The sequence below is a fragment of the Blennius ocellaris genome (genome assembly GCF_963422515.1).
Source record: "Blennius ocellaris genome assembly, chromosome: 14".
Classification (NCBI taxonomy): domain Eukaryota; kingdom Metazoa; phylum Chordata; class Actinopteri; order Blenniiformes; family Blenniidae; genus Blennius; species Blennius ocellaris.
This window is the reverse complement of record NC_137663.1, coordinates 4478794-4550664: the sequence shown is the minus strand read 5'-3', so window position 1 is coordinate 4550664 and position 71871 is coordinate 4478794. Positions and strand designations below refer to the sequence as shown.

The window sequence follows — 71871 nt, the reverse complement described above, 5'->3', positions numbered from 1 at the left end:
AATAAAGTTTAATCAATCTTTTTTCAGTTATTCTGCCATTTCTGTGTAAAAAGATAAACTTTTCTGCATTTGCACTTTTTACATTTTTTTTTCATTTATTTATTTCAAACGTAATAATTAAAAACACTCCCTGTAACAAAACTTCCAATCTGAGGCAGTCAGAATGAAAAGCGGAAGGGAGAATCAGTCTTCTGACGTCTGCCCCTGTGTTTCTGTACAATCCCTTTACATCAGTCTGTTACATTTGTTAATGTACAACTTTCTAAATAGTTTTACATTTGTGTATTTCTGTTCAATATTTACACTATATAAGTACAAAATCCAAATTTTCACATTTGTTCAAATCAAGTATCTCATCTCTCACATTAGTTATGTCCAATACTGAGCTTCATGTTTTTTTTCCCCCAACATTGTAGTTTTATATGTTTCTTGAATCCCAGGAGAGCTTCTGACTCTTTTACTTCTTTCTGAAGTACGTTCCATAACCTGATTCCCGTCACTGTGACAGTTTGTTCCACTACTTTGGAATTTAACCAGTTTTTTTTTTAATAGATGTCAGTTCCTTTCAAATTATAGTGACTCTCTTTTTTTTAAAACCGTTCTTAGATGTTCATTGGCAATATTATTTTGTTGGCTTCATACAAAACCTAAAAAATATTATAATCAACTATATCCGTACATTTTTGTGATGTACATTTGATAGATAGTGGTTTGATGGATCTCTATATCTAATATTATATATTGTAAAATGAACAGTTTACTATAAGTTATACCGGCGCCAAATGTTCCTAACAGTCAGTATTTTCACTTGAAACGTTGTCATGTGAACGGCACCTGAAATGACAAAAATTAACCATAAAACCTTGACTGACTCTTCAGTCAAAGTCAAACTAATCCCTCAAATCTCTCTAATCTGCCTGGTGTCCACAGGACAGGCTGTACACATCGGTGCTTCCAAAAGTTCCCCTCCAGCCAAGCTTTCTGCAGGAACAAAGGCGGCGAGGTCCCGCCAGCAACAGGAACCTATTCCTGGAGTGGCGGCTGAGGTGTGGAGACCAGCTTTCTCCACCTCGCCCTTTTTAGACACTCAGCACGTCACAGCTATGACAAGGACGGGAAAGACAAGAGGCGGTAACGGGAGGCGGTGTGTACATCGTTCTCTCAGCACCAGGCCGACGTGATAGATCAGGTGACCCTCCTCGTCCTCCTCACGGCTGTTTTCCTGCCGGGGCTCCTCATCGCCACTGACAGCGTTGTCACCAGGAGGTGAAGATTCTCGTCGGACCGATGCATCATGGGTCTGAGGAGGAGGTGGGGGGGTAGGGAACAGGTCATGAGGGTGAACGACACAGAACCCGAGAACTGAAGTAAAACAAATGGTAAAGTAGTTAAAAGCTTAAAAATGTTCATTAGAACTGAATGAAAGATGGATGGATGGATGGATGGATGGATGGAGACGATGACACAAAAATGCTGCTTTCCTCTTGAAACCTATTTGTGTAAACGGGGCGGCCCTCGTGGTGTAAACAAGAGAAAGTGTGAAATGGCAACATTCTCCAGCAGAATGAATAAACCACAATAAGGTGCTGATTCAGCAAATGCTCTGCAGCTCGTCGCCACACAGAAATGGATTCACGCTGCAGATGAGTGAAAAGCAGAGCCTCGTACCGAGCTGCGGCCGTGCGAGTGCTCGTGGAAGCTTCTACTCTTCCCGTCAGCGCGCTGCTCGGGTTTTGTGTCTCCGCCGACGCCTGCCAGACCACAGAGTGGGTGAGAACATGTTCACAACAAGCGTCTGGAGGCGTGGAAATCCAACAAACACTAAGACTCACCTCTCCAGGTGTCGGTCTCGTCGTTCCGTCCCATCACGCTGGTGAGAAACCTTCCTCCGCTGGAGGTGCGACGCCGCCTGCGTCGTTACAGAAGTAAAGCAAGAGGTCAAACACAGAACTCCACAGCTTTTAGCTTCACCTCGTGCAGACCTGTCCAGGACTTTAAGCTTATTTTCTGAGCGATATATGTCTCTCGTATTTATTCCTTGTTTGGCCATGTTGGTTCTGTTCTTGTTAATCTGAATTGATTCAACCCCGTTTCTCTTCTATGATGCTGCCTTCAACCTCATTGACAGACAAAAGTCACGTTCACACAAAAACGCTCCAAATGGTGTCGTTTTTACGGCCAGTGGGTGCTGTTGCTTGTCTTTTGAAATCAAACTGCTCTAAACAGTAACATCGGGACAGACGACCAAGTTGGATTGTTATTACAGTGACTGCCAAAATAAAAGTCCCAGGAGACTATGGACAAGGAGTCATGACACTCTGGAGGACCTACTAGTATAACAACTACTACGGGAGGGCGTGTATTACTAGTAGCAGAATTTCTGCGGTCTACATGGAGACGAGCGCTGAAAGATTACAGAACGTCTTGTTCTTGCCCATCTATACGATGAGAGCCTGGCGTTTTATAAAAGTTCCAACTTGGGAGTCATTTTGAAAAAGCTTGCATTTTCAGTGGCTCCCAGTACCGTTGTCATATAAACCAACACCGAAAACTCTTAGAATGTTTTCAGACTGCTAGTTATTTGGCACTTGCCTTGTTTGTTGGCTTTTAAGGCATTTACTTGTTTTTAGTCATTCCTTTGACAATGTAATCTTAAAACTAGATTTTAAAATCTTATTTTAGGAAATGCTGATCAAAACCTTAATTTTTTACAGAAATATTTTCCAGTTCAAGCTTCTTTAATCTGGTTCTCTTGTTAATCTTGTCAAAGGAGACAAGAAATAAAATATAGGGAAAGCAAGACAACTTACAAGAGTGGAATGAAGAAGTTCACTCTCTCACTGGGAAAAGTAAAACCTCCAGAAATGTCCTGTATTCCTTAACCGCTCTGTTCCGTTTGTGGTATTTGTCTGAAGCAGAGAAGCGGTCGTCTCATCTGGCTTCAGAGAGGTGTGGAAACTTAACGCCTTGCCTGCGTCTGTGCCGGATCTTCAACCTCGCCTTCCTCCAAAAAACCCATGGTCAAACATTCCCCGTCGGCTCACCCTCTGGTGCCCTCCTCTCAGTTTTCAGAGTGGTGTCGTACACCGCTGCTGTTACCAGGGCTTTCCCTGGCCGTTTGGAAAAGGCCACGTTACGACCCCCCGCTGTGCACGAGCTGCCGGGAGGTGAGAGGATAACATGATACCATAATGGCTCCTCTGGGAAATTAGGTTTGTAGAGCAGCGTGTAGAAGAAAAACAAGACTGAAGCGTCATATCTTTATGATGAAATCGTGTTGAATCTGAATTTTAAAGTGCTCATTTCCTGGATTTCTGAGTTGGTAGACTTTTTTTTTTTTTTTTTTTTTTTTAATATGTCAGATAATTTAATTAAGCAACTCCTTAACCAAGTAAGAACACAACCTGCCTCTTAAAACTTCAAACATTTATCAGTGTGGAGCTATCTGTCAGGCCAGCCTCATGGAGAAAGTGAAGTTTCAACTTAACAATGGGAGCAGTTTTCAATATTTTGTGAAGAGGAAACCTCACGAAAAGGAGAGTCTGAGGAGGGAGGAGGCCGGGTCGATGGGTCATATTCAGCCCAATTTCCAGCAAAATTGTGCCATAATTACCTTTAAATTGAAACTTTTAAGTTTTTATTTGTTGCGGTTTACAGAGTATACGTGTTGAAAATGTCTATATTTTCACAAAATCAAACGCTTACTGTGGAGAATTGATACAATCTCAACATAAAGCCAATTTTAATCAATCTCTCCAGTGCCAACTACAGTAAAATGTGGAAAAAAAAGTCCTATTGCTGTTGAATTCTAGGTTGTTTTTTTTTTCTACTTGACAGCATAGCTCTGAAGCTAATGCTGGTTTGGTATCTTTAATGGCAACATCACCGATATCGCCGCTCCAGTCTCACTGTTGTCTGGTTGTGTAAAAAAAAAAAAAAAAGAATAATGCCTCAGCTCTTCTCAATGTGGCCCAACATACAAACAGACATTGTTTTTAGGTAGTGTAGTGAACAAGAGAATTCCACCATCTTGTAACATTCTATGTTTCCCTGGGTGATTGGCATTTTCAGAGCCTTCAGCTGGCGGTGGAAACTTTGATGGCATGTACAGTATGCCTTGACGGGACCAAGGCCACTCCACATGTCGCTGCTGCACTGGATCTTCCTGCAATGTAAACCTGCAATGTAAACCTCGCACCGTCCCTCCCCGTCCCTCGTCCACAAATAGCGTGCCGCTCACAGCGGGGGTTCTCATTTCCCTCCACGTGATTTCATCGCCTTTTCATCACTCGCACGGCTCAATGTGACATTTTCCTCTCTTTACATGCTCTTTATCTATTAAATTGTACAGTATTAGTCATTTCTTGATGTAAATGGTTCCATTTATTCACACCCTCCAAGCAACAGCATTCAGAAAGGAAGTGCTGCCTTTAAGATTTCAATGTAAAATCCAGATAATTGCGAGAGATACTTGAAAAAGATTTTGTTTTACATTTTTACACTGGAAATATTTGCATATGTTTGGCCTATGTGGCTGTGGGAGGCTGAGGGGCTTTGCTTTTTATAGCCCACATTGTGAAGGAGCGTTCGTCCTTCCCCAGCCGTCGCCTCCTCGTCCTCCTCTTCCTCATCGTCGTCTTTCTCCTCTTCCTCCTCCTCCTCCTCCTCCTCCTCCTCCTCCTCCTCCTCCTCCTCTCGGAGAAATGGATCTGCTCCTCCACGCCTCCTGGCTCAGCTGTCACTGATTGACTGTAAATCAGTGGCGAGGACGACTCACTCCAGCTGACAACATGCAGGACCGTTGTCACTCACTTAAAACTCTCCAACACTCGCCGGCCACTGGCAGCAGCCCCAGGAAGCGGTGCTGCTGCCAGCCTGACGGCCGGACGAGGTCCGAGCAGCCGGAGGAAGGAGGCCCAACCCAGCCAATCGGACCAAGAATCTGAGTGTCTATACTTCAAACTAGGTCTTCTCCTCAATTTAGTCCCTTCATCACAAGAATTCTGGAGAAAATGGTCTTTAAGGTGTCCCACAGGGACTGGTAATCGTCCTCTTTAATTTGTTAGAACCTTCTCTCTCCGTACGGTCGACACATCTGAACAGGAAAAGCCCAAAACAGAGTTGAACTTGAACCAGAGAATCTCTCACGATCAAATGAGAAGCTGAACTAATATTTATGTCCAATAAACACAAAACTCACGTCGCAGAGTTGAATTTATATCCTTCCATCCATCTTTTTTACCGCTTTTTAATTCAGGGTCAGCGGCTGCTGGAGCGTCTCGGCAGACTGATTTTACTGCTTGTTTTTAAAAGTTTGAAGGGTACCGAACCGTTTTACTGAACCGAGGTCTCAACACTTCATTCATTCCAAAGACCAATCAATTTCAACTATTGATCAAATTCTTCAACTGGTTCTGATTCCATTCGCCTCGCTGGTTTTCCAACTTTTGTTTTTCAAAATCATGCTATTATAAAGAAATACTTTGCATTGTTATGTTTTGCTGGGTTTTGGTGTTTAATTCATTCAGTCTATTGATTAGCATCACCAATGAAAGTTGGGGCGAAGGCCTTGTTTTTGTCTACATGTATTTATTTATTTAAGCGTGAGGAACATCACACACTCGCCTGCATCGTCCTGCCGGAGACGGGTGGCCGTACACGTGTGGGATGAAATAACTACTGGTTTGTATGTAATAAATGTATTTTCCCAACTTTTCATACAAACTATTCACCCGAATGTCGTGCACTGTCCAGGGATAATTTGTCTCGCGCCAAAGATGGTTCCATTGGATTTTGAGACAAACTGGGTCAAAGGTCAAGGTCTCGGTCCCAAAAAGGTCAAAAAAAGTATTTTTGTCAAAACGCGCTAAATGTTTATCCGTCAAACTATTGTGAGATATCCCACATGATACAGGGATGTAATTAATCTGGTTTTTCGTTGGGGGTTGTAATCCATTGGTTTCCATGGTGACAAATGTGGCAGTATGAGCCCTATTGAGTGCACGTTCCAATTTTTATTATATTGTACTTATAGTTAAAGTTATTTTTGAGCAAAGACAGGTTCCATCACAGGTTTGTCTCTTATTAAATGTTGAAAATACTAAAAATAGTCTTCTTGGTTACGTAACATAAAAATAATTTGGTATGTAATAATAATGTTTTCTTGACACAATGCAGTTTGTGAAAGTAAATAAATCTTTGAGTGTCTGTTGCAGTTTGTGTGCCGGCCGTTTGTGAACTGATTGAAGACGCAAATAGACCGTGTTGAATAGTGTCAAAATCACTCCATTAGCCTGTAAGAAAGCTGCCAACAGTTTCTTGGCTCTCTCCCAATCAGATGGGATTCAGTCGGAATACTTCAGATAATTGAGTGAGAGCTTCAAATCGAGGGAGATTATTCAAGCTGTGTTTTAACACTTCATCCCATATGGCTGGAAACACACGGAGGTGAGATCTGAAAGCCAAGCAGCTTCAACATTGATCCCGTCCACACAGAAAGCTCCGGTTCTCACAGCTTCAGAGACTTCGGGGAAAATGTGTGATGGCAGATATGGATTACGTCGGTTCAAGCAGGTGCATGTTAATCTGTTAATCCAGCGTCATGACTGATGACGCCGCTCCACTTAACTCCCGCATTAAGAAAGAATTATGAGTGAAGCGACTTCGACTGTGGCCCGTTAAAGTGTGTGTGTGTGTGTGTGTGTGTGTGTGTGTGTGTGTGTGTGTGTGTGTGTGTGTGTGTGTGTGTGTGTGTGTGTGTGTGTGTGTGTGTTTAAAGTGCTCAGTACTTTTTCAGCCTCTTCGTGTTCAAATAGTTACAACAACAACAGCAGCAGCAGCAACAACAACAACAACAACAACAACAACAACAACAAGAGGAAGAAGAAGAATGTGGCTTTTACATTATTTTTGTGTCTTCTGAGATAATATTAAGAATAATTAAGTAATTAATAAGTAGTCTTATTCATATGAAAACAGATAGTCGTCCCTCAAATACAGCAGAAACTAATTAAATTGACTTTGTAAGAAAAACATGTGACAACCACAGAAAGATTACAAATCAAGAATATTTCAGTTGTTATATAAACACCAGGATCTACGAAAATAAAATAGCTTTTTACTTATTTTAGTATTCAATCTAACCACAGAAATCTAATGAAAATAAATGGAATAGTAATATTTCAGAAAGTGAGTAAATAAACATAGAGAAGCTCTTTGATTGGACCTCAGACCTCCTCTACTAGATTTCTCTTCTTACCTTGATGTGTTATTGAAGCTGCTGCTGCTCCTGCCTCTCTGGAGTTCTTCCTCTCCCCTCTTCCTCACAGGTCTGTCTGAGCACCTCACCCTCCTCGCTCCTCTTCAGTCCCACCCGCGGTGCAATGCAAACACTTGTTGCCGCGGCGCATAGCTGCCAAACAAGGAGAGGCAGAAATGGCGCCCGCTGTGCAATAAAACATTCTGTCCTTCAGAAAACGAAGCCATGGACATTCCTGTGTACCCGGAGGCCGTAAAACCCGAGGAGCTGCTCCTGCCCCGACCCCTGGCCTGGCTCCGCTGGGCTCCGCTTTCGTCCCACACGAGGAAACATCGTGTACCGCCACCCGTCTCCGGCAGGACGATGCAGGAGAGTGTGTGATGTTCCTCATAGAAGACCATCAAACACACATCCAGCACGGATTAGTTATTATGTAAGTGAAGTCAGAGTCAACAGCAGCCACGTGCAATAGAATCTGTTATAGCTGTTGTAGAATATCTAAGATCTGTTTGATTTCGGGCCTACGTATTCACTAATAATTACCCCATCTGCCAGGTCACTGCCACCCAGGCCGGTTACGTTGTTGTTAGATTTGAGCCCCTTAATCAACGTTGTTTTACTGGTGGCGCCAGAAACTGGCCTCGGAGGATGAGATTACAGGGAAACGACTTTATATACAAGGGGGAAGAGTTTGTCGGGGTTGGTCAGATTGTGCATGTCTGTGTGTGTGTGAGGATGGTTTGGGGAATGTGTCTTTGTCTGTCAGGTGTGGGAGCGCTCCGGCTTTACGTCTGAATAAATTCCACTCTAAGCATCTCACCCTGTGTCTCACTTCATCTTTCCAAACCTCCGGCCGTCACTGAGGAGCAGAAATTATCCACTACAATAGCCAAGTTATTTTCTGTCTTCATTTCGAGCACAGTCAGTGTAACATCACGTTTACACAGCAATGGTTATAAAACAACGTCCATTCCCACGGAAATGCTGAAAATGATGCAGTTAAACATGTTGGGCTGTTGGTGCTGTTGGTTCTTTGTAATGAAACCAGCAGGGCTCTGAACATGAACAGCAGGAGAACACAGACATTCTAGTGGACAGACCACCAAGTTACATTGTTATTACCGTGACTGTCAAAATAAAAGTACCAAGTCCAGGAGAACATGGACTGAGAGTAGTGACATGATGGAGGAAACGTGGCCAGCCACTGACCCTGTGCACAACTACTAGTTACTACAGCCATGGTGGGCATGTGCAATAGCAGCATTTCACAAAAGTTGTGTTTCCTTTCCATTTCCATGCAGACAGACCATTTTAGAAAAGTTGCAATTTCACCCATTTCCATGGAACATTTTTGAAAAGTTACATTTTCCCTCCATTTCCACGGAGACAGAGCGTTTTTGAAAAGTTGTGAAAAGTTGTATTGTTGTTACAGTGACTGTCAAAATAAAAGTACAAAGTCCAGGAGAACATGAACTGGGAGTCATGACACCAGGGAGGAAACTTTGTTCTGATTGTCTCTACTGAGCATGTGCACAACTACTGGTTGGCTGTGGTGTGCGTAAGCAGTAGTTTTCAGTGGTCCCGAATACCAAGAAGCGACAAATGTTTTGCATTTTTTTGAAAATGTGGCCAAAGACTGGGGAATCATTTTGTGTGACGCTAAAACAAAATTCAAAAAGGCCCAACAGAAAAGGAGCTGTTTTTTCTTCTTTGAGACGTCTATGGAATCATGGCATAATGTTTTAAACACACGCACACGCACACGCACACGCACACACACACACACACACACACACACACACACACACACACACACACACACAAACACACATTCTCTTTAACCTGCGATGGGGCTAAATCCCCTAAAACTAAAATTAAGTTATTAAATTAATCCAAGCTCAATGCATTGCAGATTATTGGAGATAAACGGGACACTTGACACGTAAACACATTGTGTTGTTGGGTGCCAGGGGTCAAAGGTCACACAGTGACACGAAGGCGCTTCTCGCTGGCCCACGTGACTCGGCCAGATGTTTGTGGGGCAACTGATCGTTTAGTGTCACTTCAGTGTAAATTCACCACCACAAACACGAGGTAGTATTTCTCCTGGAAACATAAAAATTATAAATATCCTCCACCCTTAACTACCAGCAAAGGTCAAATTCTGAACCCTGAACATAAACCCAGTGTGAGCACATCTTGTCCTCTGAAATGGGATTACACACATTTCATAAAATCGTATTGGTGGCTCTAATTTTACCCACAATGCAGTGTGTTTTTTCAGATTTTTATGGGTTGTTTTTTTAAATAGTTTTTAACAAAACCAGCCAATGAGGTGTTTTTCCTACAAATTCAAATTATCCTGCGATTGCTGCTGCTGTGCGGTCCTGTTTTCACTTACAAAAATCCAGAAAAACAAATCGATTTCTTCCCGACCGGCGACCAGAGAGAGTGGTTAGCATTATTTCCATGCATGTGATTCATTACAGACGTGCAGGAAACATGAGGAGGAGAGGAGGTGACAAATTACATTTAGTGAAGAGACTGCACACACACACACACACACACACACACACACACACACACACACACACACACACACACACACACACACACACACACACACACACACACACACACACACACACACACACACACAGACACATGCACACACACAGCAGAGAACACACAGAGCACTTGGTAATGAAGAGCTTGCTGTCCGTTGCCAGCTGTATTGACAGATGTGAAAGCTCTCAGCTGTGATTAAAAGGCATTCGATCAGACACACCAACAGGAAACTATTTCTTTGTTTCAGAAAGACGTCTGATTATCTGTCGCACTCAGACAAGTAACGCTCCCATTTTTAACGTCTGGACCACTTCAGGTCCTCAACCACCGTACTTACTGACCGTTTCCTCTCCAAGAATTCAAGGAGAAACTGAAGGAAAATAAAATGCCAGATCGTTGGCAAAGATCTTCGCAGACCGTCTGGCATCATATCGGCCACCCGTCGCCATCTCCGTGAAAAATGTCACCAGCAAAGCAATTTTGCAAAGCAAAAAAACAGGTGATGCATGTCAATGCCCCAGCAGAACACCCAGTCATCATCAACGGAGGGGAACTGAGTGGATTAAAGATTTCACAGAGTCGTGACTGTGGTGCCCATAGAGCCATCAAGGCTGTGCAACATCTGGAAGTCCAAACAATACAGTTTCAAAATGAAGGTCAGGCTTTACTACTACAATGCACTGACAGCAACAACAGGAAATAGACAAAGATCAATGTCTTTCTCAAGAGCTGCCTCTGTAAATTCTGGAATATCTACTGGCCCAATAAGATCACAAATGAGGAACTGGAAAAGAGGACGAGCAGTAAATGAACATGACTCTTGAAATTAAACAGTGCAGGCAATGGTGGCTTGGTTGTGTATGAAGGACATCGTTTTGGGCAGCCAGTCATCCAAATTGGTCAATTTTAAAACATATGTACAGTAGAACAATGGCGGAGGGGAGTCGACAAGAGCAGACGTAGAGGTTTAATCTGTTAACACACCTTTATGAGCAGACAGCCTGCGCTGCTGTGGCTCCTCTCAGCTGAACCTTCTCTTTCATACACCAGGGAGTCTATCATCAGGCAGGGTAGAGGAGGCAGAGTAGAGGAGGCAGGGTAGAGGAGGCAGGGTAGAGGAGGCAGAGTAGAGGAGGCAGGGTAGAGGAGGCAGGGTAGAGGAGGCAGAGTAGAGGAGGCAGAGTAGAGGAGGCAGGGTAGAGGAGGCAGAGTAGAGGAGGCAGGGTAGAGGAGGCAGGGTAGAGGAGGCAGGGTAGAGGAGGCAGAGTAGAGGAGGCAGGGTAGAGGAGGCAGGGTAGAGGAGGCAGAGTAGAGGAGGCAGGGTAGAGGAGGCAGAGTAGAGGAGGCAGGGTAGAGGAGGCAGGGTAGAGGAGGCAGAGTAGAGGAGGCAGGGTAGAGGAGGCAGGGTAGAGGAGGCAGGGTAGAGGAGGCAGGGTAGAGGAGGCAGAGTAGAGGAGGCAGGGTAGAGGAGGCAGGGTAGAGGAGGCAGAGTAGAGGAGGCAGGGTAGAGGAGGCAGGGTAGAGGAGGCAGAGTAGAGGAGGCAGAGTAGAGGAGGCAGGGTAGAGGAGGCAGGGTAGAGGAGGCAGAGTAGAGGAGGCAGGGTAGAGGAGGCAGGGTAGAGGAGGCAGGGTAGAGGAGGCAGAGTAGAGGAGGCAGGGTAGAGGAGGCAGGGTAGAGGAGGCAGAGTAGAGGAGGCAGGGTAGAGGAGGCAGAGTAGAGGAGGCAGGGTAGAGGAGGCAGGGTAGAGGAGGCAGAGTAGAGGAGGCAGGGTAGAGGAGGCAGGGTAGAGGAGGCAGGGTAGAGGAGGCAGGGTAGAGGAGGCAGAGTAGAGGAGGCAGAGTAGAGGAGGCAGGGTAGAGGAGGCAGGGTAGAGGAGGCAGGGTAGAGGAGGCAGGGTAGAGGAGGCATTGCACAGCGTGACCACTGAGGCTGACATCAATGACAACTATGCATTGAGGTACATTGAGCTACGACCTTGATATAACCTGCATTCAACAGAAGTGGTTAAGTTTGACACACTAAACAGGAAAACCATGGCAGGATGACATGGCACACAAAACTTTCTTCACTCCTGGTTGCTAACTTCCAAATATTAAACTAAACTAAACTAGATCAACAAACTAACTAGACCAGGGGTCTGCAACCCGCGGCTCCGGAGCCGCATGCGGCTCTTTGGTCCCTCCACTGCGGCTCCTTGAGCCTCTGTCCCACTGCAGTTCATCCCGGAGAGACGTAAGGAGGCAAAGCCACCCAGAGCACAGTCCCGCTACAAAGAGTGGTAAAATGTAGGCGGGTTGTCAACGACGCATCGAAGAAACGTCATTACGCAACAATAATGGCATGAAGATCGTAGAATCGCAGCTGCAGGTCATGACAGCCGGAGCCGCAGCTCCACGGCTCAACTGGTATCTGAAGCTGGGAGCTTCCTGTACCTTTCACTTTAAAACTGCTGCGCTGCGGAGCGCCGACAATTCCGGGAGGTTCATTGCAGACTTGTTGAGAGTAACAGCAATTTATTGTGAATTACACAACAACTAAAGGAAATTGAAAGCAACACCACTCACACTCATGGTTCTAAAAATCCAGATCTCCCACATTTATCTTCCATTTTAATAATGTGTAGCAATAAAGGAGCTGATAGTTGCAATGCATTATGGGAGTTTCTGTTTGACATGTTTTAAATGTAATTATTGGGGGTTATACTAGGTTTGTAGTGTTGGTAATAATTGTGTTGTGTTGTGTTTTTGATGCTTAGTTCATGTTGTTTAGTATGTTAGTTTTAAGTTGTCAACCAGCAGTGAAGAAGGTTTTGTGTGTCGTGTCCTCCTGGCATGGTCTGCCAGTGGTAGTGTTGAAATAAAATGGCTGTATCTCTCTGGGTGTTGTGTTCAGTTGGAACAGGGACCAATGTCTCTTTCAGTGTTAAAGGTTGCCGACTTCTGAGGTCCGCTTCACGAAGCAGGTTTAAGAAGCCATGGGCTTAACACCGAGCTCTGAATTGAGTTACACTGAGACAGAAAACGCGGACTTTTCGGTTTCACGACGCCGGATTTTGATCAGTTTGATGAACTCGGAGTAGTTTCACCTGGAGTTAAGCGCGTGCACTACGACTCTAAAAAGACTGCATCAATGGAGCCCCGATTCAACCAGTCACCATGACAACTGAGACGTGGAGGGTGGAGTTTTTGACGCCAGTGGAGCAGGAAGTATTGATCCCATCATATGGCGAATATGAACATATTTAAAAAAAACAAAACAAAATGCAACGTTGCAGCGGCTGCTAAAGAGAGGGAGGCGGCGTGGAAGGAGATTGCTGCTCAAGTGAATGTGTAAGTTCAAACGTCTTTGTCATCGCAATATTATTGCAAGGGAATACTGCTTGATGGTAGCTTATTAATTTATTTCTTTTAGGTGCAATTCCGCGGGGGAGAAGCCTCTTGGCAGCAGCTGAAAGTGAAATATAAAAACATTGTCCAATCGGGTAAGACCGCTGCCAATTTAATTGTTGATCAATACATTTCTTAACGTAATGTCGATCATGTGTGACATTGTACAGTAAATATCAAGTGGCCATTTGACTGTGAGGTGTTTTATTCCCAACATAATGCTGTTTTCAAACACATACATGTCTTCTCACCCATATCATGTGCTGTCAAATAACTCAGGCTAAACTAACGCAGACTTTACTCAGCCAACAGAAAGAAGGCAGATGTAAAACGGGTGGTGGCCCAGCACCTCCACCTTTAACAGAGGCAGAATGTTGGGAGGCCAGTGGCTGAGGGAATCCCTGGAGGAGCTCCTCTTCAGAGCTCACCCCTCAACATACCACTTCCTTCATAATATATAATATGCCGAGGCCTATATATCTCTTTAAGCCTATTTCTGTTCATCTTTATTTCCCCATCATGTCTTTGTTTTTGTCACCCAACAGATTGTGATGGTGCTCTCGGCCTGCTGGACCCCCTCATGCCACAACAGACCTTGTAAGTAGGCAACACTCCAAAGATCTTGCTAAATGGTAGTTTAAATATACTGAAACATATTCATGTAGGATGAAGAGTACAGGAAACCCTGTCTGCTGCCTTTACAGAGGAGGATCCACAAAGGCCTATAGAGGTATGATAGTTCTCATCCCGTTTACATTTCTGAAACATTGTGGTGGAATAAAGAGTGATATTTTGTCTACACTGAAGTATTGACACATTATTTTTAACAGGGCCTGGCTGGGCAGCAGCAGGAGGGTCCCTCAACATCCACTGCAAGGACTGACAGTCAGACAGATGTTCAGTAAACACCAGAGGTTCATTCTGGGGAATTCATGTCCAACTGTAATAATTGAATGTCCTCCTTATGTCCTCCCAGTTATCTGTAAAACAGATCTATAGACTCCACCTGCTCCAGAAGATGGAAGAAACTGGAGCACAAGTTAAGGGTGGGTGTACAGTCCCAGGTGAATTATGCTAACTACTAACTACATTAACTAAACTAGCTCTTGTATTTGTAGGAAATAAAAAAGACCAAATGAATTGTGCATCATGTCTTTATTTGGAGGTGGTGGTGGTGATCAGACCCCGAAGTGATGATGGCATATGGTGTCTCTGACAGCTCTGCCATTTACGAGGAAACGCAGCACAACTTACAATATCTGCTATGACGTCAGGGCAAGGCTCAGCTGGTGATGTTGCTAATGTACAGAGCGATTAAACTGTGGATGTACATAATGGTCTCGGCAGTAAAACGGTGCCGCTCAAAAAGGAAGGTGTCTGCAAATGCCAGTACATCTATGGTCTGATGATGCGAATATTATCTGCGAATATGAAATTCTCGGCGAAGTAACGCTGCGCCTTCATCAACCGGATCATTATCAAAAGCACATTCCATATTGAGGGAATAAAGTTGACGTCTAATTTGCCTCGGGAATAAGGCAGTGCAGAACTGTTTCACCAAAACTCCCCCGCTGAATGAGGAAATGAAATCCCGTGTCCGTCTGAAAGGGGGCGGAGCCAGAGCAAAACTCCAGGTTCACTGACAAAAACCTGCTCCCGACCAGGTTAGTTCTAGAGCGTCTGTTGCCATGGTAACTGACCGGGAGTTGACGTTACACCGCTTCGTGAAACAGGCTTGAGTTACCCCGCTTCCTCCGGTTTGAGTTACCTCCCGTCGTGAAACGGAAAATCCCGCATTTCCCTCAACTCGGTGTTCATTAACCTGGGGTAATCCTTAAACCTGCTTTGTGAAACGGACCTCTGAACTAGATGAACTAAACAACAAAAATGCAACACAATCATTACCAACACTAACTAGCCTAACATGTAAGATAAATAATGAATAACATAACTATCTAAACTGAATGCAAAATTGACATACAATATACAAGGCCAGAAAAACAAACACAACTGAAATGTGCAAATTTTAAGGATGATAAAAATGCAACCAAGCAAAAGAAAAAACAACAACAAAAAAACACAAATATTCAACATTTTAAATATGTATTAAATAATTACTGAACATTCATCTGCAGTAACAAATTGAACACTTCATGTTAATATTTCATTTAATGTATCATTGAGGCTCTAACAGAAAATGTACGGCTATATTCCTATATTCCTACACTATAGCCACAGTCTAGACTAAACTGACAGCAGGATTGATGCTGGTATCAGTTTTAGCATTTGACAATAAATACTATAGTATTCTGAGAGAAAATATCATTGGTAGCAAAGGACTAACTTATTGTGTGACTATGAATGTACGTACACAGCCTTTGGTAACCAGACTTATGACATATGTGTGAGCAAAGCTGGACTACTTCTTAAATAAAACTGTCAAAAGTGGTGTAAAGTAAGAATAAATATGTGTCTAAGTGTGTTAATCACTTTGTCAAATATGAATGATTAATATATACATATATATTCTATACTTTATGAATGTGTTTAAAACAAAATGGCTGAATTCACTTTACATGGACTTAAATGTGCAGTGAACTTTTCTGGTGTTTAGTGGATGACTGGGAGTTTGGGACAAAGTGTCTGGGACTACATTCCTTATAAAGTAACACACGCAGTTTACACACTCTCACTTACCACTATCACATGTTTTCTTTTCATCCTATTCTTGATTTTCTTTTCTTTTCCTTTCATGTGCTCTGAGGGGGTTTGTTTGCTTCACTTTTTCAGTGTTTGAAAACAAGGACTTCACGTTGGTGCAGGGTAGTAGTGGGGCCCCATTAGGGAGGTTCTCGACGTGTCATTGTCATGTGTCCAGGGGTTTCAAGTTGGGTTGCTGATATCTGCCATCTGTTGAGGGCCCCCCTGCTGGAAACTAGCTTGTGACTACTTGGAAAGAGCCCTGCGCCGGGGATTTTTGATGCGCTGTCGTTGCAGCATCTAAAGCATTTACATTACAGTTTTTATCAATCACTTTGAGACTAGTTTCAGAACCTTGATGTCATTTTTCACAACTCTAGATACAAAACTCACAACAGTCAGCACTTGTATCATAGACTGTCCAATGTTCAAAACATTGCATTGTTTATTCACATCTTTAAAGAAAGCTTGCACTCACACAATAATTGGTTCAAATAACTACTTTTGTTCAAAACTCTAACAATTTTTTTCACTCACTTGGATACAATGCACATAAACCAAAGATCATTTGTCCATTGAACTTTAATCACCGTTTCAAAATGACACAACTTAACATCACAGTACAATCATTTCAAAATTCTATTCACACATTACATTTCTAATGACTGTCTATTCATTTCATTACAATATTCTAACTATCAATTGATACAACTACTCAAAATGACAAGTAACTGTTCCATTTTAAAGCAGAGTCTTGGAAACTGAGGATGAGGATGTTCAGATCATGACATTTTCAGGATGATAACAATGATTGACACGACCTGTGACACCAATTCGTTACTTATGATTGATCTGACCTTGTCGTAGGACAGTAAGGAAGTGACATCCACAACAACATATGTAGTGATACAACATGGAGCAGGCAGGTGGGCACCATGGAGGTCAAGTAGGAGGAGAAAGAGGAGGAAGAGGAGGAAGAGGAGGAAGACGTGGTCAAAGGAATGGCAGAGGACAAGCACTCAGTTTGAGAGGTGTCCATGGGTCCCGTTGAGACATGTGGGGGGGGACGGGGTTGAGGACAAGGACCAAGACGATGAAGATGGTGTGGTAGGGCGTAGATCTCTGATTGGTGCATACAATGCAGAGATCCTTGTTCCATTTCTTGACGAGCTCCAGGAACTCTAGTCTGTAGAGCTGTTGGTGTAATTGATGTCATTGTGTGGGACAACGTCAGGTTCCACCATGCTCATCTGGTGCAGGCATGGTTTCAGGGACTACGTCAGGTTCCACCATGCTCCTCTGGTGCAGGCATGGTTTCAGGGACTACGTCAGGTTACACCGGGACGTAGTCCCTGAAACCATGTCTGCAGAAGAGGAGCATGGTGGAACCTGACGTAGTCCCTGAAACCATACCTGCACCAGAGGAGCATGGTGGAACCTGACGTAGTCCCTGAAACCATGCCTGCACCAGAGGAGCATGGTGGAACCTGACGTAGTCCCTGAAACCATGTCTGCACCAGATGAGCATGGTGGAACCTGACGTAGTCCCTGAAACCATGCCTGCAGCAGAGGAGCGTGGTGGAACCTGACGTAGTCCCTGAAACCATGCCTGCACCAGAGGAGCATGGTGGAACCTGACGTAGTCCCTGAAACCATGTCTGCACCAGAGGAGCATGGTGGAACCTGACGTAGTCCCTGAAACCATGCCTGCACCAGAGGAGCATGGTGGAACCTGACATAGTCCCTGAAACCATGTCTGCACCAGAGGAGCATGGTGGAACCTGACGTAGTCCCTGAAACCATGCCTGCACCAGAGGAGCATGGTGGAACCTGACGTAGTCCCTGAAACCATGTCTGCACCAGAGGAGCATGGTGGAACCTGACGTAGTCCCTGAAACCATGCCTGCACCAGATGAGCATGGTGGAACCTGACGTAGTCCCTGAAACCATGTCTGCACCAGAGGAGCATGGTGGAACCTGACGTAGTCCCTGAAACCATGCCTGCACCAGAGGAGCATGGTGGAACCTGACGTAGTCCCTGAAACCATGCCTGCACCAGAGGAGCATGGTGGAACCTGACGTAGTCCCTGAAACCATGCCTACACCAGAGGAGCATGGTGGAACCTGACGTAGTCCCACACAATGACATCAATTACACCAACAGCTCTGCAGACTAGAGTTCCTGGAGCTCGTCAAGAAATGCAAGGATCTCTGCATTGTATGCACCAATCAGAGATCTACGCCCTACCACACCATCTGCGGATATCGCCACACACACACTGATGTTGCGCCCCCCCCCCCCCCCCCCCCCCTCGTCCAGGTGCTTGTACGGTGGCCCGCTGGCCAATTAAATCTCTCCATCTCCTCCTTGTCTTGGCAGGTTGAAGCCTGCCTCATCCACAAGCATACATTTGTGATCATTTTCCTCTGCATCCAGGACGTCACCCTCTGTGTACAAGAAGACATGTTGGAAAGAGGATTACTGTACAGTATTGATTACAGTACTATGATGTACAGTATTGATTACAGTACTATTATGTACAGTATTGATTACAGTACTATGATGTACAGTATTGGTTACAGTACTATGATGTACAGAATTGATTACAGTACAATGATGTACAGTATTGATTACAGTACAGTGATGTACAGTATTGATTACAGTACTATGATGTACAGAATTGATTACAGTACAATGATGTACAGTATTGATTACAGTACTATGATGTACAGTATTGATTACAGTACAATGATGTACAGTATTGATTACAGTACTATGATGGGAATTTTTCACAAACAAGCATCATGAAACTGAACATACCTGAACAAACTCAATCCTCATGCTTCACTCTGTCTGCATTTCTTTCAAAAGGCACATGGTACAACTGTTTGAGGGACACCTGGTGTCTTTTCAGAACACGTGCAAAGGTGTGAAAACTTCTGTCTTCCACATTCCTGTAGAGATCTTCATCGTCCAGGATGTTCTGTCGGATTTCTCTCAGCCTCATGTCATTTCTGTCTGGACCATGTTGACCACAGTGTTCCTGTTCCTCAGTGAGGAGTTTACCTCCACTACTGGTTCCTGTTCCTCAGTGAGGAGTTTACCTCCACTACTGGTTCCTGTTCCTCAGTGAGGAGTTTACCTCCTCTACTGGTTCCTGTTCCTCAGTGAGGAGTTTGCCTCCACTACTGGTTCCTGTTCCTCAGTGAGGAGTTTACCTCCACTACTGGTTCCTGTTCCTCAGTGAGGAGTTTACCTCCACTATTGGTTCCTGTTCCTCAGTGAGGAGTTTACCTCCACTACTGGTTCCTGTTCCTCAGTGAGGAGTTTACCTCCACTACTGGTTCCTGTTCCTCAGTGAGGAGTTTGCCTCCACTACTGGTTCCTGTTCCTCAGTGAGGAGTTTACCTCCTCTACTGGTTCCTGTTCCTCAGTGAGGAGTTTACCTCCACTACTGGTTCCTGTTCCTCAGTGAGGAGTTTACCTCCACTACTGGTTCCTGTTCCTCAGTGAGGAGTTTACCTCCACTACTGGTTCCTGTTCCTCAGTGAGGAGTTTACCTCCACTACTGGTTCCTGTTCCTCAGTGAGGAGTTTACCTCCACTACTGGTTCCTGTTCCTCAGTGAGTTTACCTCCTCTACTGGTTCCTGTTCCTCAGTGAGGAGTTTACCTCCACTACTGGTTCCTGTTCCTCAGTGAGTTTGCCTCCTCTACTGGTTCCTGTTCCTCAGTGAGTTTACCTCCACTACTGGTTCCTGTTCCACAGTGAGGAGTTTACCTCCACTACTGGTTCCTGTTCCTCAGTGAGGAGTTTACCTCCACTACTGGTTCCTGTTCCTCAGTGAGGAGTTTACCTCCTCTACTGGTTCCTGTTCCTCAGTGAGGAGTTTACCTCCACTACTGGTTCCTGTTCCTCAGTGAGGAGTTTACCTCCACTACTGGTTCCTGTTCCTCAGTGAGGAGTTTACCTCCACTACTGGTTCCTGTTCCTCAGTGAGGAGTTTACCTCCACTACTGGTTCCTGTTCCTCAGTGAGGAGTTTACCTCCACTACTGGTTCCTGTTCCTCAGTGAGGAGTTTACCTCCTCTACTGGTTCCTGTTCCTCAGTGAGGAGTTTACCTCCACTACTGGTTCCTGTTCCTCAGTGAGGAGTTTACCTCCACTACTGGTTCCTGTTCCTCAGTGAGGAGTTTACCTCCACTACTGGTTCCTGTTCCTCAGTGAGGAGTTTACCTCCACTACTGGTTCCTGTTCCTCAGTGAGGAGTTTACCTCCACTACTGGTTCCTGTTCCTCAGTGAGTTTACCTCCTCTACTGGTTCCTGTTCCTCAGTGAGGAGTTTACCTCCACTACTGGTTCCTGTTCCTCAGTGAGTTTGCCTCCTCTACTGGTTCCTGTTCCTCAGTGAGTTTACCTCCACTACTGGTTCCTGTTCCACAGTGAGGAGTTTACCTCCACTACTGGTTCCTGTTCCTCAGTGAGGAGTTTACCTCCACTACTGGTTCCTGTTCCTCAGTGAGGAGTTTACCTCCACTACTTGTTCCTGTTCCTCAGTGAGGAGTTTACCTCCTCTACTGGTTCCTGTTCCTCAGTGAGTTTACCTCCACTACTGGTTCCTGTTCCACAGTGAGGAGTTTACCTCCACTACTGGTTCCTGTTCCTCAGTGAGGAGTTTACCTCCTCTACTGGTTCCTGTTCCTCAGTGAGGAGTTTACCTCCACTACTGGTTCCTGTTCCTCAGTGAGGAGTTTACCTCCTCTACTGGTTCCTGTTCCTCAGTGAGGAGTTTACCTCCTCTACTGGTTCCTGTTCCTCAGTGAGGAGTTTGCCTCCTCTACTGGTTCCTGTTCCTCAGTGAGGAGTTTACCTCCTCTACTGGTTCCTGTTCCTCAGTGAGGAGTTTACCTCCACTACTGGTTCCTGTTCCTCAGTGAGGAGTTTACCTCCTCTACTGGTTCCTGTTCCTCAGTGAGGAGTTTACCTCCTCTACTGGTTCCTGTTCCTCAGTGAGGAGTTTACCTCCACTACTGGTTCCTGTTCCTCAGTGAGGAGTTTACCTCCACTACTGGTTCCTGTTCCTCAGTGAGGAGTTTACCTCCACTACTGGTTCCTGTTCCTCAGTGAGGAGTTTACCTCCACTACTGGTTCCTGTTCCTCAGTGAGGAGTTTACCTCCACTACTTGTTCCTGTTCCTCAGTGAGGAGTTTACCTCCTCTACTGGTACCTGTTCCTCAGTGAGTTTACCTCCACTACTGGTTCCTGTTCCACAGTGAGGAGTTTACCTCCACTACTGGTTCCTGTTCCTCAGTGAGGAGTTTACCTCCTCTACTGGTTCCTGTTCCTCAGTGAGGAGTTTACCTCCACTACTGGTTCCTGTTCCTCAGTGAGGAGTTTACCTCCTCTACTGGTTCCTGTTCCTCAGTGAGGAGTTTACCTCCTCTACTGGTTCCTGTTCCTCAGTGAGGAGTTTGCCTCCTCTACTGGTTCCTGTTCCTCAGTGAGGAGTTTACCTCCTCTACTGGTTCCTGTTCCTCAGTGAGGAGTTTACCTCCACTACTGGTTCCTGTTCCTCAGTGAGGAGTTTACCTCCTCTACTGGTTCCTGTTCCTCAGTGAGGAGTTTGCCTCCTCTACTGGTTCCTGTTCCTCAGTGAGGAGTTTACCTCCACTACTGGTTCCTGTTCCTCAGTGAGGAGTTTACCTCCACTACTGGTTCCTGTTCCTCAGTGAGGAGTTTACCTCCTCTACTGGTTCCTGTTCCTCAGTGAGGAGTTTACCTCCACTACTGGTTCCTGTTCCTCAGTGAGGAGTTTACCTCCACTACTGGTTCCTGTTCCTCAGTGAGGAGTTTACCTCCACTACTGGTTCCTGTTCCTCAGTGAGGAGTTTACCTCCACTACTGGTTCCTGTTCCTCAGTGAGGAGTTTACCTCCTCTACTGGTTCCTGTTCCTCAGTGAGGAGTTTACCTCCACTACTGGTTCCTGTTCCTCAGTGAGTTTACCTCCTCTACTGGTTCCTGTTCCTCAGTGAGGAGTTTACCTCCACTACTGGTTCCTGTTCCTCAGTGAGTTTGCCTCCTCTACTGGTTCCTGTTCCTCAGTGAGTTTACCTCCACTACTGGTTCCTGTTCCACAGTGAGGAGTTTACCTCCACTACTGGTTCCTGTTCCTCAGTGAGGAGTTTACCTCCACTACTGGTTCCTGTTCCTCAGTGAGGAGTTTACCTCCACTACTGGTTCCTGTTCCTCAGTGAGGAGTTTACCTCCTCTACTGGTTCCTGTTCCTCAGTGAGTTTACCTCCACTACTGGTTCCTGTTCCACAGTGAGGAGTTTACCTCCACTACTGGTTCCTGTTCCTCAGTGAGGAGTTTACCTCCTCTACTGGTTCCTGTTCCTCAGTGAGGAGTTTACCTCCTCTACTGGTTCCTGTTCCTCAGTGAGGAGTTTGCCTCCTCTACTGGTTCCTGTTCCTCAGTGAGGAGTTTACCTCCACTACTGGTTCCTGTTCCTCAGTGAGGAGTTTACCTCCACTACTGGTTCCTGTTCCTCAGTGAGGAGTTTACCTCCTCTACTGGTTCCTGTTCCTCAGTGAGGAGTTTGCCTCCTCTACTGGTTCCTGTTCCTCAGTGAGGAGTTTACCTCCACTACTGGTTCCTGTTCCTCAGTGAGGAGTTTGCCTCCACTACTGGTTCCTGTTCCTCAGTGAGGAGTTTACCTCCACTACTGGTTCCTGTTCCTCAGTGAGGAGTTTACCTCCACTACTGGTTCCTGTTCCTCAGTGAGGAGTTTACCTCCACTATTGGTTCCTGTTCCTCAGTGAGGAGTTTACCTCCTCTACTGGTTCCTGTTCCTCAGTGAGGAGTTTACCTCCTCTACTGGTTCCTGTTCCTCAGTGAGGAGTTTAACTCCACTACTGGTTCCTGTTCCTCAGTGAGGAGTTTACCTCCACTATTGGTTCCTGTTCCTCAGTGAGGAGTTTACCTCCACTATTGGTTCCTGTTCCTCAGTGAGGAGTTTACCTCCTCTACTGGTTCCTGTTCCTCAGTGAGGAGTTTAACTCCACTACTGGTTCCTGTTCCTCAGTGAGGAGTTTACCTCCTCTACTGGTTCCTGTTCCTCAGTGAGGAGTTTACCTCCTCTACTGGTTCCTGTTCCTCAGTGAGGAGTTTACCTCCTCTACTGGTTCCTGTTCCTCAGTGAGTTTACCTCCTCTACTGGTTCCTGTTCCTCAGTGAGGAGTTTACCTCCTCTACTGGTTCCTGTTCCTCAGTGAGGAGTTTACCTCCACTATTGGGTCTCGTCTCAATTCTGTAGGAACATGACAGGAAGAACATGTCATCATACTGTAGAACACATTTTACAGTAATAGTCACATTTCCTACTCTGTGCTGCACATTGGCATGCAGTGTACAATAACTTGACAATTACAGTAAGAGTACTACAGTACTACACTGCAAAGTTTACTGTAGTGTATGCTGAACACTTACCGGTTCTCATTGAGGAACGTTCTCATGATTGAGGCCACGTTGATCTTCTGAGGTTTGGTTGTACCATTCTTGCTGCCTCAATCATTGTCATGCCATGATTGATGACATAATCTACAACCATTGCTATAATCTCATTGAGGCTCTTTGCTGCTGCTGTCTTGGTCTTTGTCCCCGACCCCGTCCCCCCACACCTCTCAAACGGGACCCATGGCCACCTCTCAAACTGGGTGCTTGTCCCCTGCCATTCCTTTGACCACGTCTTCCTCGACCTCCATGGTGCCCACCTGCCTGCTCCATGTTGTATCACGACATATGTTGTTGTGGATGTCACTTCCTTATATACCACAAGATCAGCTCAATCATCATTAACAAATTGGTGTCACAGGTCGTGTCAATCATTGTAATCATCCTGAAAATGTCATGATCTGAACATGCTCATCCTCAGTTTCCAAGACTCTGCTTTAAAATAGAACAGTTGCTTGTCATTTTGAGTAGTTGTATCAATTGATAGTTAGAATATTGTAATGAAATGAATAGACAGTCATTAGAAATGTAATGTGTGAATGGCATTTTGAAATGATTGTCCTGTGTTGTTAAGTTGTGTCATTTTGAACCGGTGATTAAAGTTCAATGGACAAATGATCTTTGGTTTATGTGCATTGTATCCAAGTGAGTGAAAAAAAGTGTTAGAGTTTTGAACAAAAGTGCATTCTGATCATTGGTTGTGAGTTTTGTATCTAGAGTTGTGAAAAATGACATCAAGGTTCTGATACTAGTCTCAAAGTGATTGACCAAAACTGTATTTTGTACTACAATATTTAATGGTTGTACGAACGACTAAACAGTGACATTGTGTGTATGTTGTGTGTGTGTGATGTAAAGAAATGTCTCGATGGTATTTCTGGATAAAGTAGTTGATTGAACCAATTATTCTGTGAGTGCAAGCTTTCTTTAAATATACGAATAAACAATGCAATGTTTTGAACATTGGAAAGTCTGTGATACAAGTGCTGACTGTTGTGAGTTTTGTTTCTAGAGTTGTGAAAAATGACATCAAGGTTCTGAAACTAGTCTCAAAGTGATGGACAAAACCTGTATTTTGTCATTGAAATTGACAAATGTCAGCCGTCCCTCAGGACCCCCTTTAGCTCGGCGCCCGAGGCAATTGCCTGTGTTGCTTATCCTGTTGGGACGCCCCTGATTGCAGTGATCAGCTCCGTGATGCTACATGTTTCGGCTGGCAAGTGTTAATCTAACAAAATCAAAACGGTGGAACACCTTAAAAGAAACTTAAAAAATTATTCAATATCATTCTCCAGACTCTCCCAACAAGATTTATCTCATGACATGGCAGCACATCTGTTGTTTATGTTGGAAACACAGAAACACAGAGACCAATCTGAGGGCAGAGCTGTTGCAGAGCTGTCTGTGATGCTGAAAACACTCCCGGAGAGCACCTGTGGTGCTGAAACCACTCCCTAAAGCTGTCTGTGGTGCTGAAACCACTCCCTAAAGCTGTCTGTGGTGCTGAAACCACTCCCTAAAGCTGTCTGTGGTGCTGAAACCACTCCCTAAAGCTGTCTGTGGTGCTGAAACCACTCCCTAAAGCTGTCTGTGGTGCTGAAACCACTCCCTAAAGCTGTCTGTGGTGCTGAAACCACTCCCTAAAGCTTCCTGTGGTGCTGAAACCACTCCCTAAAGCTGTCTGTGGTGCTGAAACCACTCCCTAAAGCTGTCTGTGGTGCTGAAACCACTCCCTAAAGCTGTCTGTGGTGCTGAAACCACTCCCTAAAGCTGTCTGTGGTTCTGAGACCACGCCTGCAGAGCTGTCTGTGATGCTGAAACCACTCCCGGAGAGCACCTGTGATGCTGAAACCACTCCCGGAGAGCACCTGTGATGCTGAAACCACTCCCGGAGAGCACCTGTGGTGCTGAAACCACTCCCTAAAGCTGTCTGTGGTGCTGAAACCACTCCCTAAAGCTGCCTGTGGTTCTGAGCCCACTCCCGCAGAGTGTCTGCACCACAGATTCACATGAAAGTAGGAACAATGTTCTGAGCTTTCCTTTGCTGAAGGTCTGGTAGCTCAGGTTTTGGTCATCCATCTTTTAAAAGCTGCTGCTTTTCCTCAAAAGAAAATTGAGAATGTCTTTATCGTGTCTAGCGCTGTCATCCTGCCTGTTAACCTGCCAACTAGCTGGAGAGCGTAGCAACGGTGTATCAATTCACTAATGCATTGTGAACATATGTATGGCATTTAGCATAGCCCAGTTTCATCGAAAGGCAACATTCTGATTGATTTTCATATTGGGGAGCTGACTGTGATTGACACCCAGGCACTGGATATGACCGGCAAAAACAGAGCAGCAGTGTGCTTTCAGGAGAGGGTGTGACCTTCAGGAGGAGGTGTGGCCTTCAGGAGGAGGTGTGGCCTTCATAAAGAGGTGTGGCCTTCAGAAGGAGGTGTGGCCTTCAGGAGGTGGTGTGACCTTTAGGAAGAGGGGTGGCCTTCTGGAGGAGGCGTGACCTTCAGGAGGTGGTGTGGCCTTCAGGTGAGGGTGTGGCCTTCATGAGAGGGCATGGCCTTCAGGAGGGGGTGTGACATTTAGGAGAGGGCGTGGCCTTCATGAGAGGGTGTGGTATTCATGAGAGGGTGTGGTATTCAGGACGGGGTGTGGTATTCAGGTGAGGGTGTGGCCTTCATGAGAGGCCGTGGCCTTCGTGAAGCCTGTACACACACATAGCTTAGGGGACACAATGAGAATTTGAACTTATTCTGAAAGCCAATGTTCCTCTGGACCCTGTGGTGTACCTGCTGGGAGCAGGACTAACAAGACACTGATTCTGATTCAGTACTACTGATGGTTTTTCAGCACAATGTATGGTCCCTTCCCCTTTGGATGTTTAAATGTGTAAGTGCTCAATTTATGTTTAAATACTTTGCTGCAAAATGAAACCTGATCAGAACTGAGGCTACCAGGGTGGATTATTGGGCTCACAGTGCGCCTGAATTCCTCATTACATTTGGATGTTCACTTTATCCATCAATGATCAAGAAATCAACAATTTCTTCTCCTCATGAGATTTTGAACCCCAAACATTGGTTGATCGTGGAAGAATGTTTCTTTGGAGTTCTACAGCTGGCGCTTTCGGGACCTACTGATGACATTTCTGCAGGTGAGCATTAGTGAGGAAATTAACAATACTGTCAATACTTGTGTAGAAACGCTGACTGGATCTTTATTCATGATGTTGCATTCGATGGCTTCACAATAAGGCTACCCTCAGTTTTATCCCTGACTCAAGCTTTATTTCTGAAAGGAGCTTGCTTGTTCTCCACATATAGCCAGGTACAGGTGTTGGTATTGATTTGGGGTAGCATGTGACGCAGTGTTCTTTTCTCTCAATCAATTTTCTGCTAGTTAAATCAAAGATCAGATTAATGTCATCACAGTCACCTTGACATTTGACCTCTATGAGTTCATCTTCGACTGACAGTGAATAACTGTGCCATACAAGTAATAATTAATTTAAAGCATTTCAGGGGATCTGGATGAAGGTGAATGTTTGACAGGGGGCCTCCAAGCAGGTTTTGTTTGACCCCACCCAGCGGGGCACCTCCCAGGGTGGACCCGGCTGTATTGCCCACTATGGGCTCATGAAGTAGATTGACTCCTGGGCTTTAGGGATCATACATTCAAATGATGTGATTACATTTGGCTGCAATCTTTTGATATATCTTTGAACCTACAGGCCGGCCGTCTATTCATATTGCATTACTCATATTGATTACAACAAGGCTTTAGCAATATACTACTGTATATGCCGTATTGTACTTCACACCAATGAGGCTTATTGGAGAGAGAGAGAGAGAGAGAGAGAGAGAGAGAGAGAGAGCGAGAGAGAGAGAGAGAGAGAGAGATTCTTCTTACTTTAATTGAGTTCAAAAGTTGACTGGGCTGATGAGCCTCTCTCACTTTTATGTCTACTTGAATCATGTTGGCTGTGTGTGTGTGTGTGTGTGTGTGTGTGTGTGTGTGTGTGTGTGTGTGTGTGTGTGTGTGTGTGTGTGTGTGTGTGTGTGTGTGTGTGTGTGTGTGTGTGTGCGTGTTTTTTTTCAGCAGGACATACTTCAGCAGCAGCAGATTTTGGGCCAGATCATCTCTCTAACTCCATCTTTTTCTCTGACTGACTCTCTCTCTCTCTCTCTCTCTCTCACACTCTCTGTCTCTCTCCCTCTCTGTCTCTCTCCCTCTCTCTCTCTCTCTCTCTCTCTCTCACTCTCTGTCTCTCTCCCTCTCTGTCTCTCTCCCTCTCTCTCTCTCTCTCTCTCTCTCTCTCTCTCTGTCTCTCTCCCTCTCTCTCTCTCTCTCACTCTCTGTCTCTCTCCCTCTCTCTCTCTCTCGCCATCATCTGTGATTACTTTGGTAAAACAGTATTGCGTCGCAGAGAACCAATTTTCCTAATGCACAGCCTTCACACACACACACACACACACACACACACACACACACACACACACACACACACACACACACACACACACACACACTCACACACACACACACACACACACACACTCACACACACACACACACACACACACACGTGCGCATGCATGCACGCACACACACACACACACACACGCACAGAGCATGGTTATTGATGAGGCAAATGGGGAGGGGGGCAACTGGGGGCACACACACTACTGGGAAATGGAGAGGGAGTGAGAGAGCGAAAGAGGGAGGGGATAGTAGGAACGAGACAGAAGGACAAGCCAGACAGGGACAAAGACGGGGAAGACAGACCAGAAGTGAGGAGGGATGGAGTGAGGAGGAGGAGGAAGAAGAGGAGGGATGAGGATGGACAGGACGTGGACATGGACATTTGAATGTGCGGCAGTGGTCCTGGAGACGGGGGCAGGACGTCCAGTTCAGGAGCTCATAAAGCAAAGGACATAGGGATGGAGACAAGGGAAGATGCGGGGAGGAATACTAAGCTCGCCCACACAGAGGATGGAGCAGTCTGATCCTCTGCGCGGAGAAAGAACAGTCCTGTGTTCTTTCAGGAAGCTTTGAGAAAGTCCAGAAGGACAGACAGATGATTGTGTGTCATTGTGAGACAAAGTCTCCCCGGTGCTTCGACGGGCTGCAGACCGCGAGGAGTTGAGTGGGTGTGGAAATGTGACCGTCCACTCTGAAGCAGTGAAACCTACTGGCAGGACGTCTGACAAGTGATTTGTGATTCTTCGTGGTAACGGGTGATGCTTGAAAGAAAACCAGCATTCCAGTTGACTTTTTTTTTTCTTCTTACATTCTCATTGTTTCTTCATAGTTCATCACGATGGCACGATTTGAAGACGTGTGCTTTAAAGTCCTGGTTCTGTCTAAGCGACGAAAACAGCCAACTTCTCTTGAAGTTCGACCTGAACCTTCACTGAGTTTCCCTGAGAAATAACTGGAGGTAGTTTTTATCCGAAAAACAGACCTCCAAGTGCCCACATCACGACTTTTTTTCTTTCTTGCATCAGTCTTCTATTCCGATTTATCTTGCAGGGTGGTGGGGCGCTGCAGCCAATCCCAGCTCACTATGGGCGAGAGCAGGATACACCCTGGACTGGTCGTCAGAAAGTTCAATCCCCGAGGAGACTCCCTCAGAACCCCTCCCAGGACGTTCATCCTGTGATGTATTTATCACAAGGCAGTCGATTGTCTTCACTGAAGAACCTGGAAGAACACCACTCAGTTCCCTGTAACATCAACCGAAGGCCATTTTCAATGAAGCGCTGAGTCCATTGAAGAACTTGTAAGAACTTTTAAGAACTTTTTCAACCAGGATCCTTCACCAGGTTGTGTCACCATGAATCCAAACATGGTTCTATGAGGCCCAGCAACTACTGAAAAGTCTTATTAGGGGTTAAATCCAAAGACAAACATTGGTTCAATGGGCATCTTTTCAAAAGTTCTGCTCATGTTGACAGAGTTGAAGCTGTTACATTCACTTCCTGTTTGGCGTCTTATAGAGATCCCAGTTTGAATCTTCATGACAAGAAGCTTTGTAAGATTCAGAAAACTATTTAGAATGCATAGAATATTCTATTTTTATATATTGGCCATATTTGTGTGAATGCTGAAGGAAGTGACGCAATAGTGATCCAAATCTTTTTTAATTCTTCTTCTTATTCATTTGAGTTTAACAGCAGTTGGCTTCTTTGAAGTTGCATTAAAAACAGTTTTAAAAAGAAGAAAGAAGGAAGAAGAAAAAAGAAAGAAAGAAAGAAAGAAAGAAAGAAAGCCACACCCCCAGCCATTGCGGATGGGGACGTGGCTTAAATCTAATCCAGCAGATCATTACAGTTCAGCTTTATTCAACTTCAGCATTCCCATTTTAATGTTCCTCTGGAAATGCAAACCTGGTGTTCAATCTAAATACCCATCAGGAATAGAACAAACCTGCAGACTGTCTGCAAGATTTACCCTCCACCCAGACTCCTCCCTCTTCTTCACAACCTTTAACCTTTACAGTTCCTGGGGAATAAGAATTCTCAATCTGGAATCTCGTACTAAAACATAATTCACAGAGAATTGATCATTTAACCTCCCTGAAGGACGACTCTGCAAGTAAATCCAACGACAAGACCCCCAATTAGTCCTGTAAGGTGAAATATCCATGAGCTTGTGTTTCATGGCCCGTTTCCAGCAGCTCATTATGGTCCATCAGAAAGTCCAGAAAAATACACCCTGATGGCTGAAACTGGGTGACAGAAAGATTAAAACTGCACTGGAACTTTGTTTCTCAGCACTTCCTCTCTTTTACGCCTTTAGTTTCCACGTTGTTGAGTTTGATTTGCGGCAAAAGGCGACCACGAGACCTGGAGAGCTGCAGCATGGGACTCAGCTGCTTCAAGTCCTGGAAACATGACAGTGCGGGCCACAAAGGTGAGACACATGTGCACACGCACCTTCACACACCCCATCAGCATATTACTCACTAATCCCTCCTGAACTGGAGCTGCGCTCCAGAGCGGCGCCCTTGAGTGGCACCTGATAAATGCTGAGTCAGGGTCCCAAGGCCTTTATCGTGTGAGTCTTTATGTGCTTCATACGTGTGTGTGTGTGTGTGTGTGTGTGTGTGTGTGTGTGTGTGTGTGTGTGTGTGTGTGTGTGTGTGTGTGTGTGTGTGTGTGTGTGTGTGTGTGTGTGTGTGTGTGTGTGTGTGTGTGTGTGTGTGTGTGTGACTTTGATGAGGACAGACAGTGGGGCATGATGGGAAATGGAAATGGGCTAAGAAAGGAAGGATCATTAATGAGTGAATGAATAAAGTAAGTGCAGATTGTACAGAGAGTTTCTACATGAACTGAAACTGCATCAATATTCTGAAGACTGTTAACATGTAAAATAATCACAATCAACCAGAAAATCCCCTGGTCGGCAAAGTCATTTTAACGATGACATTTTTAGGTATAATCACATCCTTTAATTGAACTTTTCCACGTAGTGTGTCGGCCTAACCATAGCCTAACCTTAACCTAACCTTAAACCTAACCTTCGCCTAATGTTAACCTTAACCTTAGCCTAACCTTAACCTAACCTTAAACCTAACCTTCGCCTAATGTTAACCTTAACCTTAACCTTAGCCTAACCTTAACCTAACCTTAAACCTAACCTTCGCCTAATGTTAACCTTAACCATAGCCTAACCTTAACCTAACCTTAAACCTAACCTTCGCCTAATGTTAACCTTTACCTTAGCCTAACCTTAACCTAACCTTAAACCTAACCTTCGCCTAATGTTAACCTGAACCTTAGCCTAACCTTAACCTAAGTTTAACCCTAACCTTCGCCTAATGTTAACCTTAACCATAGCCTAACCATAACCTAACCTTAACCTTAACCCTAGCCTAACCTTAACCTAAGTTTAACCCTAACCTTCGCCTAATGTTAACCTTAACCATAGCCTAACCATAACCTAACCTTAACCTTAACCCTAGCCTAACCTTAACCTATGTTTAACCCTAACCTTCGCCTAATGTTAACCTTAACCTTAGCCTAACCATAACCCAACCTTAACCTTAGCCTAATGTTAACCTTAACCATAGCCTAACCATAACCTAACCTTAACCTTAACCTTAGCCTAATGTTAACCTTAACCTTAGCCTAACCTTAACCTAACTTTAACCTAACCATAAACTAACCTCAACTCAACCTTAAACTAACATTAACCTTAGCCTAACCTTAATCTTACCACAACCTAACCTTAGTCCAACCTTAACCCAACCTTAACCTAACCATAACTTAACCATAATGTTTTCAAATGAAAACACAAAACACCACTTGGGTTTTCTAGCTGTCTTTACATGATAACTGTGGTTGGAGAGATGTAACTTTTCAAAAACATTTTGATTCGGTAGTCTTGCAATTGGGGAAAATACCACTTTCTGAAAACGCTCAGGCTCTGTCTCCGTGAAGACACTGGAGACACTGCAGCCCCAATAAATAAGTTTGATGTTTATTGGGGAATTTAAGGGAACATTTACATAACAATTGTGCTTGGAGCTACTGAAAATGCAACTTTTCAAAGACGCCCGAGCGCCACCTCTGTGAAGACCGGTGAAAACTTTCTGAAAACACTCGGGACAGTGGAGACGCTGCTGCTGCTCACCACGGAGTAACTAGTAGTTGTGCACATGCTCAACAAACAATCAGAGCAATGTTTCCAGCGTGGTGTCACGACTCCCACTCCAGATTCTCCTGGACTTGGCACTTTTATTTTGACGGTCCCCTTTAGAATAATCCAACTTAGGCCACATCCACACCAGGCAAAATTATCTTTTTTCTCCCCGAGGTTTTAAAAAATGAATTCTGTCCAAACGTCACTATGAACTCAGCTCAGCACGAGGCTTCAGGGCATGTAGTACACATGCCAGGCCTTTAGGGGCACTGTGGCTCACCAAGACACTCCAAAAATGCAGAAGAAGCCTGACCACATAGAAATTTAGAAGTACACTCCTGCTCTTAAACCTCTATTTTATTCTGATTCTATAGGTCTATAGTCCCTGCCCCTCCTGCTGCTAGCGTCAGTCACTTCTGCAGCTCCACCAGAGCTTGTGCTTGACTGTTGTGGTTATTTGATGACATCACAGACCGCGGTGGGGGAAGACGGGGTTGATTACATCATCTTTTTTCCACAGATGATCATGTTTGCGTTCACACCCCGGGGGGGTTGAACAGCACGAGCTGGGTTTTGGAATTTCCCCACTCTGAGACCCCTGTTAAAAAAAACAGTTTTCACGCTTCAAGAACCGCCTCCTGTGGACGACAGGCTGGTGAACCGGCATTCTCGTGTGGATGGACACTTAGTTGTCTGTCCACTAGAATGTCCATGTTCTCCCATTGTTAATGTTCAGAGCCCATTTTTCTCTGCTGTATGTGTGTGGTCATTACAAAAAAAGAACAAACAGCACCCACTTGTGCCCTACAGGAAAACATAATTTTGAGAATTTCTGCTGTTTCCATGAAAATTGAAGTCATTTACAAAGCGCTACTGAAACACAATAATGATGCATTTTCACTTGAAATGTTTCACTTGAAATCAAAGGTTTTCCTCATGAAGAACAAGTTGAAACAGTTGGCTCCCGTAATGTTCCAGATACATATGACAGAATCAAAACTTTGGCCCAGTTTCTGTATGAATGAATACCTATAGACAAAAGTTCACCGGCCAAAGCCTGTTGTGAAGGCAGTACAAACGTAACTGGACCAGACTGAGGAAATACTATATTTTGTCCTATGGTTGTATTTTTGTAGGTAACAGAGACGTGCTGGCCAGTCCAGGCTCCTACTTCTTCTTATCAAACAGTGCAGGCCAGGGAGACGAGTGGCTGAAGAGTCTCAACAAGGGAGTCTGGATCCCCTTCACCGGTACGCCCAGAAAGTCCAACTGTGTTTATGTTGACTATGTATTAAGTAGAAGCTTCAAGACATTGTGTTGGAGCTAAAGTTTATCCATCAATGTTCCCATACAACTTTTATCCCGACTGGAGTTTAGGGGCAGCAGCACATCCCACTTGTACAGCTCACAGTCTCACCCTTGGCTAATGTCTTACAGTAAAGCAGAGTTTATCAATCCTTCCTCTGCATCCGATCTCATTCACCGCCGTCTCTCCCGCAGGAGTGTTTGGTCAGCGTCTGGAGGAGACGGTTCTGTATGAACGACGTTACGGGGTGCGTCTGGTTCCTCTAGTGGTAGAGCAATGTGTGGCCTTTATCCGGGAGCGAGGTCTGCACGAAGTCAGCTTGTTTCGCCAGCCTGGACGGGCCAGCCTGGTCAAAGAGCTTCAGGAGGCCTTTGACTCGGGGGAGAGACCAACCTTTGACAGGTACAGCGGCTCCACTTTGTCCTCTGGAGAAATGTTGTGTGACCACAGTGTCTGAAGGAAGTTGTGTGCCTCCCTGCAGTAGCACAGACGTCCACACTGTGGCGTCGCTGTTGAAGCTCTACCTCAGACTGCTGCCAGAACCTCTGGTTCCTTATAAACGCTACCAGGACTTCCTGCTCTGCAGTCAGAAACTGACAAATGACCACACAACAGTAAGTGCAGCAAACTTCATCTCCCTGTTCATCAGCTCATGGCTTGAAAAGGGGAATTCCTTCCTCTGCTGCCCTCCAGTGGTTTAACTCCGCTATGGTGGAGTGATTCTGACACATGCAGTGAATTTAAATTTTTTGCATAAAATGACATAAATGTTGAAGGAAAATCCACACTGTCGTCATGCCTTGTCTTCTCTTCTTCTTTCCCTTCCTGCCACATCTTTTCTTTACGCAGGCTTTGGGCGAGCTGAGGAATCTTCTTCATGAGTTACCAGTGGCAAACTTTAACCTGCTTGACTTCATCTGCCAGTAAGACAAACGAGGCGATGTTTCAACTCAGTCAACTTCTAAAAGAGAAAAAAAACCCCAGCTAGATATGAGGAAATAAATCATACAGATGTGGTTGAATTCAGAAGAATCCTATGTGTCATTAATGTTGATCAGCTTTCAAAACCCAAAGTGTGGATTTATTTTCAGATTCCTGAATGAAGTCCAAAGTTACTCCGGCAGTAACAAGATGAGTGTCCAGAACTTGGCCACAGTGTTCGGACCAAACATCCTCCGAGCCAAAGCCGAAGACCCACAAAGCATTATGGGAGGTAGAGGTAAGACTGTGTGCTTCTTAAGTATAATTTGCTGCAGAAATACTAATGATCCATCTGTGACAACAACAAATGAGTTTTTGAGACTGAATAATGTGAAGGGTTAATAAAAAATAAAAAAGAACAAAAGGTCAAATGACGAATGGAGGAGTGCTGACTGATTCCCACTCAGAGATTCTCAAACAATGGAAAGTGTTAGCATCTCCTGCATTAGCTCGTACCACTGAGACCAGCTCCTTCTGGCCGAAGTCATTTGTTTCGGTTGTGTCAACCGTCCTGACTGAAGCATGTCGATGCCGTGTGCTGCACATGCACGTTCCAGTTCACTAATGACGGCATCAGTCATATTTTCATTTCATTTCATTTGTTTTTTCATTTCATTTTATTATTTATTTCATTCATTTAAAACAATGCAACAACAGCATTTCATATGAATGAAGAGGAGCAGAAAGAAGTAAAACTTATAATGTCGGCCCCTTATCAACACAAAAATCCTTTACAGTTCCAGTTCATTTCATTTGAGCCGTCACATGCAGCCGTTTTTTTCCCCAAAACATCAAACACAAAATAAATAAATAAGGTTGATCTGCTACTCCGCAGTGTCGTATTTCTGATAATTTAACAAGTTTCTTAAATACATCAGTGGATTTAGAAGTTTTAATTTTACAATCAAGACTGTTCCACAGACTGACTCCTTCCATTGAGATGCATTTTTCCATTACGGCCGATTGAAACCTGGGTTTTGTAAAATCCTCAGTTCCTTTCAGTTCAAATCTACTTTTTCTCTTGGCCAATCTGTTTTGCAATTTGTTTGGTAAAATTTCCAGATGAGCTTTAAACATGGTTTTTAGAATGCTATACTCCACTAAATCTTTAAATTTCAGTGTTTTTAGTTGTCTTAATAAAGGATTAATATGGTTTCTGTAACCACTTCCACTCTTTTCTGTAGAAGAAAAATTGGATTTATGTATGTTGTACAGGCATTTCCCCACATTCTCCTGGACCTGGTACTTTTATTTTGATAGTCTCTGTAATAACAAACCAACTTGATGGCCTGTCCACTAGAATGTCCATGTTCCCCTGTTGTTAATGTTTATAGCATTTTGTTCTCTGCTGCATGTGCATGTGGTTTCATTACTAAAACAACCAACAGCGCCGACAAGTGGCCTAACATGGAAACTGCTTCTTTTTTAAAAAATGTTGTCATGTAAATGAGAAACTTTTCTCAAACACAAATGCAAAAACAATGAGTTTTCACTTGAAACGCCATGTGAACGGGTTCTACAGTTGTCTGTCTCTGTGTTTGTCGTGTTCTTATGGAGGCTGACTTCGCGTATCGTCTCTCCATTACAACGCTACGTCGCATAAATCAGTATAGACAAACAAACGATGTGTGGATGTAAAGTGAGGCTGAACAATTCTAATCAAACTGTGTTCAAGGTGCAACTTTGGTCCAGGTGTTGATGATCGAGCTCATCAGAGAACACAAGTCCCTGTTTGCAAAAATCCCTCCGCCGGTCTATGGCCGTCCACCAGGAGGAGTGCACGCCTCACCTGGCGCCCTGAAGCAGCCTCACCTCCACCCGCCCTGCCTCCGTCAGCTGTCTCTGCCACTCATAGCGGAGCTCTCCAGGGAGGCGGGACAAGCTGCCGCCGGGGCAGACGCTTCCAGGTAAAACCTGCCTGCTCCAACAATGCCTCATGATTAGCTGAATAGACGTTTAGCGAACCGAGTCTATTCACAAGCTCGTTAAACTGGACTAGCTGTTGAAGGTCTGCTTCTGCGACAAATTCTAATCTTCATTACTGGAGGTGTCCAGCATTTAAAGAGTCGTTTTTCTTGTTTTCTGTAGCTGTGTCTTCTCCGCCGCTGCTGCCAAATCAGACTTGTCATCTGGCCAGAAGCGACACCTTGGCCACCGCTACACATCCTCCCACCCAGAGAACTGCTTCTACCCGCTGCCCTCCTCCAGTCAGTCCGTCCAGCCCCACTCCGACAGACACAACGTAGACCACCATCAGTGTCACAGTGGCCGGGGACCTTCCCCAGCAAAGGTCCAGGCCTCAACAAGCAGCCTCGGGCTACAGGACAGTGTGGCAGACGGGTCCGAGCCCAGACCGGCACCCTCGGCCTGGGCTCAAGCCTGGCCCAACTCAGGAGAGGCCACCTCTGCTTTCTGGAGCTCCTCAGGTGCAGAGGGAGGAAGTACAGTGCCAGAGACAGCCAGTGGGGGCAGCAGCGAGGCCCAGGAAGACAGTACTCCCTCCCCCTACGATAACCTGGAGAGGGACGACACTAGCAGTTTGCATTTTGTGGTGGACTCTGAGGAACAGCTCATTGAAAGTTGTGAGGGAGAAGAAGAGCAAGAGGAGGTGGAGGGAGGGAGAGACTCCTCCTCTTCATGGTCCTCCGGTGAGGTTCTACCTTCAGATGAATGCAGTGATCATACTGAGGAAGATCATCTAAACATATGTTCAAGAAGATGCAAAAGGCAGCCATCAGGTCGGTTTGCTGAAAAGGAAAATGAGAACGACGATCATGACGATGATGACAATGATGATGATGATGATGATGATGATGATGACAATGATGGCTATGAGGACGTCTACCACCCTACCTCCCCAGCGTCCGGCTCTGTGCTCAGCAACAGTCTCCTTAGTATGGGCAGCTCCGAGGTGTTCCTGCCCTCCGCTCCCCCAGACGTCCAGGGGCCAGAGCCTCAGTCGCAGGCCCAGGACCCTCACTCGCTCCTGGCTGAGCTCAGGACGCAGATGGACCAGCAGAAGGCTGAATACCAGGCCAGGATATACAGGTGAGATATGAAAAGAGTACCTCACCTCACAAAGAGTGCCTTCACACCAGCCGCGGCTGGCCAATAGAGGGCGCCAGGATCACCTCAAACCAAAACATAACCTTCTTGGTCAACTTCCGTTAGTTACCCAACTTTGATTGGTGAAGGTCCATATGATGAAACAAAGGAAAAGATTTAACCTGAAACAAAAAGCTTTGCTAGTGTTTGATCAAAGCCTGATAAATATTTGGTTTGCGTGTCCGTTTCAGGTTGGAGCGCTGCAATGACGTCCTGGAACGGCAGGTGGCAGTACTGCGCGTGTGTCTGGAGCAGCAGAAGCGCAGCCAGAGTGTCGCCGAGATCAAGATCCGCAACATGCAGCAGGCCAAGGCTGATGCCGACCGGCGAAACAGCACGCTGCAGCGGGAGATGGAAACGTTCTTCCAAATGTACGGACATGTCCGGAGAAGAGGCGGTGACGAGGAGGGAAAAGCAGGAGGCAGCATCTGAAGACGGAACGAGGAGCTTCACTGAGCGGACCGAGAAGAAATGTTGTGGGCATCTGATCAAGAAGACGAAAGTCTTGTTTGAAGGTGGTTACAAAGTGAAAGTCAGATTGCCAGGAGACTTCCTGTCGTGTTGTGCAAAAAGAAGCAAAAACTAAATGAAAAAACAAACCAAGCCTTTCATGTGCATTTTGCCAATCTAAAGATCTTTCACTGATTAGTGACGTTGATAGTGGTGGCTGCCATCCAAGGTGCTCGGCCACAGTCGGTATTCAGCGTCTGGACCGAGGACACCGGTCCTCACTCGACACCGGAGGAGTTGAGTGAACTTCCAAGGTCGGGATTGCAGGACGTTGTAAAGTATCTAAACTTCAGTAGCCACATAATGACAGAGGTGGGGCGGCGCACAGAGCGGCACAGAGTTTCTTCAGGATCGGTTGAGATGCACTGAAGACTCCAGCTGCAGGACCCCGAGACATGATGGAGGTTGATTTTCTCGCTCCATCTTCACACAACCGGCTGGTTTCTGTCATCTACTTCTTGCTTTTCAGTTCCACACCTGTTTTACCGCGCCAACATCTAAGGGCACGCACCGGCCAGCCAGAACATTATGACCACCAATGTGCTGGTTTATCCTTTATACCAGAAACAGACGTTTGACCCCGATGAGCAACAGCTCACTTTTCCAGTTTGGACTGATTCTGACCTAAAACAGTTTTAATGACCCAAACGTCTGGACATCATAATTTGGTGACTCTATATGCTTGAACATAAAATGTAAGTTTTCTCATCCACTTTACCTCTCAGCGGTCTGAACATTGTGTCTGGTAGGGAAACGTTGTAATGAGATGTTCAAAATCAGGTCGCACCGACTGTAAAATCCATTTTCTCATTGATGGCAGGTTGTCTGAGGGATTTGAAGGTGCAGTTATGGGAGGAGAACGTTGTGTTTGGTTTTACTCAGGATCTCCTTCACTGAATCTCTGACTGTGGCCCTCGTTTGTACGACGTTTACAAGTGAAAACGTAAAACTTTAGTCGTGTTTCTGTTAACTTTTTGAAAACGGATCCCAAGCTGGAACTTTTTGATAACGCGAGGGCTCCATCTTCGTGGACACGGGTGAAGAGGCAACTTTTCAAAAAAACGCTCCGTCTCCATGGAAACAGGTGAACGTGCAACTTTTTGAAAATGCTCCATCTCTGTGGAAATAGGTGAAAATGGTCTACCATTCAACCATTCACCTGGGAAATGGTTGAAAACACAACTTTTCAAAAACACTGCCTCTGTGGAAACAGGCAAAAATGCAACTTTTCAAAAAATCGGTCTCCGCAAAAATGGTTGAAAACGCAACTGGTTGAAAATGCTCTATCTCTGTGGAAATGGGGGAAATGCAAGTTTTTGAAAACACTCAGTGGAAATGGGGAGAAAACAACTTTTCTGAAATGCTGCTACTGCACATGTGCACCATGGTTGTAGTAACTAGCAGTTCTGCACATGCTCAGTAGAGACAATCAGAACAGTTTTCTCTGTGTCATGATTCCCAGTCCATATTCTCCTGGGACCTGGTGCTTTTATTTTGACAGTCACCATGATAACAATTCATCTTGGTGGTCTGTCCACTAGAATGTCCTGCTGTTAATGTTTAGAGCAGATTGTTTGTCTGCTGCATGTGTGTGGCTTCAATACAAAAACAAACAGCACCCACCAGTGGCCTGGTGTGCTCACTACAGTTTTCATTGTAAATGGACATCGTTTTCAAAACCAGTTTTACTTGAAATGTGTCAATGGGGTTTAAAAGTCATCGAACTGCAGTACCATTCACTTTGCATGAAGACACCTTTCCAATGAAACTTCACGAACAAATGGAAAAATGTGAGAAATGTACCTGATGTTACTTGTGAATAGTTAAAAAAAAAAAAAAAACGTGACATCTGCTTGTTTCAGGGGAACTAAACTGTGATTTGTGCCAAAAAGTTTTACCAAAATAAACTTTTCTAAACCCCAAAAAACAACTCATTGACTTCAAGGGTTTCGGATTTCAATGTAACATTTATTCTGTCAAAACCACGTCAGCAGAAGAAAACTAAAACGAACAGATGCTTCAAATTAAAATCATTTGGAAAAAAAACATATAAACAAAGTTGTACTCAGTCAGACGACATTTCAGTAACAAGGGAATTCAGTCGTGATGCTTCAGGGAACAGCGAACACAAAGCACCAGTGAAAAACAACATAAATAAAACTTCTTTACTTCCATCTAACTTCTACAATTTGTGTTTTTCTGAGTCCAGACTTGTGGATGGGAGAGGGAAGGACGACACCGAACACCGCAGGAGAGATACAGCAGGTGAATGAGTCAAGACGCTAGTTTTTCTCTCATGTAACATATAACCACTTCCTGTTGTCACTTCAGAATAACAGTGCAAAATTAGGTCCCTCCATTCTCCTCTAGATCTCTCTAGATCATGTTCATGATCCAGAGAGACACGGAATGTCAAGGAAGGCATACTTTTCTTCAATTCTATGTCATAAAATTCGATTTCCTGCAAATTCCCAGAAGCTCAGCACCAAAATGATCACAATTCAATCAAAACTCGACGTCCTGATTTCTTCTCTGCTGTTGAATTCAGGCCAGCTTGTGTGTGAGCGTTGGTCGAGTGCATCTTTCCTTTAAGATTAGAATCTGTGGCTACAGTAGAGGACACACATTTATATATACATAAAAAAAACATGTGAAAAGGAAAACAAATAGTAGGAACGTGTTGTCAGCCTTTCCTGAGACGAGATTCATACAATAATTTGTTCTGTGATTACAGTAAACTACATTTAAAGGATTAGTCAGACTTGGTTTGGTCAAATGTCCCTTTAAAAAGACAAAAAGGAGGTTGTTTTGAGCTAAAGTGCATTTTTATGGGATTATTTTTGCGTGATTTACACTGGCGGAGCTTCAGCTGGGCTGACTATTGATTCTGGAACTAGTGAAGAGATTCAGACCCACATTTGTTTGTGGCTTCAGGAATGGTGGAGATGAAAGCAACCCTGGTGTTACAAGCGGCCATGACCACGAATGCGATGCGGTCGGTAGCGCCAGCGGGCCGCTTAGAAGCCGGACGGCGTCAGGACGTTCATGTCCCGGTGTTTGAGCTTGTGCGGCCGCGCCCCCTGCCGCCGGCCGTCCACCGTGGGGATCTCCATCTTGGGAGGCGACGCCTTCTGGGCGTCGGGGACGTCGGCCAGCCGGGTGGCCGACGACTTCATCACCTCCATGGGGGTCGGCTTCTGGGCGCCGCGGTACGCCTGCAGCGCAAAGCCTTCTGGGAAAGAAAGCAAAGAAGGAAGGATTTGTCAACACTCGCTGGACGTGGAGGTGACGACCGACCGCTGCTGGATTTTCACTCCGTTTACAGGAAATCACATCAGATTTCTGGGGTTCTGAGAGGTCATGGAAACAGGATGTGTTTGGTGATAATCGACGTCCAACAGTAAGAAATCAGAAAAACACTTCATACAATGTCAAATCTAGATTAAAATCTATTATTGTAGTCAAAATTGAAGTCAAAAATGCAAAAATTTACAATTATTAAAGTCAAAACCACTAAAATGTACAATTCTTAATGTCAAAATCAGAAAGATGTATTACTCTTAAACTCATAAATACAAACATTTTAATTTACTCAAGTCAAAAACATTAAAATGTAACTTCTTGGTCATAAAAAAATTGCTGTTCCTAAAGTAAAAAATACTAAAACTTCTACTTCTTAAGGTCAAAAACGTCAACATTTACAATTTTTCAAAGCAAAAACATTTTAATTTACTATTCCTGATGTCAAAAACACTAAAACTTTCACTTCTTAAAGTCAAAAATGTCGAAGTTCACTTTCCAGTGAACTTCGTCAAAAACATGAACATTCAAGGAGGTTTTAAGCCAAATACCTTAAAATTCACTATTCCTAATGTCTAAAACATTAAACTTGAATATGCTTAAAGTCTGATTTAATTTTTTAATCAAGTGTTCTTCAACTCAAAAACATTAAAATTTACTATCCCTAATGTCAAAAACACTATAACTTCCACTTTTTAAAGTCAAAAATGTCAAAATTCACTTTTCTTAAAGTCTGAAACATTCAAATTCACAATATTGTAATCAAAAATGTCAAAATTCAGTTATTAAAGTAAAAAACAATTAACTTTAGTATTCTTAAAAGTAAAAAACATTCAAACTTACTATTTCTAATGTCAAAAACAATAAAACTTCCACTTCTTAAAGTGACGAATGTTAAAATGTACTTTTAACATCGAATACCTTAAAATAAACTATTCTTAAGTCAAAAACTCCAAAATTCACAATATTTCAACACAAGAATATTAAAATTTAGTATTATTAAAGTAAAAAACATCCAAATTCAAATTCTCACAGTCAAATATATTACAATTTATAAATCCAATTTCTTAAAAGTCAAAGAAGTACAAATTGACGTGTCTTACAGTGAGAAATCCGCCACTCACACGGTGTGACGTGTTGGTGCGTGCACACCAGAGGTTCAACTGTTTTCTAATTTCCCCGTTTTGGAAACACGAGAAACTGAAGTCAACAAATAATCTGATTCTGGCCTGAAAGACGAAAATCTTGTAACACATTGGATCTCATTAGTTATAAGTTCATGTAGCGCAGATTGTTTTTATTGTACAGCCTTATTTGTGACGAAAAAGAGAAAACGACAACCTGATCAACTGACATCATTGAGCTTCATAGTTCTTTTTGTAGAATTAGTACAACAATCAAATTATAAAGGAAATAGTACCGTTTAGTCTTCAGTCGCACTTTAAAATTCTTCTCTTTCACTCATAAACACACCTGAGCACGTCCAGAAACTGGATCTATTCTCCACGCGATCAGACTAATTCCCACCAAGGATTCATTGGAACCGACGTCCAGACGGACTTAATGGGATTCAAATCGGCAGTGATTCTCCGGAGAGGAAACGGGCGGCTGGGAAACTCCCGGGACACTCACTAAAACGCACGTTTCCCCTCGTCTGTGGCGTGAACGGGTTGGGAAGCGGCTCTGAGTGAACCAATCCTCCACGGAGCGACCGCGTCTCGACGACCTACCGAGAGTCATGCTGGGAAAACGACCCAGTGTCAGACTGAAGCAGAAGAAGAAGCCGCTCGTCTGAATCCTTCAGCCGACTTCATCACACCTTCTCACGTCGGCGGAGCGCAGGGACGTGAGCCCAGAGAGGCGTTTACTCACCATCTGAAGGTCATTCATTCACCCACTCATTTGTCCATTAACCTAAATGCTGGACTTGGATGTTTATTTTCAAGTTCACCTTTGGTCCAGATTCCGTGGGGCCCAAACAAACACAAGGCCGGCAGTCTTTATTCTAGTGTTTTATGCTCTAATGTTCAATATTATCAACATCTTTGAATTACTGTAGAGTCAAAAGCATTTAAAATTTACTATTAACTTCAAAAACAGTAAAATCTCAAGTCAAAAACATGCAAATGTATCATCTTTCGAGTCAAAAATTTTAAAATTCACTATTTAATTGTATATCAAAAAACATCCAAATTTAAGTCCAAGACAGTGATAATAGTACAAAATACTATTATTTAACTCAAAACGTAAAAATGTATCAATATTAACTTCAAAAACCTTAATGACAGTACATTTAAATGTTTTTGACTTTACATTTTAAAGTAAAGTATGTTAAATCAATACTTTTTAAATTAAAAAAAACATTAAAAATTCAAGTCAACACTAGGGATGTCCGATAATATCGGCGGGACGATATTGACTTAAAAATGTAATATTTGAAAATATCGGTATCGGATTTTTACAACCGATATCGGAACTTCCGAGTCTGCATGAACGCAGCATGGGACGTTTACGAGCGCGCGCTTGATGACGTTTAACAACAACAAAGACAACACGCTGGACTCGTGGCTAAGAAGAAGAAGCCTGGTGAATGAAATGTCCGTGGAGGACTGGAGGCTCAACCAGGCCCTCTTCCCTGCTGGTACCAGTACCTGACTGCACCCTGCACCAGTGTTGACAGTGAACCACTGTTCAGCACTGGTACCAGTACCTGACTGCACCCTGCACCAGTGTTGACAGTGAACCACTGTTCAGCACTGGTACCAGTACCTGACTGCACCCTGCACCAGTGTTGACAGTGAACCAGTGTTCAGCACTGGTACCAGTACCTGACTGCACCCTGCACCAGTGTTGATAGTGAATCAGTGTTCAGCACTGGTACCGGTACCTGACTGCACCCTGCACCAGTGTTGACAGTGAACCAGTGTTCAGCACTGGTGCCAGTACCTGACTGCACCCTGCACCAGTGTTGACGGTGAACCAGTGTTCAGCACTGGTACCAGTACCTGACTGCACCCTGCACCAGTGTTGACAGTGAACCAGTGTTCAGCACTGGTACCGGTACCTGACTGCACCCTGCACCAGTGTTGACAGTGAACCAGTGTTCAGCACTGGTACCGGTACCTGACTGCACCCTGCACCAGTGTTGACAGTGAACCAGTGTTCAGCACTGGTGCCAGTACCTGACTGCACCCTGCACCAGTGTTGACGGTGAACCAGTGTTCAGCACTGGTACCAGTACCTGACTGCACCCTGCACCAGTGTTGACAGTGAACCAGTGTTCAGCACTGGTACCAGTACCTGACTGCACCCTGCACCAGTGTTGACAGTGAACCAGTGTTCAGCACTGGTACCAGTACCTGACTGCACCCTGCACCAGTGTTGACAGTGAACCAGTGTTCAGCACTGGTGCCAGTACCTGACTGCACCCTGCACCAGTGTTGACAGTGAACCAGTGTTCAGCACTGGTACCAGTACCTGACTGCACCCTGCACCAGTGTTGACGGTGAACCAGTGTTCAGCACTGGTGCCCACATCATTGATGAGAAGAGAAATCTCATACATTGCTGAGATGCTGAGATGCTTGTATTCATACAGAACAATCTTCCTCTTACACATGAGGACATGGGAAAGAAATAGACCAGTTATATGGACGAGTCAACTTCAGTCTTTGTTTTTGTTGCACTTTAAAGGAGGGCTGTTTTAATTTTGTGAGCATTTCTGTGCCTTTCTTGTTTATATTTGCACTATTGTGTTACTCTTAAAAGAGATGGAGCCCAGTTTGAGTCTATTATTTGACAAGTTATGTCCAGTTATTCATTCATTGACTGTTTACAACTAATGGACTGAAGATATGCCTCTTCCTTTTTTTTATATTGTCTGTGGTGTTGTTGAGTTTGTTGTTGAGGTTTCTCTCTCACACTAAATAAATATGGCACTTTTTTCCATAATTTAAGTTGTTGTTCTCTTATTTTTCTCAGTGTGTACATTTGGAAAGCCATGTTTGATTCACATATGCATCCAGTGGGGCGTCACAATAAAATTAGGCATAATGTGTTAATTCCACAGTAGGAGATATTTTATGTTGTTGTTACCGAACAGTTTTGATGTAAAAAGCCAGCATATATCGGTATCGGTGATATCGGTATCGGAAATTAAGAGTTGGACAATATCGGAATATCGGTAGAAAAGCCAATATCGAGCATCCCTAGTCAACACCATTGATAGTAAATTATCAAATCGAAAACGTAAAATGTACAAATATTAACTTCAATAACAGTAAAGACTGCACATTTCAATGGTTTTGACTTCACGTTATAAACTAAAATATGTTACTTTCAGTATTTTTTAAGTAAAAAAAACCATTAAAAATGTAAGTCAAAACCATCAATAGTAAATTTTCAATTACAAAACTATAAAATGTGCAATTATGAACTTTACAAAATATAAAAATTCAAAGTCAAAAACACAAAATTAATTAAATTAAATTCAAAATTTTTAAGTCAAAAACATCCAAATTTAAGTCAAGAAGTTTATCAATAGTTCATTTTAAAGTCAAACCTCTAAATTCATCATTCTTTAACTGAAAAATATTACAATTTAAAGTAAAAAACTTGAAAATTTGAACTTCTTAAAGTGAAAACTATTAAAATTGACTCTTTAAATCATTTTTTTCATAATTTACTATTCTTAAGGCAAAAAGTTTAAAACCTACATGTTTATTTGTTTTTGCTTTGTTTCAAGGCTTGTGAGTGTGTGATGAAAGTAAAAACGTAATAATGAGACTGAGCCGTTACCTGCAGTGGTTTGATCTGATCCCAGGTCAGAGGTCGACTTGTGGACCAGAGGCCGAGGCCCGAACACACTCCACCTCTCCACCGCGCCTCCCGCTGCTGCGTCTCCTCCTCCCATGTCCACGCTGCTGTTGGAGGAGCTCATGCTGACCTCTGAACTCGTGCTGCCAAACCAGCCCCTGAAACACAAACAAGCAAATAAACAAAGAAACTGGTTCAAGGTTTTGTGTCGATGAGCTTCCTGTTTGAGATTCAAATAGCAATACCTGTGTGTGTGTGTGTGTGTGTGTGTGTGTGTACCTGCGCTGCTGCTTGGGCGAGGTGTGAGGAGTGGTGGACGGGGTGGACTGAGCCGAGGAACTCTGTCGATCCTCTCTGGCCTCCCAACTCTGGATCTGGATTTTCTAAAATCGCCACACAAGAAAAAAATGAATCTCAGTTAAAAGCTTTAATCAGTTAATCCCTTCCTGACGCATGGTTAAGCTACAAGGAGCTTAACCATTCTTCTCTACGCTCACTTTTCTCATTTTTCAGGAAGCGTTCACACATCTCTAGATTCCCATAATGAAGATGAAGATGAAGATGATGTTCAACCATGAGATGCGGAGCATCGGTCTGTGATTGTTGACATGGAGCTTCCTGCCGTCAGCCGGCCAATCAGACGGAGCCTCCCGACGGCGTGTCCGCAAACACACACACGCACAGTGTGTGAACTGACCTGCAGAGCTTCGGGGATGCGGTGGTGGTGGCGGGTCTCCTCCGCCGTCAGCCCCTTGTGGGGGGTGTAGCTGGCGTCGGTGAGCCCCGCCCGCTGCTCAAACTTGTACATGCTGTCTTGAGTTTGCTCTGAGTGACCAAAGGAGGAGGAGGATTAACATTTTTCACACAAATGATTCACTTTTCCAGGAGGACGCGTGACGTACTGGTGATGAGCGAGCTCATGATGATGGACGACGCCTTGGCTTTCACCACCGGCGCCAACTTGAAGGGGGCGCTGTCCTGCACGGCCGACGGGTTCCCCCCGCCGCTCTCGTCCTCCTGCTCAGAGAAAACTGCTTCAATTTGATGTTGGTGGATTATTCTCCTGACGACACACACACACACACACACACTTCCTCCAGGTGATAGGCAGGTTTTGATGACTCGTCCAATTTCAACACTGTGGGAGCAGAAAAGGCTGACTGGGTCTCTGGGGAGCAGAAGGACGGGAGTTTTGAACGGCAGCAGCAGAGCAGCCGGTGAGGAGGATTTAATGTGTGTGGAAACTAGTTTAGTATATTGGCCGGTGTAGGTTATCCAATAAAACCTTCCACTATCCACCGGAGCTTATGGCTGACGCGTGTTTAAAAAAGTGTGTCCTCCACAGTGGTCTCTCTTTTATGTTATTTATTCGGCAAAAAATACAAAAAGACAAGCACCTGTTCCACGCGAATTCCTCGAGCCAAACACTGTTCCTACACGGTCCTAACAGGTTCCTGATTCGGTCTTAACACAATCCTAACACGATCCTAACACGTGGCTAACACGATCCTAACACGTGGCTAACACGATCCTAACACGTGGCTAACACGATCCTAACACGTGGCTAACACGATCCTAACACGTGGCTAACATGAACCTAACACGATCCTAACACGTGGCTAACATGAACCTAACACGAACCTAACACGTGGCTAACACGAACCTAACACGTGGCTAACACGAACCTAACACGTGGCTAACACGATCCTAACACGTGGCTAACACGATCCTAACACGTGGCTAACACGATCCTAACATGTGGCTAACACGAACCTAACACGTGGCTAACACGAACCTAACACGTGGCTAACACGATCCTAACACGTGGCTAACACGAACCTAACACGTGGCTAACACGATCCTAACACGTGGCTAACACGATCCTAACACGTGGCTAACACGAACCTAACACGTGGCTAACACGATCCTAACACGTGGCTAACACGATCCTAACACGTGGCTAACACGAACCTAACACGTGGCTAACACGATCCTAACACGTGGCTAACACGAACCTAACACGTGGCTAACACGATCCTAACACGTGGCTAACACGATCCTAACACGTGGCTAACACGATCCTAACATGTGGCTAACACGATCCTAACACGTGGCTAACACGAACCTAACACGTGGCTAACACGATTCTAACACGTGGCTAACACGAACCTAACACGTGGCTAACACGATCCTAACACGTGGCTAACACGATCCTAACACGTGGCTAACACGATCCTAACACGTGGCTAACACGCTCCTAACAAGGTCAGAAAAACCGTGAGCTCCTCCATACAAGTCATCCACGTCGCTGCGCTCCTAAAACTTCAGAGTCTCAAAAACGAAACTTAACTCCTTAAAGCTACAGGCTCTTATTTTTATCCACGACACAAATAATAATGAAATATCAACGTTCGTGTGCAACATCAATAATAATGCAAATATGAATATTTTACAACTTAAATCAACATTTAAATACAATTAAATAATGAAACTAATATAAATCCAAAATGTATTGTACCATGAACTGAAATTACCATGAAATACTTAATAACTAATATGGCACCTACAGCCGGGATGCATTAAATGCTGAGAAGGTTGTGTTTTTGTCTGCCTGTACAATTTATTGAATTGTATGCATCTATTTGACCAACTTTTCACAAAAAAAAACTATTAACCAGAATTGCATTAAATCTTCTGGGATGATTTGTCGTCATCCAACAGCCAGTTGATTACATTTTGGGACGTTGACGGCTAACAATCTCCCAAAAATAAACACCCCAAAAACTGCAGAAAAAATGTCCCATACAAAGCGGATAAGAGACGCACCTCATGGATCAGAACATCTGTTGCCATGGAGACACTCCCTGCTCGGTGTTTCACAGTGACGCTGCTGCTTGACAGGCCAGTTAGCGTCCAGCTAAGGGCTAGCATGCTACCGACGCTAACAATCCAGCTGGTCGTCTGCTCACTATCCACTGTTAATCTTAAGAGCCCATTGTTCTCTGCTGCATGTGTGTGCTTTCACTACAAAAACAACCAACAGCACCCACTAGTGGCCCAACTGGCGAACTACAGTGTTTCCATACAAACACAAAACTCTGAAAACAATGCGTTTCCACTTGAAGCGTTGTCGTGTAAACAAGGACTTAAAAGAATAGAAATTTAAGTATGAAAGAAAAGCGTGATGCAGAGCCATTGTGAAACAACTGTACTGTTATTTGAAACACTTTTCAGACCATTTATATATTATGCTTCATTTATAGCAATAATGTTCATCTACACTGTGCAGAAAAAAACTGAAATTCATTGACTTTCTATTCAATGTGCCAGATTATTAGAAAGTATAATCAGCAATTCACCTTTTCCAAACTTTTTGTTGTTGTTAATAGGTCATTTGTACCTCTTTTTCTCCACATGTGAAAGCATGTTTACTGTTATTGCACCAATCTCCAAAAAAAAGCAAACCCAAAAAACCCAGCATGCTTCATGGCTTCTCTCCTCTGCGTCTCTCCCTTCATACAGACTGGTTCTCCCTGCAGACCTGTACAGGTACGGCTGGTTCAAACAGTATCTAGAAGGAGAAATAACAACCACGTCCTCGTGCTCACACAGGTTTCCTTTTCAAACGTGAGCAACGACTTCCTGACGTGAGCTTTTTCACAGACGAGTTTGATGAAAGAGGAGAAACCATAATGAGCATCAACGCCGCAGTGTGTGTGTGTGTGTGTGTGTGTGTGTGTGTGTGTTCCCACCTCAGCCAGGTGTGTGAACCTCCTCTCCGGGATGATGGGGCGTCTCCACAGCTTGTTGATGCTGATGTCGTGGGGGGGCGTGGACATGGGGGCCTCCAGGTTGTCGTCGTAGCTCAGCGCTCTCCGGGTCATCCCCACAGGAAGCCTCATGCCCCCCATGCCCGGACCCTCGATGGCTGCGGAGACCAACCACAACATTTCTCCGCATTCACTCTGATTCACTCTCAATCATTAACAGGAGCAGAGTCAACAGGCTGCAATCAATTATTCAACATTTATGCAAAGAAAACCATCTTTTATGATGACAAGTTGTACCTTTTTAATCCAAACTGTCTTTTAATATTTTACCCATTTTCACCGGTTTGACTTACAATTTGTAAATCTGCAGTTCAGTGATGATGTAACCTAACATGACGCAAAGAACCAGGAGAAAGCATTTGGATTTACTTTCAAATTGAATATAAAAATGCGATTCAGAAGCATCGTGTGGACATTTAAAACCAGGGGTTCATATAGCTTCATCTTGAGTAGACGAAATAGTGCCATTATAACTTTTACTTTAAATTTTAAAGTTTTCTTTGTTGTGGTGCAGAGAACAGATGTTGAAAATGTCTATATTTTCACCATATCAAGCAATTAAAACTGAAAATGACTCCAACGTCAATGTAAAGCCAATTATAATGAAACCTTCCGGTGCTAAATGAAGTGAAATGTTTCAGTCACGTTTCTTTATTCTTTTCCTTCCTGCTGAAATCTGTCTTTCCAGATAAGGTTTCCTAAAACACTTGAAATCAAATTCACACAAAGTTGGAGGCAATTCTAAAAGCTTCCTTTCATTGTAGTCATTGAGTCAGACCACAAGCCTTAATAAAAAATGTTTACTTTAAAAAAAAGGGGGGGCGAAATGGCTCCACACCCTGTCGTCTGACAGGAAGTACTGACCTGGTAAATCACCAGCACCAGACATGACTGCAGCGAGACAACAAGATCAACTGGGACTGGACCTGCAAACAAACAGTAAGTCTGCAGTATTAATAAAAAGAAGAAAAAAAGACAATTAAAGAGATGAATTCACTAGGTTCTGTGTGTCTTCTACACAAATCAGCACATTGTGATGACAGCAGCTACCTGTGTGATTTGACGTTTGGTGGAGTGGCGGCGACGGTTACACTGGTCTTTCTGATGCAAACAAATACGTCTTGCAATGCATTGTGGGGCAGCAGCAGAGCCGGGGGAGCAACTTAGGAGACAGGAAAGGTCAGAGGTCAACGAACTTGTCAATAACAGCCGGAGGAGACGAGAGGAGAGGGCAGGCTTTCCTCACATAAACTCTTCACAGGTGTTTAAAGAAAAACTATCTTCCTACAGATGACATCTTATATATGGAGCGACGTGGCCACTCAAAGAAAAAACACGGGAGTGCTGCAATCTGCCAAAGTTGATCAAATAACGTGGAAAAAAAGATATAATTTGCTGTTGGTGCTGCTGTGAGCTGCAGTCGCCTGCAGGATGACGTGTGAGGATGACATAATGGCTGCAGCAGCAGGAGACGCTGCAGCTCACTCAGTAACTGCAATGTGGCAAAAATCACACCTTCTTTTAAAAACACTACAGTTAATATGTTACACTGTGAACCACAGCTAAGGAATGTGGGTATGCAACACACTCAGATACACAATAACAAACACAGAATGACTGAAACGCACGCATACACACACATTTGCATATGAGTAGATCCATTAATCTGGATGATGTTTTATTTATAAAGAAGATCACATGTAAGGCGAAAAAAAATCCTGAATTAAACACATGAAACAAAACACACCAAGGTTATCGACACGAGGCCTCAGCCTGCAGGGACACAGCGACTCAGCAATATCTCCATCTATCACCATGTACCATTAGTGCACATGATTCAGTGAAATAAATTCAGAATGACATATTTTGGTTTGATGTAAAGGTCTGGATGTATAAGAGACATGAACACACATAAACAAAACACAAGGCGTGAGGGTCTGTTAGTCATCATACAAAAACATACATTTTGGGATGTATAAATACAAAAGGGCAGTTTGACAGCGTTTAACTTGCGCCGACCGCAAGGGAAGCTCACATTTATCTAAAATAAAGTCTCAATGTGAGGTTTAACAGTGACAGGGCCAAATAAAGGCGCGGTGTAGTTTTAATGATGTGTTTTTCAGACGAAGTTCTACGGAGTCAAATAGCGGAACCAGACGGTCCAAGATTCAACAACAAACGGAAACACGATCAGACATCGTCCTAAATAGCCTCGTTTTCTTCTCACCGGGGGGTAAAAGTGGCTTCAAAGCGACGACTGACACATCGAGGAGCCTCCAATGTCGACTGATCTGTGGGGAAATAAGCTAAATCGTCGGTTGGCGGCCATTATTATCTTCAATAAATTATTTTCCTCTTTTTCCTACGTGACGCCGCCAGTTCTCGAAAAGTATCGCGAGATTCGAGTCTCCTTCTCTGAACCTTGACGTCATTACATTCAAACTAACGCTACAACTTTATTAATATGAAACTCAAATACTTTTCCAAAAAAATTAACGAATCTGGACCAGTTATCTGCTTTATGAAATTGAGGTATACACAGTTAGGTTACATGAACATTAACAAATAAATATAATACATTTAAAACAATTGAGTAAATAAATCTTGTTTGAATGATACCATCAAATTAGACAGTATTCGTAAAGACATTACGAATACTGAATTGATACATAGATTTCTATCAGCCACTGTGGATATTACGATATTATCTGGGTATGTATAATATGTATTAAAAGTACATGTGTACACATATTATATGAATACATATACTAAATGTGCAGATATTTTGTACATGTCTCAGTGTTGTGTTACGTCCACTTTAATCAAATTTGTTAAGAAACGGGGGCATACATAATGATGAAGTCAATGGAGGTTTTTTGCTTTTAAATTATTGATTTGAAATAATACATCGAAGGAACTGTGAGACATGAACAATGAGTATGAAAATAAAGGCAGATTTCTTCTACATATAGCCCCACAGGAGACCGGACCGATTAGTTACCATGAGAGGAGAAAGACCTGAAAATTGGTTTAATCAGTTAAACAGGGTTACGGTGTATTAATTAATATCATTTCGAAATTCAGATCACAATTTTAGCTTGATTGGGTTATGTTTAGATCATTTTGTCAATGCTATTAAACGTTACATTAACTGTTTCTGTTGTGCAATTTTTACTTCGCAAAAAACTAAACTGTAATCAAATACATTAATTTAAATTAGTTTGTAAAAGTCAAGCATATTGAAAGGATGTTATAGAGGCTCAGTTCATCATAAAATGAAAGACACGAGTTGGTTTACAAAATAATAATTCCAGGATGAAGCGCTTCCGTTGTTATTTATGGGGGGCTGACTCCTATTGCCGGTGGAGGCAGCGTCATTCATAAATGGATGTGTCGCTCCACCAAGTGACGAACATTATTTTTACTCTCCTGATGAAACTTACTCTTGCTTTCGTCTTCCACACGGCCACGACTAATACATGCATTCCACAAATAACCACATTTATTGAAGGGGGAACTGTTTGTGGTGCAAAGTGCCCGTGCGTATTTTGGCACCAGGGGCGCACAAACTGCCCTCGCGGCCAGGATCAGGTTTTTAAAATAGTTTAATCTCACACGATTCGAGGTGCGAAGACATTTTCTGACCAGATGAATCGTTTTGACCTTTGTCAGCTGTGTGGGAAACATTCCCCCCTGAGCCCTCCCACACCCTGACGCGCTCTGCGGGATTTGCATACAGAAGCACAGAGCGCCTCCCTCCTTCATAGTTTGGCTTTTCCTTTCCATAAAGTTCTCCTCGGACCGGACTTTCCTCTCCAGTGGGCGCAGCAGAGGAGGAAGCTTACGCCGGGGTGGATCACCTTTCTGCCGGGATACTAAAGCCTCGCTGGGGGATTTCTTCGCTTTGGGGGAACTCCAAACGTCCCGCCGCTGTTTTCGCTTTAGTTGAGTTTTTTTCTTTTTCTTTTTCTTTTCTCACTGTGGGGGGTCTGATCCGTCCAAGATGTCCGTGAATACAAGTAAACAGACCACCACCACCACCACGTACCGCACGCTGAAGCTGGCCTCCCCCGAGCCGATGTCCCCGGTGTCCCCGGTGTCCCCGGTGCCCCAGGTGACGCGGCTGTCGCAGGTGTCTCCGGGGCCGCAGGTGACCACTCTGCCGTACTCGGTGAACGGCTCCTACGAGACGGTGCGCTACCTGGTGCCGGTGCAGCAGGCCGTCCAGCAGCCGTCCTACGTGCTCATGCAGCAGCCGATGATGCAGCAGATGGTGTCCCCCATGTACCTGCAGAGCATGCCGAGTCTGAGCGTCAGCAGCCAGGACTCCGAGCTGCTGATGTACCAGCAGCAGAGCGCGCTGGAGGTGAGCCCCGCGCGGCGCGAGCGAGGAGGGAGCCGCTTATAACAAGACGTCTCCCGTCACCACACTCAAAGTCAAAAATGACAACCAATTCTAACTGCTACACTAAAACAATAGAGTGTTCAAATGAACCACGAGGTCTGGAAACCTGTAGAACCAAAAGAGACATTTCTGTGATTTTCAACCAAATCAATTTTATCTGGAGCCGCAAAACATGTCGAACTTTCAAAAGGAGGGGAGCGCAGCCTAAAGTTGCAAATAGAAGGAAGCGCTCGAACGGTGTCTCATTTGGTAAACATGTCATTACCTTTTCAGCTGTTTTTGTACCTGATTTGAGTGTTTTCGTCATTCTTTTCCAGCATTGTTTGGACAAATCTGACATTTTAGAAAAGAATAGAAATACTTTTTTTCGAGGGAAAATTCTTGAACAATTGCTCCACACAGAATAAACAGAAAGTTGAATATCAGTTAAGACAGGATTAGAATTAAATAAGTAATTTTAAATATTAACATGTACGAGGCTAAGCGTGATTGATATCAGCACAGAAATGATGAAATTAGCTAAAACACAGTACATATTTACAGGGAGAAGGTATGGAGTCTCATTGACATGTGGACGTTGTAGCAATGTTATCTCTTTTATAACTACTTTTGCTTTTTTTTTTTTTTTTTCCCCTTCAAGCTTTTTTCCCCTTTTAGAAATTCTACACATTTGTTTGCATTCCACCCATTTTAAATTATCCAAAAGATTAAAGTCATTTTGAAAAGGATTCTGGTGTGGAAATGTATTAAAAACAAGATTACAGGTTTATTTAGATGTCCTCTAATGAAAGCTTCCTGAAGCTGCTGCAAAACAACCAAAGAGCCACATGTGGCTCCAGAGCTGCAGGTTTCAGACTCCAGAACCAGAATAATTTATGACAACATAACTTAAATCTGATTCGTTTCTGGAGTCAAATCTTTCTCCTTACCAGCCAGGACAGAAGGGGAAGTAGTGAGTACATCTAAACAGCAACAAGTACACAAATATAGTTGTATTTATCTTAATAAATAAAGTAAAACATCATTTTAATCATCAATTTGAATTTGAATTGAATCATGTTGACACAACTTATTTACGTTGAGGTCATGCTACCGTATTCTTGATTAAAAAACTAAAACTAATTTGAATTTGGTGGAAATACTTTCCATTATATTATGTTCAGCCAGCAGCTATTCTTTTGGGGAGTACACATGCAATTTATATCTTCTGAAATACAGGTGATTCGCTTTACCTGTTCAATTCCTATTAAAAAGTAACTTGGTGCCTTTAAAAACTCAAGTAAATTTATTGAAAACTTGATAAATGAAACCACAATGTCATTTGAAGACTCTCAATTGTATTTCATAGGATTAAATATATTCATCCAAAGTGTCTGAAACCCGGTTGTAATATGAAAAGCAATGAGAAATACAAAGAAAGATCAATATGATCTAAAAATAGACTGCTCAGTGCAGCGTACACTTGACAATTGAAGTTTTAAATATTCTTAATCATTTGTTGAGGCTCTACAGATATGAAACAGGAATATTCTCTGGTAAAAGAAAGAAAAAAACCACCCAGTGCAGAGGCAACTTAAAGATTCAAGTTTTACACAAATGCTGATGAAAATGCTTGATTAGGTTATACTGTTGGTGTGTAGTGGCAAAGCAGATTCAATGTGAAGGTTGTGTTAAGTTACACAGCTGAAACAGTACTGGTACTGGTAATTACAGTATTGTGACTCTGTAATTACTTACTTTTAATGCCACATTTACTGGTTTGGCTGCGCATTTCTTCTTTTTTGAGTGTAACTGAGTTTTTTTTTCTTTTTTCTTTTTTGCTTCTCTGCATCAAACGGTCACAATAAGCATCTTTGTCGTTTGACCCGTGAGTCATGTCGGGGTCGTGGTTGCCCGCTAATCGTCTCACATGCTCCGTCGCTGCTCGGAACGCTCGGCAGCGTGAGCAGGTTTCCCTCATATTACATGAGCTCATTGTTTCTCACACTGGGCTCTGACATTTCACAGTCTGAGATCCCAAATAAACAAGTGAGTATGACGAATGATGCTGAGACAGGAGTGAAAACCAGAGTCTGGCATCAGGCCCCATCATGTGATATTGTTGGGCATAACTACACAGATGAATGCAAATTACAATTCCTCAGCTTTACATTTATATGCAATAAATTAGGGAAGCGCCGATCGTTTTTTTTTTACTTCCAATTCGATCCCAATACCCAAATTAGAATATCTGCTGATACTGATACTATTCCGATACCAGAGCTGTGTTTGCTTTAATAATATTATCATTATTGTTGATTTTATATGAGGCAGTAATAAACTCCTCTCTACAGTAAAGTATGAAATGTATGAATATATGCATGTATCCTCTCAAAAGACAACTTGAGGTTAGTAAGAGGTCAGAGAAGGAAGCAGTACAAAGTATTTTTGTTTACTTTGGACAATGTGGGGGTCTGTGTGACGTCATCGTCTCATAATAAACCAGTTCTATCTTTAAAACCTCAGAATCACTTTAGTAATCCCTGGAGAAATTATTTAGCAACACAGCACCAACTGCAATTTTTCCATCTCTAGCGCAACACAAATGATTGGGACTGTTTCCGGGAGTTTAGTGTGGAGGAGGACGCAGCTTCACGGAGGCGTGTGAGCTGGAGGTTTAAAACGGTGACGTCTGGCTGCAGAGCGCCTTTACAAACATTCACGTCGATACTTTGCGTGTTCAGCGACATGTTGTCAGGAAAAGTCGGTTAGCACAACGGCGCTAGTTCCATAGCATACTAAGCTGACTCCAAACTGTGGAATGGATTTCATGACTCATTACTCCACGTCTCATTGAGACCCGCCTCCGTTCAGGAAATCCATTCCACATTTAGCAGCGAGCAGAGCAGGGCAGCTGGAACAGAGGTTGGACTCATTTCAGCAGAAGCACAGATGTGGCTTCATAGATTGGAAACTTCCGCAGGTTGCATCGGAAATTTTCGATCCGTGAATTACGTTCATATCGGAACCCGATGCAGGATGGGATCGGCCCTATCCCTACAATAAATAAATAGTGTTCACATGTGGATGATTTCAATCCAAGCAGGAAATCAACACGACAACGTTTTAAAGTGAAAACACAAGTCTTTCATAGCAATTTTGCAGGTTTGCTTACATGACAACGGTGGTCAGAGTCACGGAATACACAGCTTTTTGAAAATGCTCCAACTCCATCTCCATGTGAAAACACAAACTTCCCTGAGTTATATGTTGACAGTCTCTGTAATAACAATCCAGCTTGGTCGTCTGCTCACTATCCACTGTTAATCTGAAGAGTCCATTGTTCTCTGCTGCTTGTGCTTTCATTACAAAAACATTTCCATACAAACACAAAACTCTGAAAACAATGCGTTTTCACTTGAAGCGTTGTCGTGTAAACAAGGACTTAAAACAATAGAAATTTAAGTATGAAAGAAAAGTGGTGCAGAGCCATTGTGAAACAACTGTACTGTTATTTGAAACAACACTTTTCAGACCATTTACATATTATACTTAATTTATAGCACAATGCAACATCTCATGTTGAACCGATAAGGCTGTATTTCTCTTTAAATAGTGACACATACAATCTCAGTGCTGCTATAACCTGCAACTCAGGAGGCACAACATTAAGTTTTAAAACAAAAATGGAACATTTTCAGTCACTCCAGCAACAGTTTCCACTCTTTCTTCTGGACGGCTCCCTGAATTTTTTTTTTTTATTCCTTTAAACTTCTGTTTCTGCCCCACAAAAGAAGATATACTTGAACATGCTGCATGGCTCAGAAACATTTCCAAACAAAACCCATATTTACTCAACTTAAATGAGTTTGAATGTTGCTTTAGATTTTAATCACACAGCTTCTATTTGGAGCAATAATATTCATCTACACTGTGCAGAAAAAACTGAAATTCATTGCCTTTCTATTCAATGTGCCAGATTATTAGAAAGTATAATCAGCAATTCACCTTTTCCAAACTTTTTGTTGTTAATAGGTCATTTGTACCTCTTTTTCTCCACATGTGAAAGCATGTTTACTGTTATTGCACCAATCTCCAAAAAAAGCAAACCCAAAAAAACCCAGCATGCTTCATGGCTTCTCTCCTCTGCGTCTCTCCCTTCATACAGACTGGTTCTCCCTGCAGACCTGTACAGGTACGGCTGGTTCAAACAGTATCTAGAAGGAGAAATAACAACCACGTCCTCGTGCTCACACAGGTTTCCTTTTCAAACGTGAGCAACGACTTCCTGACGTGAGCTTTTTCACAGACGAGTTTGATGAAAGAGGAGAAACCATAATGAGCATCAACGCCGCAGTGTGTGTGTGTGTGTGTGTGTGTGCGTCATTCCGGGTGTGGCAGGACTCCATTATGGAACGTGCTCTTTTTGTTTTTTGAGAGTTGAAATGAGTCCCAGAACGTTGTTGTGTGAAAAGGTTTCACTCAGATGTGTTGAGGCACTTCTCCAGGAAGTGATGAACAGAGCTGGAGAGAAATAAATCAAAAGGACTAAAAGCAGGTGAACCGGAGTGGAACTTGGCTCAGAAATCTGCTGCTCACACTCGTACAGGATGAATAAAACCAACTTTAGAAAGAAGAAATGTGGGTGTTTCCCTGCGATGCAACGAAAATCTGTGATTCACGTCAAATTAACAGGTCGGTGTCAGAGCGGAGGTGTGTGGGTTTAGAGTCATGTTTCCCCTTCAATGTGTCAGACCTGAAGGCTCTAATGTGTTTCTACTCACTTGAACTAAAACACATGATAAGCCCAGTTTGTTTTATGTTTAAAAGTCATAAAAAAAAAAAACTTTGCATGAATAAATATCGTGTGTGTTCAGAGGGTAAAAAGCCAAAGAGGCTGAGTTCCGTTCAGCTGACGTTTTCAGCAAACCTGCTTCAAATAACTCTTTTCTTTTCTTTAAATGTAATATAACATTTGAACAGAAATGCTTTTGTTTCGGGGAATGTTGAAACGCCACAGTTCTGTTTGCGTTGGTTAAGCCGTGAGCCGCTGCTGACACCAACAGTAAATAACCTGGAGTGTGGGAAGAGAATAGCCAGAGAAAATCCAAAACATGCAAACTTTGCATAAACACGAGGAAACTGCTGCACCAAGTGCTGCTTCTATAGAGCAAACACCAAATCACTTCATCAACTGTGGTTCCTTTACATTACGGATCAAGTTTACATGCGTTTTGTTTCAGAAAAAGTTTTGGATTTTCTGAAAGCAATGTCTGTTTCCATGGCAACATCCGTCCATGTTCTCCAGAGACTGGGTAGTTTGATAGTTGACAGTCTCTGCAATAAAATTCTAACGTGGCTGTCTGGAGGCAATCGATCTTGTCGTCCGTCTGCTCGGAAAGGTCATTTATCGCAGGTCAAACAGTCTTATGTGAATAAATATTGTGCATGTTGATACTGTGAGGAACTTGAGGTTTATTTTGCAGAACTGTTGTCACACGATGTATGGCAGTAGAACATAAATGCAAAGTATACGTACTGTAGATTTTGATGATATGACTTGAGATAAACCAGTTTCCCCCCCCCCCCCAAAAAAAGTGCCGTTTAAATGACTCAAAATGATGTTGTACGTATGCCAGGCCTATAGAGGGTGCTGTAACTGCCATAGAAATACACCAAAACTTGAGAAGAAGACACGGAGCGTGAACAAATGATGGTGTTTGACCAATCCGACCTCTGGCCTTATTAAAGCGATGGCATGAGCAGCTTCTGCGGCTCCTCCTGCAGCAGGCCGTCTCACTGCTGTTGTTCAGTGACATCGCAGCGTTGATGACATCATCGTTTTCAGCTAATGTATATCTTGTCTGTCAACACGCAAAAGCTGAGGTGGCGCTTTGAAGATTTCTCCACTATGCAACCTGTTTTCAAGTTTGAAATTGTTGAAGACAAATCTTTTCCAAAACTCTGTGTTTTTATTCATTTTCTCTGTGGCACGGGGCTTTTGAAGGCTTCATCTTACCTTACATGACACCATGGCCACATTTGCTAGGTTCTTCTCCTTAAAGTCCAAATGTGGAAAACAAAAAGCTTTTTAGGTGAAATATTTTGGGTCAAAAAAGAGCTTCAACATGGTCTGCAGGGTTTTCATAGCACTGCAGGTGATTTCTACTGCCTGAACTCGGACACATCTTTTTTCTTTCTGCTTTTGGTTTCAGAGCATCAGCAATCAGTCGTCGTCTCTGTTCAGCCAGTCGTCCAGTCCGATGAAGAGTCCAGAGCCCTGCACAGAGGAGGAGGAGGAGGAGGAAGAGGAGGAGGAGGCAAGGAGTGCACACAAAATGACATGTTCACCCTATGACTTCAAAATTGCTGAAAAACATTTTTGACAGCTTCCTTGACTTTTGGGCGTGACAATTCAAGCAATAACTGCTTCAGAATGAGTCAAATGTTTAGGCAGAAGCACACTAAAGTGCTAAACGTGAACTTCCCACGTGCGAATTAAAAAGGAATTACAAGTTGAAACTTCGCCGATGGACGCTTCGGTTAAAAAAACATCGTCATAGTTTGTGGAAATTTATACTTGTTGCAGCAAGTCGTGGACAATCCCTGCTCACTGTAAACATTTAAGTTCCTCCAAAGAGTTAAAAGAGAAGCAGCCCAGCCGGTCTGACCAGAAGAGCATGTTAGATAAACTGGAAACTGATACTGAGCAAATTTAAAGACAAACCCAAATCAACTGACCAGATATTGATCTCATCCAGGTGGAGCAGCATTTCTTCCAAAGTGAAGCATGCGGACAGAAGCAACTGTCGCCATGTTGAAAAACAATCAGATTGCCACTATTATATGTTCAGAAACTCTGTCTACCTAGTGATGATTAAGAAACAAAAAATGTTTTCAAAAAGTGTGAACATAACTAAAATACAAACAAAGCTAGATTTAGCAGTTAGCAATTAGCAATTTTATCGAGGCGAGGGTGAATGTTGAGGCTAAAGCTAGCCCGAGCATCGACAGGCTAACTCAAACCAACAGAACTACTTTAGACAATGAGAAGTTTGTGAGTTGTAGTGATTTGTTCCACTTCCTGTTTGAACTTTTTGAAGTCAAAATGCTAAACCTTTTGGATTTTGGTGTCCGTTTCCACGACAACCGTGTTTGCAGTGCTTGGAGCCACTGCAAATGCAACTTTTGAAAAAATGCCCCGACTCAATCCCCAGACTTCTGTAGATGGCGGAAACACTGCTACTGCGCAACAAGTTGCTCTGCACACAGTTGTTCTGAGACGGTCTCCATGGAAACAGTGGGGAAATGCAACTTTCTGAAAACGGTCCAAGTCCGTGTCAGTAGAAAACAAGTTTTTTGTTAAACAGTTCTTCTGCACATGCTCAGTAGTTCCAATCAGAACTAAGTTTCCTCCATGGTGTCATGACCCCCAGTCCACGTTCTCCTGGACTTGGTACTTTTATTTTGACAGTCACCGTAATAATAATCCAACTTGGTGGTCTGCCACTAGAATGTCTGTGTTCTCCTGTTGTTAATGTTTAGAGCACTTTGTTCTCTGCTGCACGTGTGTGTGATTTCATTACATAAATGACCATCAGCACCAACTAGTGGCCAAACATGAAAACTACATCGTTTTCAAACCATTGCTGTATAACCACGTTTTTAATAGAAGCTGAACCAGCTCACTGTCTCGGCTCCCTGAAGACATTCAAACAGAAAGTGTGATTTGAGTCGGGGTGTGTCGTGGGTCTGTCAGCAGGCCTGGACACGCCCATAGCTCAGCAACATGGGAACTCGGCGGTGTGCGAAACCTCGGCCGGGCTTTTATTGATTTATTTTTCCAGAAGGTTTAGTTTGAGCCGAGGGTGTTTCCGTGGAAGCAGCCCTGCCCTGCTGGCACATTCACACTGTTGCAACAGCACTTTGTTCATAATCACAGGACATTAAACTGTCGCCGTGGCGAACCAATCGCAGGCTGGGTGTTCCAGCCAGGTGTGTCTGGCCTCCTCCCACAATGCTTTGCTGCATCTGGGCGCATTCCTTTGAATGTTTTGAACCATATGAGCGTCTGAACTGAGAGGTTTTCAGACTCAAAACGCCTCTTTTGTTTCGATTTTTCCATCGACCTTGTTGGATTTACAGTATTTGTGTTTCACAGTGAAAACTGTGTCTGCTCTTCATCCTTAACAGAGAAATGTTTGAAGTATCTGGAAGTATTTATCAGTTTATCACTCAGAGGAACCAGGATACAAAGAGATTCACTACATTTGAAGTGGAAAGATCTTGAGTTTCCTCCAGTTTTAGTCTCTAATGAACTGCTGACGTCTCTTCTTCCTTTACTTCGTCTCTTTCTTGTCTGTATTTACCTTCATCTTGTTCTTTTTCTTTTCTCTTTGACTCTTTCTTCTGCTTTTTGGATGTGTTCTTTCTTCTACATCTTCACCCTTTTCCTCATGTTTATCAGCATCTCCATCTTCTTCTCTATCTTCATCTTTTCTTTGTTTTCTTTTTGTTCATGTTCGTCATCCTCCTGTATGTTTCTACATCTTCATCTTCCTTTTCCTCATCTGCTTCTGTATCTCCTTTGTCATTTTCTACTTCTTTTCCTTCATTTTCGTTGTCATCTTGTACACTGTACAGTTTGATGTTGTACACTTCATCTTGTACTTTGCGTCTTTCTTCTTCTTGCTCGCGTTCTCTGCTCTTCTATATCCTCTTCATCTTTTCTTCTGCATCTCCTTTGTCTTTGTCCACTTCTTTTTCTACAACTTTGTCTCCTCCACTGTATTTGTCTCCTACATCTTCATCTTTTCTTCCTTTCTTCTTGTCTTTCATCCTCCTGTACTTTTCTACAGCTTTGTCTTCTTCCTCATCATCTCCATCCTCTATATCCTCCTTTTCTTCATCCGATCCCTGTTCATCTTTCCTTCATCTTCATCCCGTCATCTTCTTCGTCTTGCACATCTTATACGTCCTGTTTCCCTACGTCTTCTTTGTATACCTTTTCTTTCATATTCCACCTTTACTTCTCTTCTTTCTCGTTCTTTGTCCACATTTTCCTGTTTTACACCTTCTGTCAGTTCTGCTTTTTTCTCTTGGACCTTTTCGTCTTCCTGGACCGTGGATAAGTTTCCAGTAGAGGAAGTGGAGCCTCCTCTGAACCCCTGAATTCGCCTCGCGTCTCCTTTAGGATGACTTGAACCCAAAAAGTCCCCTCTTCTCCTTCTTCTGCTGTAGATTATCTGCAGATCATCCTTTAGATCTGCTTTCGCTCAGACTTGCTCGGGATGCGTTTGCTCTTTTTGTGTACTGACTTGGCCCGTTGTCAGACTCCAACCACTGATTCTCCAATGGACCCCTCTTGATGAGCGTATTGTCAGTGACACAGTCATATGAAACAGCCGGCCACACCGGTCGGCCGGGGCGACCACGCCTGTCTGAGGTTAGTCTGCTGTACGAGGGGCGTTTCTCCACAGCAATCAGTCGTCGTCTCTGTTCAGCCAGTCGTCCAGTCCGATGAAGAGTCCAGAGCCCTGCACAGAGGAGGAGGAGGAGGAAGAGGAGGAGGAGGAGGAGGCAATGAGAATGAGTCAAATGTTTAGGCAGAAGCACACTAAAGTGCTAAACGTGAACTTCCCACGTGCAAATTAAAAAGAAATTACAATTAAACTTCGCCGATGGACGCTTCGGTTAAAAAAACATTGTCATAGTTTGTGGAAATTTATACTTGTTGCAGCAAGTTGTGGACAATCCCTGCTTACTGTAAACATTTAAGTTCCTCCAAAGAGTTAAAAGAGAAGCAGCCCAGCCGGTCTGACCAGAAGAGCATGTTAGATAAACTGGAAACTGATACTGAGCAAATTTAAAGACAAACCCAAATCAACTGACCAGATATTGATCTCATCCAGGTGGAGCAGCATTTCTTCCAAAGTGAAGCATGCGAACAGAAGCAACTGTCGCCATGTTGAAAAACAATCAGATTGCCACTATTATATGTTCAGAAACTCTGTCTACCTAGTGATGATTAAGAAACAAATTTTTTTTTCAAAAAGTGTGAACATAACTAAAATACAAACAAAGCTAGATTTAGCAGTTAGCAATTAGCAATTTTATCGAGGCGAGGGTGAATGTTGAGGCTAAAGCTAGCCCGAGCATCGACAGGCTAACTCAAACCAACAGAACTACTTTAGACAATGAGAAGTTTGTGAGTTGTAGTGATTTGTTCCACTTCCTGTTTGAACTTTTTGAAGTCAAAATGCTAAACCTTTTGGATTTTGGTGTCCGTTTCCACGACAACCGTGTTTGCAGTGCTTGGAGCCACTGCAAATGCAACTTTTGAAAAAATGCCCCGACTCAATCCCCAGACTTCTGTAGATGGCGGAAACACTGCTACTGCGCAACAAGTTGCTCTGCACACAGTTGTTCTGAGACGGTCTCCATGGAAACAGTGGGGAAATGCAACTTTCTGAAAACGGTCCAAGTCCGTGTCAGTAGAAAACAAGTTTTTTGTTAAACAGTTCTTCTGCACATGCTCAGTAGTTCCAATCAGAACTAAGTTTCCTCCATGGTGTCATGACCCCCAGTCCACGTTCTCCTGGACTTGGTACTTTTATTTTGACAGTCACCGTAATAATAATCCAACTTGTGTTCTCCTATTGTTAATGTTTAGAGCACTTTGTTCTCTGCTGCACGTGTGTGTGAGATTTCATTACAAAAATTTCAAAAAGTGTGAACATAATAATAATGATAATAATAATAATAATAATAATAATAATAATAATAATAATTATTATTATTATTATTATTATTATTGTTGCTATTATTATGATTATTATTATTATTATTATTATTAATATGGAGGACACCCTATAGAGAGAAAACAGAGATCCACTTCCACACTCATTTAATTCTCCAACTGAACACAATTTTCCTTCAGAGTCACCACATAGGTCAAAGGTTAACGCCGGCCACTTGAACTCATCCACCTGAAGTGCCTCTCCTCTGTGCAGCTTCACCTTTCCCCCGCCTGCTTCTCATTCACAAACATGCCTCCTGCATACCTTTTACTGAATGGATGAGTGGAACTAACGGCACGAGGTTCCACAAATTCATTGTTATTTTCCTGAAACAAAAACAAGAATTGCAGTGTTTGAATCTTACCTTCGATCATCATCTTAGAAAAAACGACAATCGCAGCTCCAGCTTTGGTTGTGTTGTTAGAAATCAGCTCAAACAGTGCCGTTGTCCTAAAAGTCTTTCTTGTGTCTGTATTGTATAAAGCAGTCAGTAGAACTGTTGCCAGCCAGCGCACCACGAGCCTGAGGAATGAGGATGAATGGCTGAATGGAGGGCGCGTTGAAGCCAAACGTCTGACATGAATAACCGACGCTGCTGGAGCTCAGAGAGCCGCCAGAGATTAAAGCAGCAGTTTCTCCACATGAGACCAAATACAAGACTTACATGCATCCAATTCATGGATCAAAGAGAAAATGAAGTAGAGATTGAATGTTCTCGTTCAAACAAATCATCTCTGCTTTGTGTCACTTCATCTGTCTTTACAGGTTTATGCAGGTTTCACACAGCTGCGGGGTATTTATGACTCCTCACTGAGGATCCTGGTGCAGTAAAATAATCATTTCACTGTCATAACATCAGAAGGGCTGCAGCTTGCACGCTATGTCTGCACATGTTTCTTAAAACTTCAATCCAATGAAGGCAGTAAAGCTTTACATGTTCTCTGCTGTGCTCTGCTCTCTCAGCTAAATAGAATTCAACATTATATAGCAACACAATACTTGAAAAGCTTGAAGCAAGAGTTAAACGATATTTCGGATCAAAACAAAGAAGGTAACAGCCAGAGAATACATTAAAAAATGCAAAACGTGAATCACGTGGTGACTAGTTTATATCTTCATATTTTCTTTATATTAAGTTGATTTCACCTGTTGATTAAAGCTGCAGCAAATGGCATTGAAATTATTTAAACGTGGTGTTTAAAAGCAGATCAATCACATTTCTACATTACAGGTGGAAATGTTTCAGCACAGCTGCTTCTACAGAGGCTTTTCTCACCACTGCAGGGCAAGGGAAGCATTCAGGTATTTACAGGACGGCAGAGGAGGCGTCACAATGAGCCCAGAACGTTAACCGGGACGTCATGTGTAAACAGGGCCCTGTTTACAACGCGTTATGAAAAACACATTAAAGTTTCAACACAACAATGTTCTTAGGCCCCGGCAACACTTCAGTGTTGCCTTTACACAGCAGCGGCAGACACACTGTCAATGGTGTAGTTAGCATGCCGGGCCATGAGGGGGCACTGATGCTGGTTTTTTGTAATGAAACCACACACTTGTGCAGAGAGCATTACGCCGTAAACGTTAACACAATGGAGAGGACCCAACATTCGTATTGCTGTTAAACTACCCATATGGGCACTACGAAGGCCGCCGTGTTTGTTACTCGCACATGAGCAGAAGAACTGTTGACCGTGGCGGTGGTGCGCATTAGAGCCGTCCAAAACACTCAATAGATCGCTGATAGTAACGATTGCTTTTACCATTCAAATGAACGTCCCACAAATATTTTTTCAGTTGATTAATATTAAGAGGTGGTTGAAGGGCCTTTAAATTTGGAAATCTTACCATATTTGTGGCAATTTTTCAGAAGGAAAAAAGGTAGATACTTTAATTCCAAATAACCATCATCAACATCAATAGCTTGATTTTTTCTCTATTTCTGACCACCCTAGTTCGCATGCGCAGTAAAAGCACTCCATTGCCCCCCCCCTAAATACGACAAAAACAATGCCGCCATTCTTGTTATTGACCCACACGTGTGCAGAAGATCTATTGACTTCAGCCGTGGTGCACAGGAGCAGCAGCAGCCCCCTTTTCTTTACATGACAACGGAGCCCGGACATTTTTAAAAGGTTACACCTTGGGAGCCATTTCCAAAAAAGTGACGTTTTCACGGCTCTGAGCACCGTAGTCATGGAAACAGACCTACAAAACACAAGGAAAGTTTTACGTTTTCACTTGAAATGTTGTGTAAACAGGCCCTTAAACCCTTTTACTGGAATAGACATTTGCTTTGTCGCCTTCGCTGACTCTGTCTTTGCACCAGTCCTCATTCCAAGCTTCCCCTCTGCTGCCAGCAGGACTCACAGCTTTGCAGGTGAGATACAATTGGTTTATTTTGCAGCGTCAGCTTGTGTTTGGGTCTTTGTGTGAACAGATAACATGAACTCCTCTTTGAAACTCGACGACTGCACAGATAACTCAGCGGGAGTGTCTCGTGTAGAGACCGGGGGGGGGGGGGGGGGGGGGGGGGGGCACTGCCAGCAATAATGGACTGGTTTTTGACTGAAAAGGTTTGGAAAACTCAGGTCTGATACAAGCTGCCAGGCATAAGGCCTATGAGCTGAACCGTCCTGCAAAAGGCTCCAAAAACACCCATAATGCAACAGCTGACTTTTTTCACTGTATTTTCTTCATTAAAATTGGCTTCATGGTGAGATTGTAGGGATTTTCTGGACTATTGGTTTGGCTTTGTGAAAATATAGACATTTTGGCTGAGTCGGTAGAGCGGTCAGTCGTCCCTCAATCACAAGGTTGCAGGTTTGATTCCACGTCTCCTCCTGGGCACATGTCATCGTGTCCTTGAGCACGACACTGAACCTCAAAAACTGCTCCTAACGGATGGACTGAGTGCCTTGCATGGCAGCAGCCTCCACGGGTGTGTGAATGAGTGAGAATGAATGGGTGAATGTGATTAACGGTGGAATGTGCTTTGGGGACTGCACGTGCAGTGAAGAAATGCTAAATACATGAAACGCCTTTACCATTTTCATCATGTGTACTCTGCGCCACAGCAAAGAAGAAGTACTTTAAAGTTTTAATTCAAAGCTTAATATGCCAGTGTTTTACTGGTCAAGATGAAATGGGAGTGTTTGTGGCTCCTGGACTAAAATGTGTTTAGTCTGTGTTTTACTGCTTTGACAGACTTATAGAAAAAAAAAAAACACTTTATTCTCAAAATGCACAGTTTCTTCTCAGTCCAAATAATCCTGCAGGAACTTTTGAACTCCAGCTGGATATGAAGCCTGCATCCATCTCCTTTATCCAACTCAAGGATTCATGACTGTGACTTCTAAGTAGACTGAACCACATTTTGTGGTGAATTCATGCAGAAACATGCAGAAGCATCCATAATGTTTCTATCTAATGCACACACCCTGTTTTCATTCAAAATCAATTGGCTGAAACGCGTCTGTGTCTTCCTGTCTGATAGTATCTGCAGGTGTTAGTGAAAGTCATCGATGCTCCTATTGTTGAGGCGTTTCAGCCTTTTGAATGATTTACCCTCCTGCTGATGGACCTCGACAAACAGGCTGCATTCCTCACTAATTACCTCTGATTGAACTTGGCCCTTGTTCACATAAGCAGTTTCACCTGAGGGCAGCACGGCCAAGCAATGTTCAAGCTTTTTCAATCCTACAGCGGGAGATGACTCCTGTGTCATTTCTGCATTTCTGCTTCGGGCTGTGTGCATGTGAAGGAGCTTTTTTTCCTCATTACATGCAACTTTGTCAACGGTTGAGCCCTGAAACACATTAAAACATAATAGAATGAGAGCAAAATGTTTTTTTCTTTATCTTTTTAAACATCTTTATACATCTGTGGATGCTTCTAGCTATCTCGATCTCGGTCACGTCCCAATTTCAAACTGTTTCAGTCCAAAAAGAAGAATTTTCTGAAACCCACAGAGATCAGAAAACGTGTGCCGTCGTTCCTGGAACCCTCCAGCCCCCGAGTCAATGTGTCCTGAGGATGTTCCAGGAAACGTGTTTCTGTTTGCTAAAAGCATCACATCGTCAGCAAATAAGGCGGCTTCAAAGAGGAAGTGCAAGTTATGATGACAAACAGATAAACAAACTATGTTTAAGACAACAAACAGCTGAACAAAGTAGGTCATTCATTTGTTTTACGGACCTCACGAAGCAAAGAAGCGTTTTCTCAGGTTTCCTCTTGTGTGTTTTTTGCACTTGTTCTGCAGTTGATAATTACTTTCTAAAAGTATTATTTGTATTGTTTTCTGCCGTTTCTCTTCCTCCTGCTGGATTTGAGGGGCGTGGCTTAATCCAATGGAAATGGTCATTTTAACTTCTAATGCAGTGTGAAACACATGGACTGTGATTGGATATGAGAATGGCAATTAACGCTCTAACTTTAAAGTTGTTTTTTTTATAGCTGAAATATGCAAATATATGGAATGAAATATTACCAAAGCCGAATAGTTGTTTGGTCTTTATAGCGTGTAAAATGTAAGTTATAGGATGGCAGTGAGTCACTGTCAACTACAGAGCTTCAGCGATTGTTAGATTGAGAGTTAAATCCTTCATTGTGCTTCGTTTGATCATATTTGTGAGTTTGTGGCCTGATTCTACATCTTTATTCTCCTCACTACACAGAACAGAACAAAAACATCTCCTTATCCTACAAATCTTTTTTTTTTCAATGTTTCACAATGAAAATATTCCATAATGTATTTTCAAACGCAGATCTCTGAAGCATTTGAAGCTCCACAGGATATTTTATACACATGATTCTCACTGGTCTTGAACATAAGCTGCTCTAGAGCAGGGGGAGTTTTGAGAATTAGTTCCAAAATGGAAAAATACAAAATGGTTTGAATGAAAATTCTAACTTTTTGTCCCTAATGTAAGTTCTTGGTGCAGCTTTAAGATATGTTCTGACTTCAACATTGAACTTGTCCCATTAGGTCCCCTCAGAACAGTTTGATGTTGTGACCACGGAGCCCTGAGGATCTCATCCAGATGTATATTGACACAGCGTTAAACCTGCACTAGTTTCATATAAAATCATATGAGAGCCTCTTCTTAAATATGTTGCTCTCTATATGGCTTTTAGTCTTCATGTTCAAACTGATTGAAAACCACAAAACGGGCTCATAATGACCCAGTTATATAAGAACGCCTTGAAGCCTGCAGGCTCACCTGTCCCAACTTCTTCTGCTAATTCCTAGAAAGTGGATGTCAGGAGTGATTCAGGTGAACTCAGCACATTGATGTACGTCCGCCTACACTGGACAAAAAACAGGGAAATAGAGTCTTTATTCCAGAAAGTGCATTAAAATTCTTCTGAACAGTGTGAAACACGGGGTTACAATAGGCTCAGGTTGGCATTGTCCCTGTGCGCTGACACACTGATGGTTTTCAGTGCACACACATAAAGAGGCAGTGTGTAAGATGACTCTTCTCTCTCCAATAACAACCTCTAGTGTTACCGGTCACACACTGACCTACATCCACTCGTGCAGGCAGGAGGAAGACCAGGAGCTGCTCTTCAGATGGGAACATTCACAAACTGCTCCTTAGAGTTTCTAGTGCACACAAACAAGGTACTTTCATGATCACTCAGTGAGGGCAGGGATCTCCTCCACCCCTGTCCTCCTCATCCTCATCTTCATCCTCTTCAGGCCTTGAAAATCATGTCGATACTGGATCACGAAATAGTAGGGATTGATTCCACGACAGGAACAGAAATGCGTGAGAGGGTTTCAGAGCTACGCTCAAATAAAGCTAGTTCAGGCTGCAAGCTTCCTGTGTGAAGTTCCGGTCAGGCCTCGTTTACGCGACAACGTTTCAAGTGAAAATGTCATTTGTGTGCGTTTTCGTTTCAAAAACAGTGCTTGTTTTTTGCATTTATATGGCAACATTTTAAAATAATACCTCAGTATGAAGTAAGAAGTATTTCTTCCCCTTTCCACGGAGACATGTTCGAAGTGTTTTGAAAAAGTTGAGTTTTCCACCATTTCAATGGTGGAGACAGCGTCGGAGCGTTTTCAAACAGTTATGTTTTCAGCAACTCTGAGTGCCGTTGTTTTGGAAACAGACACTGTTTTTAGTCGCAACGATTTGCGGCCCTCCCGCTTCCAGGGAGGGGGGTAATCGGTGGCGAGGGAATTCGCCTAGCTTCTAACTGCCAACGCCCGGACGCTAACCCCGTTCACCGCCACGACCGACCCGGTGCCGAGCAGCCTCAGCAGCACGGTCGGTCGAGCGGCTACGCCCGTTAACGGCAGCTTCCCTCTGTTGACTATGGCACTTGGTGAATGTGCTAGGTTTGTAGTTTGGAGGTTGTGGGAAAACCCCAGGGATTACTTATTTGGAACCAGGATGACCTGCGAGAACCTGTTGGGTGATGTTACGGAGCACGGCAACTTGGGAGAAAATACAGGGAGACTTCACTTTAACTGCAATGCATACATTTATTTTGGGAATTATAGTCAGCATGGGTTAGGCAACAGCAGCAGCATCAATTGTTACATCCGATTAATAATAATAATAGCCAAACAGTCTGCTCTGCACTAAGATTATACGACCTGATTCGGGGTTGAGAGAGAGTGGGAGGTGAGGCGAACAGCCTGCGCTTTTAGCTGCCAGTGCCCGCTAGTTTCAGTTCCTTCTCCCCCCCCCCAACAGTCCCGGTGGTGTGTGCTGTAATCTCAACACACAGCCAGCCCCACTTGACAACACCTAAAACAC

The 71871-nt window shown here is 43.6% G+C and overlaps 4 protein-coding genes across 5 annotated transcripts in view; 2 read left to right on the top strand and 2 right to left on the bottom strand.

Annotated features, from left to right (window-relative positions):
* LOC308139134 (dual specificity protein kinase CLK4-like) overlaps window positions 1-1866 on the bottom strand; it is a gene marked incomplete at both ends in the record, with an annotated part of 8103 nt that extends 6237 nt beyond the window's left edge. The window contains 3 exons of the mRNA XM_080508479.1: window positions 1153-1300; window positions 1669-1751; window positions 1833-1866. Coding sequence (XP_080364605.1) covers window positions 1153-1300; window positions 1669-1751; window positions 1833-1866 — 265 coding nt within the window. The remainder of the gene's footprint in view (window positions 1-1152; window positions 1301-1668; window positions 1752-1832) is intronic.
* A 28420-nt stretch (window positions 1867-30286) lies between these two features.
* On the top strand, window positions 30287-37893 carry LOC308139941 (rho GTPase-activating protein 22; the record flags this gene model as incomplete). Its single annotated transcript, XM_080509552.1, has 9 exons — window positions 30287-30338; window positions 33206-33319; window positions 33570-33777; window positions 33857-33989; window positions 34225-34298; window positions 34467-34588; window positions 36032-36263; window positions 36445-37404; window positions 37653-37893. 9 exons carry the CDS (start codon window positions 30287-30289, stop codon window positions 37891-37893), a joined length of 2136 nt encoding a protein of 711 aa, XP_080365678.1.
* Window positions 37894-39927: 2034 nt separating this feature from the next.
* Window positions 39928-52282, bottom strand: LOC308139302 (putative monooxygenase p33MONOX). Of its 2 annotated transcripts, none has more exons than XM_080508699.1 (9): window positions 52143-52282; window positions 50966-51077; window positions 50780-50841; window positions 49838-50013; window positions 46988-47102; window positions 46783-46910; window positions 46365-46468; window positions 46068-46243; window positions 39928-41203 (listed from the first exon to the last, which is right to left on the bottom strand). In XM_080508699.1, exons 3-9 carry the CDS (start codon window positions 50802-50804, stop codon window positions 40989-40991), a joined length of 939 nt encoding a protein of 312 aa, XP_080364825.1. In that variant the 5' UTR covers window positions 50805-50841; window positions 50966-51077; window positions 52143-52282; the 3' UTR covers window positions 39928-40988. The 2 variants fall into 2 exon arrangements, with proteins under 2 accessions (XP_080364825.1, XP_080364826.1); XM_080508700.1 differs by having other exon boundaries at window positions 39928-41200.
* Window positions 52283-53746: 1464 nt separating this feature from the next.
* On the top strand, window positions 53747-71402 carry LOC308139133 (uncharacterized protein; the record flags this gene model as incomplete). The annotated part of the gene is made up of 3 exons (XM_080508478.1): window positions 53747-54281; window positions 60515-60626; window positions 71263-71402. Exons 1-3 carry the CDS (start codon window positions 53919-53921, stop codon window positions 71400-71402), a joined length of 615 nt encoding a protein of 204 aa, XP_080364604.1. The 5' UTR covers window positions 53747-53918.
* Window positions 71403-71871: the final 469 nt, after the last annotated feature.

Coding starts and splice junctions, on each gene's coding strand:
- LOC308139302 (XM_080508699.1), bottom strand. CDS start 50,804: ATGTCTGGTGCTGGTGATTTACCAG. Junction 46,911..46,987: donor CATGAGCTCGCTCATCACCA/GTACGTCACGCG, acceptor TTGGTCACTCAG/AGCAAACTCAAGACAGCATG. Junction 46,469..46,782: donor GCATCCCCGAAGCTCTGCAG/GTCAGTTCACAC, acceptor TGGCGATTTTAG/AAAATCCAGATCCAGAGTTG.